Below are 72,089 nucleotides of genomic sequence, written 5' to 3'. Positions count from 1 at the left end.
AGAAAGAAGTTGCTGTGGCTGAGGTCGAAGAGGTTTCTGCCTGTGTTCTCCTCTATGATTCTGATGGGTTCCTGTCTCACGTTGAGGTCTTTTATCCATTTTGAGTTTATCTTTGTGTATGGTGTAAGAGAATGGTCAAGTTTCATTCTTCTACATACAGCTGTCCAATTTTCCCAGCACCATTTATTGAAGTGATTGTCTTTTTTCCATTGTATATTTTTTCCTGCTTTGTTGAAGATTATTTGACCATAGAGTTGAGGGTCCATATCTGGGCTCTCTACTCTGTTCCACTGGTCTATGTGTCTGATTTTATGTCAGTACCAAGCTGTCTTGGTGATCACAGCTTTGTAGTAAATCAGGCAACATGATGCCCCCTGTTTTGTTTTTCTTTTTCAACATTTCCTTAGCAATTCGGGGTCTCTTCTGATTCCATACAAATTTTAGGGTTGTTTGCTCTAGCTCTTTGAAAAATGCCAGTGGAATTTTGATCGGAATGGCATTGAAAGTATAGATTGCTCTAGGCAGTATAGACATTTTAACAACGTTTATTCTTCCGATCCATGAGCATGGAATGGTCTTCCATTTTTTTGTGTGTCTTCTTCAATTTCTTTCATGAGTGTTCTGTAGTTCCTTGAGTACAGATCCTTTACCTCTCTGGTTAGGTTTATTCCCAGGTATCTTATGGTTCTTGGTGCTATAGTAAATGGAATCAATTATCCAATTTTCCTTTCTGTTTTTTCATTGTTAGTGTATAAAAAAGCAACAGATTTCTGTACATTGACTTTGTATCCTGCCACATTACTGAATTGTTGTATGAGTTGTAGTAGTTTGGGGGTGCAGTCTTTTGGGTTTTCCATATAAAGTATTATGTCACCTGTGAAGAGAGAGAGTTGGACTTCTTCATTGCCAATTTGGAGACCTTTTATTTCTCTTTGTTGTCTGATTGCTATTGCTAGGACTTCTAATACTATATTGAACAAGAGTGGTGAGAATGGGCATCCTTGTTGTGTTCCTGATCTCAAAGGGAAGGCTGTCAGCTTTTTCCCATTGAGGATGATATTCACTATGGGTTTTTCATGGATGGATTTTATGAAGTTGAGGAATGTTCCCTCTATCCTTATACTTTGAAACATTTTAATCAGGAATGAATGCTGGATTTTGTCAAATGCTTTTTCTGCATCAATTTAGAGGACCATGTGGTTCTTCTCTCTTCTATTATTGATTTGCTCTATCACATTGATTGTTTTGTGAATGTTGAACTACACTTGCAACCTGGGGATAAGTCCCACCTGGTCATGGTGGATAATCTTTTTAATGTACTGTTGGATCCTATTTGCTAGGGTCTCGTTGAGAATCTTTGCATCCATATTCATCGGGGATATTGGTCTGAAATTCTCCTTTTTGGTGAGGTGTTTGCCTGGTTTGGGAATCAGATAATGCTGGCTTCATAAAAAGAGTCTGGAAGTTTTCCTTCTGCTTCAATTTTTTTGAAACAGCTTCAGGAAGTTAGGTATTATTTCTTCTTTGAAAGTTTGGTAGAAATCCCCAGGGAATCTGTCAGGTCCTGGGCTCTTGTTTATTGGGAGGTTTTTGATCACTGTTTCAATCTCGTTACTAGATATCAAGTCTATTCAGGTTGTCAATTTCTTCCTGATTCAGTTTTGGAAGTTTACAGTTTTCCAGGAATGCATCCATTTCATCTAGGTTGTTTAACTTATTGGCATATAACTGTTGATAATAATTTCTGATGATTATTTCTATTTCCTAAGTGTTAGTTGTGATCTTTCCCTTTTCATTGATATTTATTAATTTCGGCCTTCTCTCTCTCTCTCTCTCTCTCTCTCTCTCTCTCTTTGGATTAGTTTGGCCAAAGGTTTATCCATCTTATTGAATTCTTTCAAAAAACCAGCTTCTAGTTTCATTGATGAGTTCCACTGTATCTATAGTTTCTATCTATTGATCTCTGCTCTAATCTTGATGATTTCCCTCTTTGTGTGTGGAGTTGGCTTAATTTGTTGTTGATTCTCCAGTTATTTAAGGTGTACAGACAGCTGGTGTATTCTGGATTTTTCCATTTTTTTGAGGGAGGCTTGGATGGCTATGTATTTCCCCCTTAGGACCGCCTTTGCTGTATCCCATAGGTTTTGGACTGAAGTGTCTTCATTCTCATTGGTTTCCGTGAATTGTTTAAGTTCCTCTTTGATTTCCTGGTTGATCCAAACATTCTTAAGCAAGGTCGTCTTTAGCTTCCAGGTGTTTGAATTCCTTTCAAACTTTTCCTCGTGGTTGAGCTCCAATTTCAAGGCATTGTAATCTCAGAATATGCAGGGAATAATCTCAATCTTTTGGTATCGGTTGAACTCTGATTTGTGACCCAGTATGTGGTCTATTCTGGAGAATGTTCCATGTGCACTTGAGAAGAATGAGTATTCTGTTGTTTCAGGGTGGAATGTTCTGTATATATCTATGAGGTCCATCTGGTCCAATGTGTCATTCAATGCTCTTGTTTCTTTATTGATTTTCTGCTTGGATGATCTGTCTGTTAATGAGAGTGGAGTGTTAAGACCCCCACTATTAATGTATTCATATCAAATATGACTCTTTTTCTTGATTAATAGTTTTCTTATGTAATTGGCTGCTCCCATATTGGGGGAATAGATATTTACAATTGTTAGAACTTTTTGGTGGATAGACCCTTTAAGAATTATGTAGTGTCCTTCTGTATCTCTGCTTACAGTCTTTAGTTTAAAATCTAATTTATCTGATATGAGAATGGCTACCCCAGCCTTCTTTTGAGGCCCATTGGCATGAAAAATGCTTCTCCATTCCTTCACTTTCAGTCTGGATGTATCCTTAGGTTCAAAATTGGTCTCCTGGATGCGTCCTGTTGTTTTATCCAATCTGCATTCCCATGCCATTTCATGGGCATGTTTAGGCCATTCATATTGAGAGTGATTATTGAGAGATACGTTTTTATTGACATCGTGTTACCTGTGAAGTCTTTGTTTCTATAGATTGTGTCCATAAATTTCTGTTCAATGATATCCTTGGGATTTTTCCTCTTTTATAGAACCTTCCTTAATATTTCTTGTAGTGCCAATTTGGTGGTCACATTCTCTTTTAAAGCTTGCTGGTCTTGGAAGCTCTTTATCTCTCCATCCATTTTGAATGTCAGTCTTGCTGGATAAAGTATTCTTGGCTGCATGTTCTTCTCATTTAGTGTCCTGAACACATCTTGCCAGCCTTTTCTAGCTTGCCAGGTTTCTGTGGACAGGTCTGACGTTATTCTGATGGTGATGCCACCAACTTTGGTTTTCTTTTTCAACATCCCTCTGGGTATTTGGGATCATTTCTGGTTCCATATAAATTTTAGGATTATTTGTTCCATTTCTTTGAAAAAAATTTGATGGTTTTTGATAGGGTTTGCATTAAATGTGTAGATTGCTGTAGATAGCATAGACATTTTCACAATATTTCTTCTTCCAATCCATGAGCATGGAACATTTTTCCATTTCTTTGTGTCTTCCACAATTTCTTTCATGAGTACTTTATAGTTTTCTGAGTAGAGATTCTTTGCCTCTTTGGTTGGGTTTATTCCTAGGTATCTTATGGCTTTGGGTGCAATTGTAAATGGGATCACCTCCATAATTTCTCTTTCTTCTGTCTTGTTGTTGGTGTATAGAAATGCAACTGATTTCTGTGCATTGATTTTATATCCTGACACTTTACTGAACTCCTGTATGAGTTCTAGCAGTTTTGGAGTGGAGACTTTTGGGTTTGCCATGGAAAGTATTATATCATCTGCAAAGAGTGAGAGTTTGACTTCTTCTATATACCTTTTCTTTCTCTTTGTGGTCTGACTGCTGAGGCCAGGACTTCTAGTACTATGTTGACTAGCAGTGGTGATAGTGGACATCCCTGCCGTGTTCCTGACCTTAGGGGAAAAGCTCTCAGTTTTTTCCCCATTGAGAATGATATTTGCTGTTGGATTTCATAGATGGCTTTTATGATATTGAGGTATGTACACTCTATCCCTACACTGTGAAAGGTTTTGATTAAGAAAGGATGCTGTACTTTGTCAAATGCTTTTCAAGCATCTATTGAGAGTATCATGTGGTTCTTGTTCTTTCTTTTCTTAATGTATTGCATCACATTGATTAATTTGCAGATGTTGTACCAACCTTACAGCCCAGGAATAAATTCCCCTTGGTCATGGTGAATAATCCTTTTCATGTACTGTCGGATCCTATTGGCTAGTATTTTGGTGAGAATTTTTGCACCTGTGTTCATCAAAGATATTGGTGTGTAATTCTCCCTTTTTAAAATTTCTTTTCAGCGTAACAGTATTCATTGTTTTTGCACCACACCCAGTGCTCCATGCAATATGTGCCCTCCTTAATACCCACCACCTGGCTCCCCCAACCTCCCACCCCCTATCCCTTCAAAACCCTCAGGTTGTTTTTCAGAGTCCATAGTCTCTTATGGTTCACCTCCCCTTCCAATTTCCCTCAACTCCCTTCTCCTCTCCATCTCCCCATGTCCTCCATGTTATTTGTTATGCTCCACAAATAAGTGAAACCATATGATACTTGACTCTCTCTACTTGACTTATTTCACTCAGCATAATCTCTTCCAGTCCCATTCATGTTGCTACAAAAGTTGGGCATTCATTCTTTCTGATGGAGGCATAATACTCCATAGTGTATATGGACCACATCTTCCTTATCCATTCATCTGTTGAAGGGCATCTTGGTTTTTCCACAGTTTGGCGACTGTGGCCATTGCTGCTATAAACATTGGGGTACAGATGGCCCTTCTTTTTACTACATCTGTAACTTTGGGGTAAATACCCAGTAGTGCAATTGCAGGGTCATAAGGAAGCTCTATTTTTAATTTCTTGAGGAATCTCCACACTGTTCTCCAAAGTGGCTGCACCAACTTGCATTCCCGCCAACAGTGTAAGAGGGTTCCCCTTTCTCCACATCCTCCCCAACACATGTTGTTTCCTGTCTTGCTAATTCTCCTTTTTGAAGGAGTTTTTGCTTTTGGGATCAAGGTCATGCTGGTCTCATAAAATGAGTTTGGAAGTTCTCCTTTCATTTCTAGTGTTTGGAACAGTTTCGGGAGAATAGCTACTAATTCTTCTTTGAATGTTTGGTAGCATTCCCCTGGGAAGCTGTCTGGCCCTGGGCTCTTGTTTGTGAGGAGATTTTGATGACTTTTTCAATGTCTTTACTGGTTATGGGTCTGTTCAGGTTTTCTATTTCTTCCTGGTTCAGTTTGGGTAGTTTATACATCTCTAGGAATGCATCCATTTCTTCCAGATTGTCAGAAGGGCTGACATATACTTGCTCATAATATGTTCTTATACTTGTTTGTATTTCTTTGGTGTTGGTTGTGATCTCTCCTCTTTCACTCATGATTTTATTTATTTGTGGCCTTTCTCTTTTCTTTTTGATAAGTCTGGCCAGGGGTTCATCAATCTTATTAATTCTTTCAAAGAACCAGCTCCTAGTTTTGTGGATTTGTTCTACTGTTCTTTTGGTTTCTATTTCATTGATTTCGGCTCTGATCTTTATGATTTCTCTTCTCCTGCTGGGTTTAGGCTTTCTTTACTGTTCTTTCTCCAGCTCATTTAGGTGTAGGGTTAGGTTGTGTACTTGAGACCTTTCTTGTTTCTTGAGAAAGGTTCGTATCACTATGTATTTTCCTTTCAGGACCACATTTGCTGTGTCCCAAAGATTTTGACCAGCTGTGCTTTCATTTCATTTGTTTCCAAGAATTTTTTCAATTCTTCTTTATTTTCCTGGTTGACCCATTCATTCTTTAGTAGGATGCTCTTTAGCCTCCATGTATTTGAGTTCTTTCCAACATTCCTCTTATGATTGTGTTCTAGCTTCAGAGCATTCTGGTCTGAAAATATGCAGGGAATGATCCCAGTCTTTTGATACTGGTTGAGACCTGATTTGTGACCCAGGATGTGATCTATTCTGGAAAATGTTCCATGTGCACTGGAGAAGAGTGTGTATTCTGTTGCTTTGGGATGGAATGTTCTGAATACATCTGTGATGTCCATCTGGTCCAGTGTCACTTAAGTCCTTTTTCCTTGTTGGTCTTTTGTTCGGATGATCTGTAAATTTCTGTGAGGGGGGCATGTTAAAGTCCCCCACTATTATTGTATTATTGTCAATGTGTTTCTTTGATTTTGTTATTAATTAGTTTATATAGTTGGCTGCTCCTATGTTAGGGACATAGATATTTAAAATTGTTAGATCTTGTTGGACAGACCCTTGAGGTATGATATAGTGTCCTTCCTCATCTCTTATTAGACTCGTTGGCCTAAAATCTAATTAATCTGATATAAGGATTGCCACTCCAGCTTTTTTTGATGTCTATTAGCATTGTTTTCCACCTCCTCACTTTAAATTTAGAGGTGTCTTTGGGTCTAAAATGAGGTTCTGCAGACAGCATATTGATGAGCTTTGGTTTCTCATCCAATCTGATACCCTGTGTCTTTTGACTGGGGCATTTAGTCCATTTACATTCAGGGGAACTATTGAAAGAAAGGAATTGAGTGTCAATGTATTGCCTGTAAGGTGACTGTTACTGTACATTGTCTCTGTTCCTTTCTGATCTATGACATTTAGGCTCTCTCTTTGCATAGGGGATCCCTCTCAATATTTCTTGTAGGGCTGGTTTGGTGTTTGCAAATTCTTTTAGCTTTTGTTTGTCCTGGAGGCTTTTTATCTCTCCTTCTATTTTCAATGATAGTCTAGCTGGATATAGTATTCTTGGCTGCATATTTTTCTCCTTTAGTGCTCTAAATAATCATGCCAGTCCTTTCTGACCTGCCAGGTCTCTGTGGATAAATCCACTACCAGTCTAGTATTTCTACCATTGTATGTTAATGACTTCTTGTTCTGAGCTGCTTTCAGGATTTTCTCTTTGTCACTAAGACTTGTAAGTTTTACTATTAGATGATGGAATGCAGACCTATTTTATTGATTTTGAGAGGGGTTCTCTGTGCCTCCTGGATTTTGATGCTTGTTCCCTTTGTCATATTAGGGAAATTCTCTACTATAATTTGCTCCAATATACCTCTGCCCCGCTCTCCCTTTATTCTTCTTCTGGGATCCCAGTTATTCTAATATTGTTTCAGCTTATGGTATCACTTATCTCTTGAATTCTCCCCTCATGGTCCAGTAGTTGTTTGTCTCTCTTTTGCTCAACTTCTTAATTCTCTGTCATTTGGTCTTCTATATCATTAATTCTCTCTTCTGCCTCATTTATCCTAGCAGAAAGAGACTCATTTTTTATTGCAGCTCATTAATCACTTTTTTTATTTCAACTTTGTGAGATTTTAGTTATTTTCTTTCTCCAGAAAGGGATTCTCTAATATCTTTTATTCTAATATCTTTATTAGGTATTTACTTATATTTTATTCTATATCTTTATTTCTCTAATATCTTCCATGCCTTTTTTGAGCCCAGTTAGCACCTTGAGAATCATCGGTCTGAACTCTAGTTCTGACAATCGCCAATGTCCATATTGATTAGGTCCCCAGCCACCAGTATATAACACACAGACACAGACACACACACACACACCCATATTTTGTTAGTGACTAGAACAGAGCCACCCATTTGATTTTGGGTGTATTTTGTCTCTTAGAAGAAACTACCTCCCAATATTATAAAGAAAGAAAAACATATATATATATATATATATATATATATATATATATATATACACACACACACACACACAAATAAGGGTAAACATGATGAAGGGATAGAATATGAGTGTAACGATGAAAATTTTAAAGAAATTCTAAAAAAGGAATTGATAAGTTGGTTGGAAAAAGAAAAAAAAAAAAAGAGGAGGGAACGTGTTCTGGCTGGAGACCAGAACAAAGCCATGTGCTAGATTTGGGTATATTTTGATCTACTAGAAGAAATTGTATCACAAATTTTTTTAGAAAAAAAAACCTATACGTATACAAGAAATTAGGTTAAATACAATGAAGGGATAAAATATGACTATACCAATGAAGGTGTAAAAATATTTTTTTTAAAGAAAGCTATTGTGAAGATAAACTAGTTAAAAAACATTAAAAGAGGAAAGAAGAAAAGTTAAAAAATAGAAGAAGAAAAAAGAAAATTAAAAAATAATTAATTTAACTTTGCAAGACTAAAGGATCATGGGGGAAAAGCCATGAATTCTATGCATTCCTTTCCCCTAGCTCTGGAGTTCCACTGTTCTCCTTGATCAGTAAGCTTGGTCTTGGGTGGTGTTCTTGCTGATCTGTGGGAGGGGCCCATTGCAATGATTCTCAATTGTCTTTGTCTGAGGTAGAATTGCACCAATCTTGCCTGGAGTTGGGCTAAGTAATCTACTTGGGTTCACTCTCGGGAGTTTTGGTCCCTGAATGCTTTCCATAGAGCTTTGGAGGACGAGAGTGAAAATGGCGGCCTCCCAATCTCCGACCGGGAAGAGCCAAGAGATCGGGACCCCATCCTCAGTGCACCCTCGGAGAAAAACAGCCAATCACTTCCATCTCCCTGGTACGATAATTGACTCTCTCTGACTTATATCACTCAGCATAATCTCCTCCAGTCCTGTCCATGTCAATACAAAAGATGGGTATTCATCCTTTCTGATGGAGGCATAATATTCCATTGTATATATGGACCATATCTCCTTTATCCATTTGTCTGTTGAAGAACATCTTGGCTATTTCCACAGTTGGACAACTGTGGCCATTGCTGCTATGAACGTTGGGGTACAGATGGCCCTTCTTTTCCCTACATCTATATCTTTGGGAATAAATACCCAGTATTACTTTTGAATCCTTTCAACCTCCATAGGATCTGCAGTGACAATGACTCTTGTGTCCGATGTTAATGTATGTCTTCTCTTATTCTTTCATTTTTCTTCAGGCTAGAGCTTTATCCATTTCACTGATATTTACAACAAATGAGCTTATGTCTTGGTTTTGTGGATTTGGTCTGAGAATTTCCTATGTTCCATTTCATTGGTATCTGCAATAATATTTTTTTCTCTTGCTTGTTTTATATGACACTACTCTCTTGCCTTGTTTTCTAAGAAGGAAGCCTAGTCACTTTATGTCTCTCTGATTTTCCAACACACGACTTTCAGTACTATCAATTCTCCCAAGCCTACCTCTTCATAAATGTTTGTCAAGGTATATTTGCATCTCATTTAGCTCAAAATATTTTAACATTTCCCTTGAAACAATTTCTTTGACCATTGTGTTATTGAGAAATATATTTTTAAATCTCCAGCTCTTTGGGGATTCTCCAAGATTTCCTCCTATTATTGATCTCTAGTTTAATTTCATAGAGGTCTGAGAGCAGCTATTGTATTACTTCTACTCTTTTAAATGTGTTGGGGTGTGTTTCACAGCCCAGAATGTGGTCTCTTTTGCTGAATGTTCCATGTGAGCTTGAGAAAATGGTGTGTTCTATTAGAGTCTCTGCTCCAATGCTCCAGGAAAGCTCAATTTCCTGTGTTCCCCTTTCTGTCTCCTGAGGGCCATGGTTTGCCCTGTGTCCTCCCCTCTCCTATGGATCCCAGAGGAGTGGTTGATTTTTCAGTGTCTTTATCCTTTCTCTTGTTCTTAGGAAGAAGAGCTGATTTCCATGCTCCTTGCACGTGGAAGCCTCTCCTTTTGCCTTCATGTGCCTTCAATCTCCCTTCTCCTGGCACGTGTCTTGAGTTCAATATATGTGGGCACATGGTGCTTTCATTTATAGAACTAGTTTTCCAAAACAGCTAAGAAGAAGGTGTCTAGATGTAAGCTTCTGTACTAAAACACACATTTTCTTTTACATTACATCTTTTACATCTTTTGGCTGTTATCCCAAATTATAAGTGTACAAAAATATCAGCAACATGCTTTCACTCAACGTGTTACCCACCCCAGAGGTATAGACTGGTGAAAAGAGAAAAAAATATATAGAGATATATACCCATTGAGTATCCAGCCTTTCACACACAATGATAGACAAAGAAATCCATTGACAGAGATGGATCAAAAAGCAAGTCCATAGGGAGTTGATACCATAACAAAAAAATGAAAGGTAAATTTTTGAGATGAAAAGAGAAATTAAAAAAATTATGTATGTAGATCATTGCATACTTTTGTATATAGAGCACCAGCTTTAAAAAAGAACAAGTTTTTACTGATGTTGTTTTGATGTAATGCACGAATCTGGTCCCGTGAATCTTCACCCAGAGTTCTTTTCAAAGGTGAAGCTAAGGTCATTTGCATGACTTGGAAACAGTCATGTTTGATATGCTTACTTTAGAAGGAATAAATCACACGAGATGATTCTGTTTCACACATTTTGGAACACCCATATGTTATGTAGGCAATCCTCTCTCCCTAGCAAACTGGTGTTCATTGTGTTTGACCAGATAGGTGTTGGGTCAGGCAACTAACACATTCTGGAAGCATCATGCACATTATTTTGGGAAATACCCACTTGGTGTATACTCAGGCAGTCACCAAAAGATTTCTGAGACCTTTGTCTGACTCCTTCAACACCAGGTCTGGCTTAAGATAAAGTGGTCATTTTTAGACAGAGCAGCTGTAGGTCATGGAAAAAGCACTGCCCTGGGAGCTTGGATGCCAGGGTTTGAATGCAGCTCTGAGTTTTGTGAAGTTATAGGATCTCAGACAAGGCATCTCACCTCTAAGTAACCTTCCTGAGCATTTACACGGCATGCTTTACTTAAATGAACCATTCAACCCTCACCACCAACATAGTGGTTTGCTTGCTAATGGCACTCTTCAGATGGAGAAACTGAGGCACAGAGATGAATGTGCCCAGGCACACAAGCTCTTAAGTGGAAATGCCAAAATGTGAACCCAGATGTGGGACCCTATGCTGATCCTCTGAGATGCTGAATTGCACTTACCACACTGACAAGGGTAGCTCTGAGCCATGGGTTCAGTAGAAACCATGGAAGGTCTTTCCAAGGCCTGTACAGATTTCTGAACTGCATGAGTCTACAGAAATCCCAAACACTGTCTATTCTCATAAGGTGACCTCAGTGGTCCCATGGAGGACCAATGTCAGCATAGCCACTAGTGTGACAAGCACAGAAATGGTCTAAACTGTCTGGCCAGCTCACAGATTTTGAGATTGGGAGGCATAACATTGAGAAACCTGGTAAGTCAGTCTCAGTGTTGGGTCACCTCTCAGCACCCAGCCCCAAACAGGAATGGGGAGAAAGTTAGTACTCATTGACTGCTGAGCCCCAGAAAGCCTCAGATGCTGGAAACTCCACAGCCAAGCAACAAGGACAAACAAGAACTCAAAGTCACCTTTGGCTATAAACATAGGGTCCACTCTTTTTCTTGCAACTCTCATACAGAGCTGGGTTAGAGAACATTGGGAGGAACCCAGGCCTCCCATTGTAAAGAACCATCCCATGAGTGAATGGCTACTGCTCACTCGGAGAGCCACCCAACTCAGTGAGTACAGAGATGAGACACAGACTGGATGGAAAAATACCATGAGATTAATGATGGTTACTTGTATTGATTTCATGTTTTAAAAAATTTGGACACTCTTCTCTCTTTAGGGTGTCTTTATTTTCCTTTATTGTTTTTTAATGGAGGCCAAGTTGACATACAATGTCCCATTAGCTTCAGGTGTAACTCTGTCTTCAATGGCAAAGCCAAGACTCTGTTTCTCCCTTCTTTTCTGCTCTTCTGCCTTGCATTTCCTTCCATGAAGAAGGGTGGCTCACCAAGAGACACCTGCATGCTTGTTTTTAAAGCTTAAATTCAAATTAGGTATCAGATACAGTAGTATTGGTTTTAGAGGTAGAATTGAGTGATTCATGTGTTCCATATAACAGCCAGTGGTCATTCCATCATGTGCCCTCCTTCAGAGACAGAGACAGAGACAGAGACAGAGACAGAGACAGAGAGAAGTGATAAAGACAGAGAGAGAGATGATAGAGAGTTAAATGTGTTCCTCCAGGAGATACTGTCAGACAGAAACCACACGAGATCAACCTTCTAAAAAAATATTATCACATGGCACACTTTAAAACTTACTGCTGTGGGTGGCCCAACATTGGCATTTCAGTCCATGCTTGGTACCCAACTGGCACCATACATTCTAGGCTCGTGTCCATATCCTTTAACACGCCCCGGGTTACTCTTGAGCAATACCACCAATGTGCTGATGGGTACTCTGTGTCCTAGATCTCTCGGAGGACTTCCTAGGAGTATGACAGTGAGCTTGACATTCTTTGTCTGAGGAACAAATGTTGCTTTCTTGTTTTCTTTCCAATCAAATACAGATGACAATGGGACAATGTACATTTGAGGCGAGATATATATATATCTCCTATGATTTCCCTATTGTGGAGAGTGCTGAGTGGTGCCCTCTTGCGAACCGCTAGCTGATGAGAGAGGACATTTACTATTGGCAACACCAAACCTGGTTAGAAATGCTATAGTAGGATCCTTGCCCTCAGCAACTGTTTCTCCTGTTTGGATGAAGAATTTTGTAGTCACCATCCTGAGTGGATGGGGCAGACACATCCCCCAGGAAAAACAACTTCCTACAGGCATCCAGGTCCCACACTTGGGGCCTTGAACTCAACCACTGTGTTCCATCTGGTTTCCTAAAGTCATTCAGAGAACTAAAGATCAGTGCAGACAGACAAGTGTACAGCATTACCTGAGCCCCATGGTGTCCTCTTATCTATACCTGCAGCCTCCAGAAATGTTGGGAGCAAAGGGAAGTGGCATGTTATCTGGAATCAGTCTCTTCCTGGGAGAAACCTCTAGCTGGTAAGGCAGGTGGGGCCCCCTTGGAATCTTCAGTCTGGAGACCCTCACCAATTGGGGGCTCCTGGTAGGACTTTTGGAGGTTTGCAGGACAGGCATATTTCCCAGGTAACAAAGTATGCTCTTGTGTCTGCAGGACTAGGAAGCCAATGTATTCCGTGTATGTGGTGTGAGTTTGTGTGCATGAGGCTTGGGGTTAGGGTGTCTTTTGTGGCTCTATGTAGTGTGATTGTGAGTGGGTACTTTTGTGTGGGAGACAGGGAGAGACAGAGACAAAGACAGATACAGACAGAGAGACAGAGACAGAGAGGGAGAGGGAGAGACGGAAAGAGCAGGAGAGACAGTGTATATTTCTGCAGGAGATCAATCCCACTGCCACTGGCCAATGTCAACATTCTCAGAGAAAAGAAAAAAACCTCATCACGGCACATGTTCTAGCCCTATGACCGCGGGAGGCCCCACAGGGGCATTTCAGCCCCTGCCAGCCAACCACATGACCCCAATGATCTAACGCCATTTATATCAAGCAATCCTCTCCGAGCTATTCATTCTTTTTTTAAAGGATTGTATTCATCTGAGAGAGAGAGAGAGAGAGAGAACACAGTTGGGAGGGGCAGAGGGCGAGAGAAAAGCAGACTCTCGCTGAGCATGGAGGCCCCACGTGTGACTCGATTTCACAACCCTGAGATCATGACCTGAGCGGAAGGCCGATGCTGAAAGGACTGAGCCCTCCAGGCGCCCCTCCCTGAATTATTCTTGAGCAGCACCACCAGTGTACTGACAAGTACGTTCTTGATGTCCTTCTAGATGTCCCCAAAAAAAGCTCGGTCTGGGCAAGGTTTCGCCAGAATATCAAAGACAAAGACAACCAACGTATTGCCAAGGTGAGCTTGCCTGTCCTTGCCCAAGGAACAAGTGTTGCTTCCTTGGTTTCTTTCATCAAATTCAGTTGAAAAGCATATAACATACTATACGTTGGTGAATTGAACATAGTAAAAAAATGGCTAAATAAATAAACAAATAAATAAATGGCTTGTATATGGAAATAAAATGTTTAAACTGTAGGAGTGTGTGTGTGTATGTGTATATACACACATATATACATACACACATACACAAACATTTGAGAGGACACATATATAATTTCCCTTTTGGGGAGAGTGTTGAGTGGTTGTCTCTTGCCAACCATCATCTGATTCGAGAGGACATTTACCATTGGCAACACCAAACCTGGTTATAATCGCTGTGATAGGATCCTTTCCCTCAGCAACAGTTTCTCCTGCTTGGATGAAGAATTTTGTAGTCGCCTTCCGGGTGGACTGGGCAGACACATCCCCCAGGAAAAACAACTTCCTACAGGTGTCCTGTTTGCTTACCATGGGAGCCAAGCACTGGGTTCCCTCTGGTTTCCTATTGTCACTGAGATAACTAAAGATTATGCGGACAGACAGTGTACAACATGACCTGAGGCTCATTGTGTCCTCTTTTCTGTACCTGCAGGTGCCACCCTGATTGAGCAAAACAGGTATGTATTCTGGAATACATCTCTTGTTGTCTTTAGTCAGGGGCACCATCAGATCCTGGGCTCCCATTGGAATGGGAATCAGAGGTGTGGTGAAACAATGGGTTTTCCACATGATGAACCATGGTCATGTCTTTGTGGCTGTGTAGCATTCACGTAGTGAGTTTGTGTGTGTGGAGGTGGGGTGTGTCTCTGTGTGAACTGACGAGGTGTGATTATGAGTGGGCATGTGGTTTTGTGTGTGTCTCTGTGTGTGTGTATGTTTCCAAGAATTTATGTCTCCCTAAATAGCACAGTTGTTGGTGTGAACTTTGCCATTTAGGAAAAGAAATAGCAAATCCTGTCCCCTTGCCTCATGGGTGTGTATGTATGTCAGAACTTACAGCATTGTATGACTTAAATATGTGTTTAGTCTATCGTATGCCAAATAGACCTGGTTTCATCTGAAAAGTCCCATTACCACACAGGAAAATGTTCCCAGGTTCCTGAGAGGAAAAAGCATTTTCAGAGTCCCCATGAGTCTGTCAGGAATGACTTCAGTTAATGATGGGTCTCACCTCTGAGCAGACAGTGGGATCAATCATGACTAAAGAGAAGGACTCCTGTGGTGTTCAGTTGACCTCAGAGAAAAGGGAGGCTGCAGAGGGTGCTGAATGACAGCAGGGTCGTAGTGCCTGTGTTTGGGGAGCCCGGCACTGAGATGAGGCTCTTTAACCCCAAATCTCATGCACTGTTTCCCACCTCTCCATTTCTAGGGGAAGACCCTACATTTCTACACAGAGTTTGGTATCAGAAATACTTTTACACCTTGTTCCCGATCCTCCTCCTGTGGGGTGCTTGCCAGTCCCGAGACTACAGTGATCCCAGGGTCCTTGCTCTGTCACATACTTTAAGGTAAAGGGATTTTTCTCCCCATGGATTCTTTGCTTCTGCCCCTCCTCTGTTCCCACACCTTTTTGATGAAAGGAGCCTGAGAAAGAATCCTCTTCCTCTTAGCAGGAGAGCTGGGGCAGGTGGCCCCAAGGGCAGATGGTTGCCACACCCTGTTCTGAAGGGAATCTGAGAAGTGGGAGTCTGCAGGTTCTAGGAATCCTTTGTCTCTAGATCATGGTCACTCGGTAGTGTAAAAGGGAATGCCTGCTGGGCGCGACCCAATGGAGAAGTGAGAGCAGCAGCTAGGCTGTACAGAGTCCTGGAACCATCAGATCCTTCTGCATTGAAGGGTAAGGGCTCGACTCAGAGGCTTGGACAAGATCTTCAGACGAAGGTGTAGAGGGGATTGTGGTTAGGGGGCAGAGGGAAAGCCTGAAGGACACCCAGGCCATGTGAGAGTGGGAAGGGATGCCACGGTTGCAAGTTAGGTGAATCAGTCCAGCATCACCACCTGGGCCCAGCCTTGCCCATACTGAGGATGCCATTCAGGTGCCTTCTGAGCAGGAATGAGGCAGGTCACTCTTCATGGCTGGCAAGAGCGCTGTATGGACGTCTTCCTAAAAGCCTGGAGAGAGGGGCTTGCTTCCCATTCCATCCTCTTCTCCAGCCACCTTTGTAACAAACTAGGCATTTCCCTTCATGGAAATCAGGGAGAGGCAAAGAATGAAGTCAGGCCTCCTGTTCCCCAACTGGAGACACATCAGTGGGCCTGGAACCACGACTAGGCCAGACACATGGAGGTTCCCAGCCTGAACCACCCAGGGCCCGGAGGGATGAGTTTTTACGTTTCACCTGCTTCTGGGGGTCACCTGACAACCACTCCTTTTCTACACGCTGTTGGCCAAGGGTTATCTGGCCTGCAGACACAGTTACACTGAACAGATCTCACCCCATGTGGCCAGGGCAGCTATAGAACATTCTAGTTGCACAGGAGGTGAGAGGGGCACAGACTCTAGGCACAGTGAGCTTAGCAAAGTGATGGGAGCTAATGCTAAGGTTGGGGTGCTCCTTCTTGCTCCCTTTTATGGCCAAAAGGACATCTCTTTGAGGATTTCTCTGAAATGATCTGAGAGTTCCACACCCAACCTCAATCTGTGTCCTCCCCGTCAGGGGCCAGTCCTGGCCCCTGGTAGCTACTGCAATGGCACCAACAGCATTTCCCTCATTCCTTCTCCCCCAAATGGTTAGCTCTGAGGAGCCTCGCTTGTTACACCCTGGATTAGAGACTAGTTCAGGGGCGGAAACTCTCCTCTTCAGCTTCTCTGGGTTTATGGGGCCCCACACTAAGCTAATTGCTTGCCCAGGCTCTAGTCTGGACCAGGAAGAGAAGGGTGGGCTCCTGAGGACAGTGATGTGTCCCTGCCCCTAGCGAGACATGCCTGCTCACATGTGAGTTAACTCAAGGAAACAAAGTTAAACAGTCCCATCCCTCATCACATCAGCCAAATTTCAGGTCCCCGTAATGCATGTTTACAACACAGAACATTTTCATCCTCACAGACAGCTCCCCTGGGCACCTGTTCTGAGCCTGGCAGAGGGGCTGCTCACGGACCCCATCTAACCCAGACTGTTTCCAACACAGTTGGGGTCTCAGGTTGATCCGTGCGCAGGTGAGAGCTATCTTGATCCCGTGGAGACAGGGAAGTGCCATGTGAAGGGGCATCCTTCCTCTCGCTGAAGGGTAGCAGCTGTGCTCAAGGTCTTGTTGAAGGGCTCTGACTCCAGAGAGCCCAGGGCAGGTCTGAGGATCGGGAGGAAGAGCAGGTGATGCCGGGTGAGCCAGTCTGGCCTCCACTGGAGCCGCCGGCTCAAGGGAGCCCCTCTCTCTAACAACCCGCGGCTCCTGCTTGCGTCTCTAAAGATTGGGTGTTGGAGACCATTTTTGAGGACAGCCCAGAGGAGAAAGACTCACCAAGTAGGGAACTACACTCAGGCAGGAATCAACAGGAGAGGGTACCTGGAAACAGGCAGGTTACAGCAGCTGCTTTGTAGACCGAGAGTGGGAGGTAGGAAATCAGAAAGACGAAGTATATGTATTGAAGGATTGCTTTCTGTTTTTCAGCCGTGGAGAGATCTTATTTCTTAGGAGAGTGAAGGATTGGTGCAGAGGGACCGAGGGAGAGGGAGAAGGTGACTCCAGGCTGAGCCACAGCCTAATGCAGGCCTGGTTCCAGGGATCAGGAACCCAGCTGAAGGCAGACGTTGAAATCACAGAGCCACCCTGACTCAGTCTCTGTTCTGTTCTTTTCATGTAATGGTAGCTTCTTTTGAAATAATAGTAAGAAGTTTTCTGCCTCTGTGCTTTGAAGGTGCTCTGCTTGTAATCCTCTTTTCTTATTTGATATTTAAGATTCTTTTTTTTTTTTCTTAAAGATTTTATTTATTTATTTGACAGACAGAGATCACAAGTAGGCAGAGAGGCAGGCAGAGAGAGAGAGGAGGAAGCAGGCTCCCTGCCAAGCAGAGAGCCCGATACAGGGCTCAATCCCAGGACTCTGGGATCATGACCTGAGCCGAATGCAGAGGCTTTAACCCACTGAGCCACCCAGGTGCCCCGATATTTAAGATTCTTGATCCTAAGAGCAGTTAACGCTGCCTTCCTCAAACCAAGCCTGATAGCCCTTGGAGAACCTCCCAGGCTGGTAGGAATTCCAGAGGCCTCTGTGAAGGCTGCTGAGATGGTTGCACACCCTGGGACTCAACGGTCCCACTGAGCTGGTTTCCTGGAGGACCAGGCCCAGGACAGAGGCTCTAAAAGTGGGACCATGGTCTCTGCTCCTGTCTGATCCCACTGCTCCAGCCACACGGCAATGAACCTACTCCCGACATCATGGTCACAGACCACCCTTGGACCTTCCCTCAGCCTGCTCGGGGCCTCCCCCAGTCCTGCCAGGGCTCGGGGGCTTGGTGTGATTTGTGGCAAGTGCTGGTGTTTATATGGCCACGCTCGCTGTGGAACCCTGTCCCCACACTGACAGCCTAGGTGAATTTGGACATGTCATTTCATCTCTTCTGTCACATTCATCTCTTCTCTGGGCTAGGACACTTATGGGCTGTAGTAACACTCAAGTATGATTCCAGTGCCTATGATCATCCCAGGTATAGGGCAGTACCTTTATTGCCCAGTTGCCTGTCACACTCATGCCCAGCACAACCCAGGCCCATGGAAACCAACCACCTCCATGCTAGCTGGTTTGGCTCCCTGATCAACTGAGGTACTAGGGAGGATGGCAGTAAACCCATCATCATTGCTCCACTGTTGCCATTTCACAGAAAAATCAGGTTGTTGGAGGTGAGAGGAGAAGGGAAAGAAAAAATCCATGATTCAGGGAAGGATGAGGGAGCGTAGCAGGAGGGAGCAGAGGAAGGCAGGAAATCATGGGGACAGAAAGTCATGGGCAGCACCATGGCTGTCTCTTGAAAGAATGGGATGACAGGCATTGCTTCTAGGTCCCAGTTATGAAATCCAAGGGCTGAGAAAGACCCAGAGACCCTGGAGGACTTCATTATCAGTGGGTTAAGGGGATCATGGTTCTGGGTCTGGTGAGATGGGGGGAATGCAGAGCTGAGGACAGAAATTGAGTTTTAGGGTCAGGGACATGATCCTGGGAGAAGTGGCCTGAGTCCTCACCTCAGCCTGACTGTCCCCTTTCCCTTCCCAAGGCATGGCCATGTCTGACACCATCACTCTGCACAGAGAAGACTATTTCGTAGACTGGGAAGACTCAGAACAATAGATCCACAATCCGTATGCCATTATCTCCTCTCTCATTCCTTTATACTCTTTCTTTTCTTTCTTTTTCTTTTCTTTTGGTAATGAATTATTTTCTTTTGAGAGAGAGTGAGATCATGTGATTTGGAGGGTGGGCAGAAGAGGGAGAGAGAATCCAAAGCAGACAGCCTGCTGAGTGCAGAGCCTGAGAGGGGACTTGACACCACGACCCTGAGACCATGGCCTGAGCTAAAATCCAGATTCACACACTTAACCAACTGAAGAAACCAGGCACCCTTTCCTCTCTTATCGATAAGCTCCTTTTTGTAACTTTACTTTCCTCTTTCCTGCTTTTTATGATTCTCATCCTGCAGGACCTGGGCTCATCCAGGAACTTGATTTTCTTGGATATTCAAATCTATAGTCTCTCTCCTCAGCCCTGCTCAACAACTTCCTCAGCATTTTCCTGGTTTCTGGTTCCCAGTCTGCATGAAAAAGCGAGTGCGCAAATGGGCTGAAGGCAGACCGTACATGAAAACAGATTTCTGTCCACAACCAATCCAGGACCCAATCCTTGGTGTCAGCAGAGCAAACAGGCCTACTATGTATGTCAGACTTGGAAGGAGGTTGGCTGCTGTATGTCGCAAATGGCCAGGATTCTGCATCAGATCCCTCTTAACAGTGGGCCCCAAATGGCCATAATTCTAACTGAGAGCTTCCCTAACTCTTGTCCCCACTCCCCACCAAGGACCAATTGACCAGAAAACAACCAAGTATGCATCGCTAACAACCACAGAGGATGCCTCCCTTCCAGACACCTCACTAGACTATCTTAGTGCCAATAACCTCCCATCAGGGCATAGCTGAAGCCTTCCCTTTTCCCCACTAGCATGAGTTCTCACTCTTCTGCTTGATGTTGAGTCTCTGCCAAGTGCACATAATAGTGGCTTGACTCCCTTGCTCTAGCAAGCTCTGGGTATTCTTTGCCTGTTGTCATTTGATTGGCCTTTCTTTACTGGACAGGTCATCCCAGAGTTCCCGCCTAGACCCTGTCTGAGCTGCCTGTTGCTTCAAAACCACAGCTTTTCAGCCAGTCTGGTGCCCACAAGACCCCTTGGGCCTTGCTGCCTGTAGCTTGTCGAGTCTTTGAGGACCTGGTGTGTGAGCACTGCATCTGAAATTTGCTCTCTTGCAGTGAGTTCCTGGGCTGTTGATACTCAGGCTGGCACCTGGCCTTGTTTTGGGGTCCCATTTGTTTGGGCCTCCTTGGTGGATTCATACCATTCCTTTTTGCCCCCTTAGGCTGTCTTTTTGGTTACAAGGTTGTGTTGTGCTGGGCAAAACTGTTGTGAGTTATAAGAAGAAGAATCAGAGCATAGAACCATGCATAGGCTCTTGTTAATCTTGTCTGAGCCAACCTCACAGACCAGGGAGACTGATGATCTCAGCAGACTGTCATCCACTGAGATGAACTGAGCTGAAGGTCCTCTATCAAACCAGCTAAAGTTCTTCCACTACATCAATGTTGGGTCCTGGGAGTATCCTCTCTGGTTTTCCACTGGCTGGAGTGTCCAGATTGATGGGTCTGTGTTCAGAGGTGGCCAACTGTCATTATGGGGGCTCAAGGTATGAGATATACAAATGTTCTATTTCAACCAACCATCACCACTTCTCTTGGGAATCCTCTAAACCTAAACTCTTTCTTCTCCCTGAAAAAAAAAGGTCTGCTTCTCATGTGTACTTTCATCACAATCTCAATTATTATTCCCCACAACTTCACCAACGATGATTTGGGTCTTTAGGGCCAACTCTGGACAACCTGATTTGAGCCAAACCGTTCATTTGAGAAGCAGGCATGTAACACACAAGATATTGGGTCAAGGCACCCATTTCATTCTTTTTTAATTTTCTTTTTTTAAAGATTTTATTTATTTACTTGACACAGAGAGAGAGAGAGAGAGAGATCACAAGTAGGCAGAGAGGCAGGCAGAGAGAGAGGGGGGAAGCAGGCTCCCTGCTGAGCAGAGAGTCCAACACAGGGCTTGATCCCAGGACCCTGAGACCATGACCTGAGCTGAAGGCAGAGACTTTAACCCACTGAGTCACCCAGGTGCCCCTTCATTCTTTTTTCATTTTGTATCTGTTTGGTTAAAATAATTCTTCTTATTTTACATAAATCCCTTGCTGCCATTCACCCAGAATGACCCCTTTACTCCTTTTGTCTTATTATAATCATTATACTAATTATTATCCATTTTAAGTCAGAACATACCCTATACCACTTTTCTCTGTGTTTCTGACTGTGGGATGTGCCATCCAGCTCTGGACCCCATGGGAAATCCCTCTGGGAAATTCAGATTTCATCAAATGAAAGGAATCACCAATACTGGAATTTCCAACTCCTGGGTGAGCTCCAAAAGGAGGCCATGTTTAGTTACTCAGGCACACAATTTGGGGGAATTACTATTCATGCCCCAAACTAGAGCAATGTTCCCTTTGGTGAAAACTGCATAAATAAGAAAGCCTGTAAGAAACCCATCTCTACTTTTGGCAAAATTTACTGATAATACAATTTTTGTCCCAGATGGAATATGGATCGGTCGCAGCCTATTGGTGGCATTTGACAGTTGTCCCATTGCCATAGATTTCTTGTTGGCAGGATGTGGTGGCATCTGTGTTACTGTTTACACCTTTTGTGCTTGGCCCCATAAAGGAAGGCAGTTAGAACAGGCTCTCAAATGTCCTAAAGAAGAAGCTGTTTGGCATTAAGGTTGATCCTCATGCCTTATGGGATTTGTTCTCTTGGCCTGGGATGGGCAATAGGGCTTCCTGGTTTGGAAGCACCTTATATAGACTATCAACATGTTCTTTGTTTTATTTGTCTTCATAGTGGTCATAGTGCTGGTCTTCTGCGTTCTATCCAGAGTCTTACAAGCATCTATACAGATGCTCTCTCATCACATGCACGGTCAAGAAGATTTTCCAATACAGTTGCCCATGAAGATGACTAGACCATGTCTAGCAGTGAAGTGTGGGATCTCTGGTCTTGTCTGAATGGGCTAACCTCTCCCAAGTGAGATAAGGACCAAAATGGGGGATAGACACATGGAAGACCTAAATGGGGAGTGCACTGACCATATATAAAAATAGGACTGTGGCCTGATATGTGTAGCCCAGGAAACCAACCCATTATCTACAGTTTTCGTCTTTTAAGACATCAGACCACTATCTGGGGCATCCATCCCAGAAAGCTAGCCAATAACCTCTGTAGCAATTGGCCCCGAAGGACCAGGACATGATTTGTAACTGGGACTGTGCCTGGTTTTTCTCCCTATTTGCACCTGAGGCCCAGCAGATACAATAGCCCTGACAAAGACATGGGATGTCCTGCTGCTAGACTCCTGACTGCAGCTTCCTTATGCCAAGAGGCTCTAATCAGGCATCCCTGAAGCCTTTCCTTCTGGCTCTACAATGTTTCTGAACTCTTCTCCTGCTTTTGAATCTCTGCCCAAATGCATTGATAGTGGCTGACTCCCTTGCTCCAGCAAGTTCTGAATAAATCCCCTTTACTTGTTATCATGGGGTTGGTCTTCATTTATATGCACAGCGCCACTGAATAGTGTCAAGAAACCCTGAATGGTCCAGGCAGGGAGCTGGGCTAAGTCAGCTATACTAGGCCCACCCTGCTAGAAGGAAATCCTGAAAGTCAGGTTCTGGCCCAGGTACTCCCCACACTGGTATTTTCCTGTTTTGGGTGGCTCTGGACATGCACAATTTGCCCATCCATTTCCACTCTCGAGATTGCTCCTGCAGGGGTCTGGTTCTAGAGGTTCTCTTGTCTTTGTCTTCATCTTTGAAAATATGAAGACTGAGGCATGAGACAACTGTGTGGAATTGCTGAGTAATATTCTGGACATCTGGGGCATGGTGTGGGCAAAATTTTAGATTTGAAGTGGGGCCATGCTAGGTCAGAAAGTTTGAAATTGTTGAGCATAGAGTTTTCCTGAGTGAACGAGAAAATAGGAAAATATGTCTGGTGACCCTTGGTGAGTGTCCTGGGGAGGGGGTCTACAGGTTCTGGGTATAAAGGGGGCCCTCTAAGAGGAGACAGGACATTGTCCCCGCCCCTATAGGAACTAGTAAAGAAGAAAAGTCTGTAGAGCCTGGATCTGGGGAGACTCTTTGGAAGGAAGGAGCAGGGAAGTTGCCCTCTCAAGCCAGTGTTCAGACCCCCTATTCACTCTCAGGCCATAGTCCAGGTTATTTGAACACTTTCTCAGATCAACAACCTATGAGACACTGAAGGTCACAGGTTTAATTTATTAAGCCACCAAAGCACCAATACAGATGGTCACTTTCACAGTTCATTCACAGTAACTGCTCTTGGCAGAGGCATCCTGTGACACTTGGTTTGGAATGTCCCATGTTTTGAGTCAGTTAGCAGTTGAGCAGACCACTCACTGGTCACTAAGCATGGCCAACTGGTCCCTGGGAAGGCTCCACGTGACACAGCTGGTAATGTGGATGCTGGGGGAGGATGGCCACAGTGGGTTTTCCACCAGCACTCCAGAGGGGCTTCCCTTGGGGGTAACTGCCTTGTGTTTTGGGTTATGGATTAAAACCTAGAGGTGGGAGGCTGAGTTAACATTTGGTCTTTTCTGTTGGCTCAGGCACCTCCTCCAGCAGGAGCGTCCAAGAAAGAGACTTGGTTCTGGGCGACAGGGCATGATCTCTGGTGCCCCGGGCAGGTCTCGGGTGTTCAGGGATCTCTCTCCCCAGGGAATCAACTCTATTCCTGTCCTGGACCCCATCCTCATCTGTATGGTAACTCCTGGCATGTCAGTTCATCTCTGTACATTTCAGGGCCTCCCACTGTAGAATATGGCTTACAGCCCTTGCTCTGCCCTCACCCACCTCACTAGGGCCGACCTGGAAATTACAGGACATGGTCACATGTATTGTCCACGAGCTGTGAAACGTCATTCCCATGTAAAAGCTAAGAGGGAGCTTCCTTTCTCCCTGCTGTGGAGCCGTCCAAATCCCCTCTCTGGATTCAACTACTACCAAGTGTCTACCTTCTTCTTGCAGTCCCTCAGGGATTGAACACTTAGGGCAATTAGGAAACACCAGTCATCTATTTTTTTTTTGTAATAAGGCTTTCCTTGTATTTAATTATGTTTAGGCTCTTAACATAATAGTAAAAAAGTAGGCCATATTCACATTTGAACATCTCAGAACAGGGAATTACACAGAGCGTCTTTGTCACTTTCTCAGGTACTTGTGGCTTCTAAATGGAGTTTGAACCCAGGCCATCAGTCATGGTACTGCCCTTTGCTGCATTTCTCTAATGCCTTAGCAAAATAAAAGTATTTGATCACAGGATCTGTCGGGTGTTCTAAATATATAGCCAACCACAAGAACTCCAGACATCCTATTTGGATTCAGGAGGCTCTACTGAGCAGGCAGCAGGTGGATAATGGGATGAAAGGATTGAATTATGAATAGATGATCACCCATTTCCCTGTGTTCTTCTACCAGCAAGATGTCCACAGTTCTCTCTATTGTGATGCATTTCCTGGGATCTTGCTTCAAGGATTAAGAAGAAATGTTCACCTAAGGTGAAGAGTATCAACTGGTCCTAAGCAGTGATTCAGGAAACTCCACCTCTGGCCACACAACAGGGGGCACCCTATAGATGATCCACTTGAAGGTACTGTGGAAATGGACTCATTAGGTTCATTCAAGAATAATTATTCTATTTTATTCTCTGGCCTATATTTAAGAGAACACCGTAAAAATGTTAAGCCACATTCTTCTCTTGTGTATGCAAAGATAAATGAGCAAGTCAGTCGGTATTGCTGTAACTCTAGAATACAGGTACTTTTCAAACTCAAGAATGGGTTTCCTTTTAACAGTAAACAACATCATATAGAGTTTTAGCTGATTTTTGAACATTGGCTGAAACAGATCTTTGACTGAAAAAGTGTTTTCAGATTTTAAAAAATTAATAGGTATTATTTACAACAGGAGGTTTAGACGAATGTAAGAGTTGAACAGATAATATAGGAAGCTCCCATAACCCATGCCCCCTGATTCGTCCATTAAGAACATCTTACATGAATGTGGCCCATTTGTTATAATTTGCAAAACAATATCAATACACTTCTATTAACTAGAAGTCCACGGTTTACATTAAAATTCACTCTTTGTGCTTTGACATTCTGGGAGTTGTGACGAATGTATAATGTCACGTATCACCATGTCAGGATTCTACAGAAAGCCATACATCAGTGCTCCCAGCAGCACTATTCACATTAGTCAAAAAGTGGAAACAACCCCCAAGTCCCTCCAATGATGAATGGATCAATCACAATGTGTTATATACACACAATAAAGTACTATTCACCTATGAAAAAGAATTTGAAATATGCCTAACATGGATGGACCTTGAAGAAATATTATCCTCTCTGAGATCAAGCTAGCACAGAAAGACCAATATTGTATGATTCCACTAATATAAGATCCTTAGAATAGGCAAACTCATAGAGAGGTTATCAAGAGCCAGAAGCAGTGGGGAAGATGGAGTTATTTCTTCCTGGGTTTGGAGGTTATGTTGCATAGGATGAGAGAGTTTTGGGTGTAGTTAGTAGTGATGAATATACGTGTGTGAAGATAATTAATACCACTGAATTATATACAGACAAATGATTAAAAGGATGAATGTTATATATTCTTTATCACAGTAAAAAAGTCAAAAATCCAATAGACTAGTGATGAATACAGTAGCTGTGTATAAGAAGCAGGGAAGCTGAAAAGGTCTTGTAACATTCGAATAAGTGTAATTTTGCTGTGCTTTAAAATGGGCAGGAATCATGGGCCTCCATCATTGAAACAACATACATTTTAATGTTTGCATTTTTTAGATAGACCATTTCACATGGATTAAGTTCCCCTTAGCTAGAAAGACAAAGCCTCTGTTTCTCATTTCCTTCCTGCTCCTTCTCTTGGCCTGCCTTCAACCACTGAGGAAGATGCTCCAGCAGCTGCTCAGACCTTGCTGGTTAACCAATGACATGCATATGTTCCTGCCCCATGTCCACACCAAGCAAATCTCCCCGAGTTATAAGTGAGCAGCACTTCCAATGTCCTGACAGCTTCTCTGTGTCCTAGCTCCATCCAAAGGCCTTTTGGAGAAACTTCTTGGAGACACAATGGAGAAAGTGGTCCCAGCTACCACCAAGGTAAGCAAGTCTGTCTTTGAGATAGAAACCTTGCTTCATTTCTTTCTTCAAAAGAAAATGGGACAATGTGCGTTATAGATGACATCCACAATTTCCTTGTTGGGCGTGGGGAGAATGTTGAGTCTATTATCAACTTATACCTGATTTCAAAGGACATGTGTTGTTTTAATGTTACAGTTAACTCTTGCAAGGTGTCCCAATTAATAGGGGACATTTGTGATCAATTAAAAAGATCAAGATATCCACCGATCTATTTCACAAAATTGGTAATTGTGATCATAAAGGGATGTGATCATAACTTGACAACAAATATTTTACGTTCATCCTTTTTCATGTGCTGATGCATGTACCATTTGCTGCCCATCATGACCCTCGGAGCCATACTACAAGCCCCTGGATGGAAATCTGGATAGATTTTTTAAAAAGATTTTATTTATTTATTTGACAGAGAGAGAGAGAGAGAGAGAGAGCTCACAAGTAGGGAGAGAGGCAGGCAGAGAGAGAGAGGAAGGGAAGCAGGTTCCCCACCAAGCAGAGAGCCCAACGTGGGCTTGATCCCAGGACCCTGAGATCACAATCCGGGCCAAAGGCAGAGGCTTAACCCACTGAACCACCCAGGCACCCCAGATTGTTTTTTATTATTTTTTTTATTATATCCATTTAGCACTGTATAGTAGTACATCATTAGTTTTTGATGTAGTGCTCAATGATCTATTTTTACATATAACACCCAATCACAGCATATGCCCTCCTCAATACCCATCACCCTGTTACCCATTCCCCCTACACTTGTCCCCTCTGAAACCCTCAGGTTGGTTCTTGGGGTCCATAGTCTCTCATGGTTCATCTCCCTCTCTGATTTCTCCCCTTTCAGATTTCCCTCCCTTCCCCTATGGCACTCCATGCTATGGCTTATGTTCCACAGATGAATATAACCATACGATAATTGTCTTTCTCTGCTTGACTCTTCTTTCCTTAATATATTCCCCTCCAGCTCCATCCATGTCAGTGCAAATGGTAGGTATTCATTGTTTCTGATGGCTGAATAATATTCCATTGTATATATGGACCACATCTTCTTTGTTTTTTTTTAAATTTTTAAATTTATTTTCAGCATAACAGTATTCATTGTTTTTGCACCGCACCCAGTGCCCCATGCAATACATGCCCTCTCCAATACCCACCACCTGGTGACCCAACCTCCCATCTCCCGCCCCTTCAGACTCCTCAGATTGTTTTTCAGAGTCCATAGTCTCTCATGGTTCACCTCCCCTTCCAATTTCCCTCAACTCCCTTCTCCTCACTAACTCCTCTGTCCTCCATGCTATTTGTTATGCTCCACAAATAAGTGAAACCAAATGATAATTGACTCTCTCTGCTTGACTTATTTCACTCAGCATAATCTCTTCCAGTCCCGTCCATGTTGCTACAAAAGTTGGGTATTCATCCTTTCTGATGGAGGCATAATACTCCATAGTGTATATGGACCACATCTTCCTTATCCATTCGTCTGTTGAAGGGCATCTTGGTTCTTTCCACAGTTTGGGGTTTTTTAAAAAGATTTTATTTATTTGACAGACAGAGATCACAAGTAGGCAGAAAGAGAGAGAGAGGAGGAAGCAGGCTCCCTGACGAGCAGAGAGCCCAATGCGGGACTCTATCCCAGGACCCTGAGATCATGACCTGAGCCTAATGCAGAGGCCCCAACCCACTGAGACACCCAGGTGCCCTGGACCACATCTTCTTTATCCATTCATCTGTTGAAGGGCATCTTGGATCCTTCTACAGTTTGGCTATTGTGGACACTGCCGCTATGAACATTGGGGTACATGTGTCCCTTCTTTTCACTACATCTGTATCTTTGAGGTAAATACCTAGTAGCACAATTGCTGGGTGGAAGAGTAGCTCTATTCTTAACATCTTGAGGAAACTCCATACTGTTTTCCAGAGTGGCTGTACCAGCTGGCGTTCCGAACCACCCAACAGTGTAAGAGGTTTACGCTTCCTCCACATCCTCGCCAACATTTCTTGTTTCTTGACTTGTTAACTGTTGCCATTCTAACTGGTATAAGGTGGTATCTCAGTGTGGTTTCGATTTGTATTTCCCTGATGGCTAGTGATGGTGAGCATTTTATCGTGTGTCTGTTAGCCATTTGCATGTCTTTTTTGGAGAAGTGTCTGTTCAAGTCTTTTTCCCATTTTGTGACTGGGCTATTTGTTTTTTGAGTGTTGAGTTTGAGAAGTTCTTTATAGATCTTGGATATCAGCCCCTTATCTGTAATGTCATTTGCAAATATCTTCTCCTATTGTGTGGGCTGCCTCTTAGTTTTGTTGCCTGTTTCCTTTGCTGTGCAGAAGCTTTTTATCTTGGTGAAGCCCAGAAAGTTCATTTTTGGCTTTGTTTCACTTGCCTTTGGAGGCATGTCTTGAGAGAGGTTGCTGTGGCTGTTGTCGAAGAGGTTACTGCCTATGTCCTCCTCTAGGATTTTGATGGATTCCTGTCTCACATTGAGGTCTTCCATCCATTTTGAGTTTAGTTTTGTTTATGGTATAAGGGAATGGTCCGATTTCATTCTTGTACATAGAGCCGTCCAATTTTCCCAGCACCACTTATTCAAGAGACTCTCTTTTTCACATTGGATATTTTTTCCTGATTTGTCAAAGATCAGTTGACCATCAAGTTGAGGGTCCATTTCTGGAGTCTCTATTCTGTCTTTGTGATCACAGCTTTGTAATACAGCTTGAAGTCAGGAAACGTGATGCCCCAGCTTTTTTTTCTTTTTCATCATTCCCTTTGGTGATTCAGGGTCTTTTCTGCTACCATACAAATTTTAGCATGGTTGGTTTGAACGCCTTGAAAAATGCCAGTCGTATTTTAATAAGGATGGCACTGAAAGTGTAAATTGCTCTGGGCAGGACATTTTTCTTAAGAGTTTTTATTTATTTATTTGACAGACAGAGATCACAAGTAGACAGAGAGGCAGGCGGGGGAGCTGGGGGAGCAGGCTCCCTGCTGAGCAGAGAGCCCGATTTGGGACTCAATCCCAGGACCCTGAGATCATGACCGGAGCCAAAGGCAGAGGCTTTATTTAACCCACTGAGCCACCCAGGCGCCCCCAGGACAAACATTTTAACAATGGATAGATTCTGTCACACAGCCTGCCTTCCCATTTCATCAGGAAACAGAGCAGTCATCACCCCATTCCCTAACAGCAGTTAGAGTTACTATTCCACGGGGAGGAATGGGTAAGGTACAGGTGGGGCTAGGTAGGGAGAGATAGATAGAGGACTATGGGATCAGGCTCACAGAAATCCCCAAAATGTGAAGGTGTGGGGAAACCAGAGGCATTTGGGATGGAGGACCACCCTGCCATAGGCATGTGGTGTGGGTCATGTGGGGTACATATCGTTATGATAATCACCTATGATCAACAAAGAATAACCAGCCCCTAAAAAAGAATTAAGCCATTGAATGTGTTATCAATAGAGATCTTAAAAGGATTTAAGTTCCCTGCTTAGCTGTCTGTAAAAGACCAACCTTAAAGGCCCTCGTTGGCGACCCTGTCGAGACCCCTCTCACTCGTGGGAGCTTTTTCTGTATCCTTACTTAATAAACTTCTATCACTTTACTCACTGGGGGAAAAAAAAAACAAGCAAAAAACGAAAGCATCAGTTACAAAGTGTATGGCCCTGAGCAATTTCCTCAGTAAGAAATCCTCCTCCTTAGCATAACAAATGACATGGAGGACATGGGAAGATGGAGAGGAGAAGGGAGTTGAGGGAAATTGGAAGGGGAGGTGAACCATGACAGACTATGGACTGAAAAACAACCTGAGGGTTTTGAAGGGGTGTGGGGTGGGAGGTTGGGGGAGCCAGGTGGTGGGTATTTAGGAGGGGACGTATTGCATGGAGCACTGGGTGTGGTGCAAAAACAATGAATACTGTTACACTGAAAAGAAATTAAAAAAAAAGAAAAGAAAAGAAATCCTCCTCCTTGACAAAGAAGTTTGTATTTGCTGATCAAAACAGACTTGAGAGGTCTGCCATGAAAAGCCCAAACTTTTTCTTTTGGGGGCTGTGTATCCCATCTGGTTCCATAAAATCAAGAGAACAAAGCCATATGTAAACAGTGTGCAAGATGACATGATCTTCATACCGTTTAATCACAGGTGGATGCAAAAAGAAACTAAAATAGTACATATTCTGGAATCACTTGCTGAAGAAGGATCTCAGTGCTGATGAAGGTGGGGCTTTCCTGTCTGCTTTGGCCTGCGTGGCTACCCTGATTCTGGGTCCTGCTGGAACGGAGGGATGGGGTGCCATGAATGCTCAGCAGAGAGCTTTGGCCACAATCTATGGGCTCTGCAAGCAACTTAGTCACTTAGGTGGTGTGGGTTCATGTGCATGTGACAGTTGTGTGTGTGTGTAAGTCTACATGGTATGACTGTGAAGGTGAGTGTAGGTGTGTTCCCTCGGGAGGTATTTCCCATGCACCCAGCCCAAAGCAAGTGTCAAATCTCCCTTCAGAAATCTCATCACCCCTGCACACTTTACATACAACAGCACATTTCTCTCTCACCACCTCCAGACCTGGGGGTTTGTTGGCCATTCCCTCTGTTTGTGGAGAAGGTGCAGAGAGGGATGGCCCATGCTCTTGACTGCCTAGGTTGGAAAAGCCAAACTGTGAACCCAAGCATGGGTCCCGATGTTGTTGCTCTGGCCACTGACCGGCACTTACCACTCAGCCATGAGATCATTAGTCACAGAGCAAGGGAGTTCTGGCATTCATGTACCTGCCTGCAAATACTAGAGTGTACAGCCGTCCCACATACTGCCATCTAGCTAGGGTGGCCTCAGTGGTCCCATAGCCCAGGGAAGCTGCCTTTATTAGTCAACTGCAAAGCTGAGGACAGAATCTGTCCTCATATCCTGAGGACAGCAGATCCCGAGATCAGCAGACATAATCCTGGGAGCAGCAGGGCCCGCCCTGAGTCCTTAGCTTCCCTTCTTCTCCACTTTCCTTTCCCATGGCCATCCCAATGTCATTGCTGCCCTGTCCCCTCAAAGACTACTTTGAAGATGTTGAAGACTCGCACAGAGTGGGCAAAACTGTGCATGCAATTTATCACCATAGTCCTCTCTTTTCACTTTCTTGCATCCTTACCTGTGATGATCTCTTTGTGTTTCTTCCCCCTTCCCTCTTTGGATGGTTCTTCCAAAGAACCCGGCCTCATGCAGGTACTGGAGGTCCTTACACCTTCAATGTCTTTCAAGTCTCTCTGCTGGCCCCCTCCCCAGCTTTACTGGCGTCACCCTGGCTCCTGACCCAGGTCTGCACTGCTGAACCATGCTGAGCAGCCTGAGTGGTGGGCAGGGAGCAGGGTGGGGAATCAGAATGGCTGGGCCCCCTGCTGCAGGGGCTCCGGGAAGTCAGGCTCTGCCCTGGCACCACCACCCCCCACCCCACCCTGTGAGCATTTTCCTGCCCTGGTGTGTGTATGTGGGGGGCTCTGATATTTCCAATTCTTTTCTTCTTTTTAGTTGTCAAGAAATCCTCTAGTGCACGATTCGAGAAAAGGAGAAGAGGAAGCAGTTTGGGGCAAAGAAGACCTGGAGGAGGACATGTGAACGTGGCCTGTTTGGGAGGAAAAGGGTGAAGCAACCACGGGCACATGAGGATGCATTTACTCAGCCGACATTACCTGAGACCCCACCATGTGCCATGCTCTGTAGGAGACGCTGGCAACACGTTCGCTCTCCCCTCAAGGTTCCCAGTGCAGAGGACACATGACAAACTGGCCACAGAATGGGTCTCTCTTATTCATCTCTGTATCCCTCATGCCTCACACGGTGCCCAGCACATAGTAGGAGCTCAATAAATAGAAATTTCCTTGGACAGTGGGACACTGTGGTGGTCAAGTCTCTGGCACTTGGAATCTGGGACCTTGGGTTTCATTTATAGCCTGTCCAGTGCTGTGCAGCTCTGGGCAGGTCACTTCATCTCTCTGAGACTCCGTTTCCTTGTGGGTAGAATGGGAACTTAGAACACAAGACCTGTCCGGGGGGGTTAAGGAGCTAATCTGTGAAAAGAGCCTGGCCCATGCTAAGTGCTCAGATTATAGCTATTGGGGTTAATGTTGTCACCATAATGTCAACAAGCTGGTCTCCATTTGCTTTCTGGAAAATGAGAAGGACTGACCAGATCGCCTCTGTGTCATCAACACTAGGAATCTTAAAATTAAAAATGGTGGTTGACCTTCTTTCCCTTTATCTCTCCCTCCTCCCTCCCTCTCCCCTGCTGTGCTCTCCCATTTCAACTCCTCTCTCCTTGGCTTGCTGCCCCATCTTTCCGAACCACCCTCCCCTGGGAACAGGGCAAAAGGTGTCACCTCTCAGCTCCTGAGGGTACAGGCCCTTGGCTACCCTTCCTGCATAGTTGGGCTGCTATCCATAAATCCCTACTCCCTGGAGAGGGGCAACACTGGGCTCAAGGACAGGCAGGCTCCTGCTCTCAGGCCTGATGTACGGGCTGCATAGCACCTTCTCTCCTTCCCCACCACACTCCAGCATGCTCTAAGACCTGCACAGATGAAGGTAGTTCAGGCACCAAGGTCTGCTCAGGCCCAGAAGACTGGTTAGGACGCAGCTCAGAGAATGTGGACTCAAGTCAGCACAACCTTCCCATCTGGGTGACTTGGGACAGGTGGTTAACCCTCTGCTTGCCTTGGCTCTCCTATCTGCAAGACAGAGTGGACCACAGTATCTACTTCCCAAAGATGATGTGACGAAACACATTAATGTAAGTGAAGAACATAGTTCAGGTGCGGCACAATTAAGCCATGCGTATGTGTTTGTGATCCTCATCGTTTCATGGTTAAAGGCCAGTCAATTCCCCTTAACCAATGACCACTAGGCCTGCACCTGCAGCTATCCAAGCTGGGCTTCCTTCGCCTCTCCGTGTAGGAGAACACAAACCGTGGGGAACTGTGGGGTGTTTCTGTAAGAAAACCATGAGAGACTATGGACTCTGAAAAACAATCTGAGGGTTTTGAAGGGGCGAGGGGTGGGAGGATGGGGGAACCAGGTGGTGGGTATTAGAGAGGGCACAGGTTGCATGGAGCACTGGGTGTGGTGCAAAAACAATGAATACTGTTACGCTGGAAAGAAATTTTAAAAAAAGGTGTCAGGAGGGACGCCTGGGTGGCTCAGTTGGTTAAGCGGCTGCCTTCGGCTCAGGTCATGATCCCAGAGTCCTGGGATCGAGTCCCACATTGGGCTCCTTGCTCAGCAGGGAGCCTGCTTCTCCCTCTGCCTCTGCCTGCCACTCTATCTGCCTATGCTCACTCTCTCTCTCTCTCTCTCTCTCTCTCTGACAAATAAATAATAAAAAAATTTAAAAAAAAGTGTCAGGAAAAAAAATTGTTGGTGGGCATATAAAAAGTTATAAGTAATCTCTACACTACTCATGGCAGAGTAAAAGAAACCCAGGGCCAGAGAGGACAGGAGTTCACTGGAAGTCAGAGGACAAGTGGGCAGCAGGACTCAGAATGTAATTGTCCACAGACATCCCCAGAAATCACTGTCCCTGGAATTCGTGTTTCCAAACAAGAGGTGGTCCTTCCTGTTGGACCTTGTGATTAGGAGTCCCTCCCTGGGGGAATGGAAGCTGAGAAGCCTTCCTATGTCTCCTGGGGGTGGGGGGGCACAATGGAGACAGTGCCTTCAGAGGCTGGAAGGTAGGCAGGACCCAAAACCTGGACCTTCACACTGGAGGCCAGAGGGCTCAGGAAGCACAGGGAGGGGAGAGAGACACACTCTTCCAAGCGGGGAGGAGAGGACCTTCTAAGACCCAGTGGGCTGCTAAGGCCCTAGGTTACTGGCTAGAGGCTCGAGCAGTCCTGGGTAACCCCAGGGAGAGAGACTGGTGAGCCTCTGTGTGCTGCCTGGTGGAGAGGGTGGAAGGGAGGCAGTGCTGGTCCCACCTGTCCCCGGAATTCTGAATGCCACCCTGACGCCCATCTTCGGCTCCTGAAGGTATGCAGGGAAGGCTTTTGCCAACCAGAGGTAGAGCAGGTGTGTAGGGTGGGATTAGGGCATCCTCTCTGGAGCTTTGACAATTTACAAAGACCCCCAGACCAGAGATGCTGTTATGGTCCTCTCACCATCTCCAGGTTGGGGAAGGCAGATTGAACTCCTAAAACTACAGAACTCACACTGTGTGTCCCTGGATGTCCACTGTTGCTTCCTTTGTTCAACAAATCTGGTGTTGGGGTGCTGGGGTCGAGAGAATCCTTTTTGCCACTGGATTGCTGGGCAAGCTACAGTCACCTCTCTGAGCCTCCGTTCCCTCATCTGTAAAATGGGGATGACAATAGCGCTTTCCTAGAGTTTTTAGGATTTAATGAGAGAACAAGGCCCTGGGTAAAGGGGGCTGTTCCCATTGCTCTCCACCACCCCCTCCCACCCAACCCCTCTGCTCTAGGGAGACCCCTGCCTGGTCGACCCAGAAGCCCAACCCTGCTGGTTGTTTTGGGACTGAGCAGGGAGAATGGTTAAAGCCACAGCTGGAACCAGCAATATACAGACTCAGTGACCTTGGACAAGTCCCTGGCCCTCTCTGGGCCTCAGTTTCCTTATCTGTGGAAGTCAGGAGTTCTACAGGAAAAGCTGAGACAGCAGTGCCTGTACATTTAGGAAGTGCTTACTGTATGCTCCACTCTTCACCTGCTTCTCAATAATTCTAGGGGCCACCCATGTCATCGACAGCCCATTGTCCAGGAAGCAAGGCTCAGGAGAGGTGGAGGGACATGTCCACAGGCACACAGCAAGGAGCAGTGGTGCTAGCTTGAGGCCTGCTCTCCTGTACAAGTCACTTCCTCCCCTTGGGGTGTGAGGCCGACTCTGGAGGGGCTTCTATTCCCACTCCAGCCTTCCCCACCTCGTTTCCAGCATCTGTGGGGAGGAGCTCTCCCGGAGGAGCCGCTGCCATCCCAGATCCACTGAACTCAGCACAAAGGTAGTGACAAGGCCAAGGTTCCCTCTCCACCGAGTCAGGAGGTCTGATGGAAAAACACCCCAGAGCTGGCCCAGGTGGGGAGGGTGTTCTGGGAGCTGCTTTGGTTCTCTGGGCCCACAGCCAAAGGGCCACAGAAATGAGATTTGATTCCTTCAGCAATCTGAGCCCCTATCATGTGCCTGGCATGGAGCAAGGCCCCGGAGTCGGGTAGAAGAATGGGAGAACTCACCCCAAATCACAGAAGTGTTTATGCAGGACTTACCAAGTGGATTCTCCTTTAATCCTCACCACCTCGTGTGATCCATGCGGTCATGATCCCCAAGTGACAGATCTGGAAACTTAGGTCCAGAGAAGGTAAGGGATTTGTCTAGGCCACACAGCTAGTTCATGTTGGAGCTGAGAATCAGAATTCTTTTCTTTGAATCAGACAATTTATTCTTAGGTATTGACCTTCTAAAGACAAAATAATGCTTTTGATCTCCAAGCATATCTGTCTTACTATTCATGAACATGCCTCAGTTTTCTGTCTTGTTCATCAGTGTTTGCCTAATATCTTCCCCAACATCTTCATCAAAAACATTTGTGGGTACTTATATGTACCTATGTATTTAAATAAGTTATCCAAAGTCGATATAGCCTTTGAGTTGTCATATTAAGTCCGTTTACATTTAGTGAGTACTGATCCATTTATATGTATTTTTACTCAATTTGTTTTTGCTATTTATCCTGATGGATTTATGCTTCTATCTTCCTTTCTTCTTTTGGATCGACTCAGTGTAAGTATTATTTTTGTAACTACGATCATTGCACTATTATGGACGTACACAGTCACTTTTAAATTATTCTTCAAAGTTTAACATGCCAAAGTAACTTAAAATGCAAAGTAATGAATACACTTACCTTACTCCAAACAGAATGAGAACCCTTCAAATCTGATCACCATACATGTTACTTCTCAACCTACATGTTACTTCTGCTTATGGGTTTGCTTCCAACTTGCAGTTTTCATCCTGGCTTGGGAAACATTATTTACTTGGTGGAGATATCATTTTTGCCTACTTGTAGATTTACTGAGCATCCGGACATCTCAAACTTCCATTCTGAGATCGTTCATCTTCATTAATGACCTCTCAGTGAATCATCTGTTTTTCACTGTTATTTGAATAAGTGTTTGACCAAGTATATACCTCTGTCTTGATCTTTGGGCTCAGTTCACTAAAGGCATTATTTCACTTTCTTTGGTTCTACTTTTGCTGATTGTTCTTCTGGGGTAAATAACAGAGGTCTTATCTTTCCCTTTTTTGCTTGACTTGCGCCAACATATATCTATACGTAGGATGTCTCTTTTCTTTTCTTTGTTCGTTCCTTTTCTTTCCTCTTCTCTTCTCTTCTCTTTTCTTCTCTTCACTTCCCTTCCCTTCCCTTCCCTTCCCTTCCCTTCCCTTCCCTTCCCTTCCCTTCCCTTCTCTTCTCTTCTTCTTTCCTCTCTTCTCTTTTCTTCTCTTCTCTCCTCCTTCTTTTCTTTCATTAGTGTTGACCTTCTAAAGACAAAATGATGCCTTTGGTCTCCAAGGCTATCTGGCTTGCTATTTATTAACAACATGGAACTTGAACTCATGACTCTGAGATCAAGACCAGAGCTGAGACCAAGAACTGCTGCTTAATTGACTGAGCCACCCAGATGTCCCCACCCATCACTTTTATTTTGGTGTTTCTTTGTTTTGCTTTGTTTGTTTTCAATCTATTTATACTCTGTGGCTTTCACCCTGTTTCCCAAATCTGAGAAATCATATATTTTTTATCAGATTAAAGAAATGCTCAACTGTTGTGACCTCAAATTCATTGTCTCCTCCAGTCTCCCTGTTTTCTCCTTGGAGCCAAATTAGATCATTAGACCTTCTAATTCAGGCTTTCATATTATTTAAATGCTTTCTTTGAATATTCAATTTCTTTGTCTGCCTGAGCTGGGTAAATATGTCAGAACTACCTTCCATCTCTGTATTTCTTTTTTCCTCCTATCTCAAACCTGGTATAATGAATTGAGTTTTTAATTTTAATTTCTGGAATGTTCATTTCCTGTAGTTCTACAAGAGTCCTTTTATAAATGTGTGGTTTTAAAAATCTGGGCATTTTTCATACCATATGATTCTTTGACCATGTTTTTAATTCTCTGTTTGGTTTTGAAAACATTTAAAAGCTATTTCTGATTTGGGCAATTCTTCACTCTCAAAAACCCTTGGCTAAATAACTTGACAGAAGAATACAGGTGAATTTGTCCTTATCTGGAGATCCATAGGCTCTATCCTCATCACCTACCTGGATCTTTTTTAAAATTAATATATAATGCATTACTTGCCCTAGGGCTACAGATCTATGAATCATCAGGCTTACCTATTTCACAGCACTCATCATAGAACATGCCCCAGTGTCCATATCCCAGCCACCCTCTCCCTACCCCTCTGCCCCCCAGCAACCCTGTTTGTTTCCTGAGATTAAGAGTCTCTTATGGTTTGTCTCCCTCCTGATTCCATCTTGTTTCATTTTTTCCCTCCCTACACCCCATGACCCCCCGCCTTGCCTCTCAAATTCCTCATATCAGAGAGATCATATGATAATTGCCTTTCTCTGATTGACTTATTTTGCTTAGCATAATACCATCTAGCTCCATGTCATTGCAAACGGCAAGATGTTGTTTCTTTTGATGGCTGCATAGTATTCCATTCTATATATATATACCACATCTTCTTTATCCATTCATCTGTTGAGGGACATCTAGGTTCTTTATATAGTTTGGCTATTGTGGACATTGGTGCTATAAACATTTGGGTGCACGTGCCCCTTTGGATCACTACATTTGTATCTTTAGGGTAAATACCTAGTAGTGCAATTGCTGGGTCGTAGTGTAGCTCTATTTTCAATGTTTTGAGGAACGGCCACACTGTTTTCCAGACTGGCTGCATCAGCTTGTATTCTCACCAACAGTAGGTGAGATCCTCTTTCTCCACATTGTCACCAACATCTATCATTTCCTGACTTACTAATTTTAGCCATTATGACTGGTGTGAGGTGGTACCTCACTGTGGTTTGGATTTGTATCTCCCTGATGCCGAGTGATGTTGAGCACTTTTTCATGTGTCTGTTGGCCTTTTGGATGTCTTCTTTGCAGAAATGTCTGTTCATGTCTTCTGCCCATTTCTTGGTTAGATTCTTTGTTCTTTGGGAGATGAGTTTGATAAGTTCTTTATAGATTTGGGATACTAGTCCTTTACCTGATATGTCATTTACAGTATCTTTTCCATTCTGCCGGTTGTCTTTTGGTTTTGTTGACTGTTTCTTTGCTGTGCGAAAGCTTTTGATCTTGATGAAGTCCAAATAGTTCATTTTTGCCCTTGCTTCCCTTGCCTTTCGTGATGTTTCTAGGAAGAAGTTGCTGCAGCTGAGGTCCAAGAGGTAGCTGCCTATGTTCTTCCCAAGGATTTTGATGGATTCCTATCTCACATCAAGGTCTTTCATCCATTTTGGGTCCATTTTTGGGTGTGGTATAAGGAAAAGGACTAGTTTCATTTTTCTGCATGTGACTGTCCAATTTTCCCAACACCATTTGTTGAAGAGACTGTCTTTTTTCAATTGAACATTCTTTCCTGCTTTGTCAAAGATTAGTTGACCATAGAGTTGAGGGTCCATTTCGGGGCTCTCTATTCTGTTCCATTGATCTCTGTGTCTGTTTTTGTGCCAGTACCATACTGTCTTGATGATGACAGCTTTGTCATAGAGCTTGAATTCTGGAATTGTCATGACACCAACTTTGGTTTTCTTTTTCCAACATTCTGCTGGCTATTTGGGGTCTTTTCTGGCTCCATATAAATTTTAGGATTATTTGTTCCATTTTTGGGGGAAAAATTGATGGTATTTTGATAAGGATTGCATTAAATGTGTAGATTTCTTTAGGTAGCATAGACAATTTCACAATCTTTGTTCTTCCAATCCATGAGCAGGGAACATTTTTCCATTTCTTTGTGTCTTCCTCTATTTCTTTCATGAGTACTTCATAGCTTTGTGGGTATAGATTCTTTTCCTCTTTGGTTAGGTTTATTCCTAGGTATCTTATGGCTTTCAATGCAATTGTAAGTGGGATCAACTCCTTAATTTCTCTTTCTTCTGTCTTGCTGTTGGGGTATACAAATGCAACTGATTTCTGTGCATTGATTTTATATCCTGACACTTTACTGAATTCCTGTATGAATTCTCGCAATTTTGGAGTGGAGTCCTTTGGATTTGCCACAGAAAGTATCATATCATCTGCAAGGAGTGAGAGTTTAACTTCTCTGCCAATTCAGATGCCTTTTGTTTCTTCTTGTTATCCGATTGCTGAGGCCAGGACTTCTAGTACTATGTTGAATAGCAGCGGTGATAGTGGACATTACTGCCATGTTCCTGACATTAGGGGAAAAGCTCTCAGTTTTTCCCCATTGAGAATGATATTCACTGTGCGATTTCATAGATGGCTTTGATAAGATGGAGGTGTGTACCCTCTATCCCTCCACTGTAAAAGTTTTGATCAAGAAAGGATGCTGTACTTTGTTAAATGCTTTTCCAGCATTGGTAGAGAGTATCACATGGTTCTTGCTATTTTTTATTAATGTATTGTACCACATTGATTGATTTGTGGATATTGAACCAACCTTGCAGCCCAGGAATAAATCAACTTGGTTAGATTTTAGTTCTTTTATTTCTCCAGAAAGGGATTCTCTAACATCTTCCATGCTTTTTTCGATTTGATAATCATCATTCTGAACTCTAGTTCTAACATCGTACTAATGTCCACATTCATTAGGTCCCTAGCTGTCAGTACTGCCTCTTGTTCGTTTTTTGTGGTGAGTTTTCTCGCCTTGTCATTTAATACGGATAAGAATAGATGAATGAGAGAACAAAATACTAAAAGGGTAGCAGTGACCCCAGAAATATATACACTAACCAAATCAGAAGAGACCTGCAACCAGGGGAGAAGAAAGGGGGAAAAAAAGAAAAGATATATCTATATCTATATCTATATCATCTATATCTATCTATATCATCTATATATTAGATTGGTGAATAGAACAGAGACACACACTTGATTTTGGGTGTATTTTGGTCTGTAAGGAGAAACTACCTTCCAAAATTTTAAAGAAAGATAAACTTATATGTATATACAAAAATAAGGGTAAACACAAGGAAGGGATGGAATATGACTGTAAAGATGAAAATATAAAAGGATTCTTTTTTTTGTCATTTTTTAAAATTTATTTTCAGCATAACAGTATTCATTGTTTTTGTACCACACCCAGTGCTCCATGCAGTCCATGCCCTCTCTAATACCCACCACCTGGTTCCCCCAACCTCCCCCCCCCCACCTCTTCAAACCCTTCAGATTGTTTTTCAGAGTCCATAGTCTCTCATTGTTCACCTCCCCTTCCAATTTCCTCCAACTGCCTTCTCCTAACTCCCCATGTCCTCCATGCTACTAGTTATGCTCCACAAATAAGTGAAACCATATGATAATTGACTCTCTCTGCTTGACTTATTTCACTCAGCATAATCTCTTCCAGTCCCGTCCATGTTGCTACAAAAGTTGGGTATTCATCCTTTCTGATGGAGGCATAATACTCCATAGTGATTCTTAAAAAGGAATCGGCAAGATAAGAAATTGGTTGAAAAAAGAAAGAAAAAGAGGAAAGAATGTGATCAGGCTGAAGAATAGAACAAAGCCATGCACTAGATTTAGGGTATATTTTGATCTATTAGAAGAAATTGTCTCCCAAAATTTTAAAGAAAAAAAAACCTATGTGTATTCAAAGAATAAGATTAAACACAATGAAGGGATAAAATATGACAATAGCAATGAATATGTAAAAGATTTTTTAAAAAAAGTATTGGTAAGATAAAATAGTTAAAACGTTAAAATAGGAAAGGTGAAAAATTTAAAAAACAAAAAAAGAAAAGAGTAAAATAAAAAAAAATAACTTTGAAAGACTAAATAATCATGGGAAAAACACCATGAATTTTATGTGTTGCTTTCCCCTAGCTCTGGAGTTCCACAGTTCTCACTGATTGGTGAACTTGGTCTTGGCTCAATGTTCTTGCTGATCTTCTGAGGGACAGGCCTGTTGCAGTGATTCTCAAAAGTCTTTGCCCGAGGTGGAATTGCACTGTCCTTGCCAGGGTCCCAGCTAAGTTATCTGCTCGGGTTCGGTCTCGGGAGTTTTTGTTCCCTGAACACATTCTCTAGAGCTTAGGAGGATGGGAATGAAAATGGCAGCCTTGCAATTTCCAGCCCCATAGGAGCTGAGAGCTTGGGTCGCACTCCTCAGTGCACCCTCAGAGAAAAGCAGCCAATCCCTCCCGTGTCCCTGGTCTCTGGCCACACTCTGTGCTCACCCAGCATGTGACTGAGCATTTCTATGTCTGGCGCATGGCCCCATTTGGAGTCTCCAAACCCAGACATCGCTGTCCTGAGACAAAATCGGGATGCCTTATAAAGGAAGAAGAAGGCATGGAGGAAAGGGTAAGCAATGGCTATGATCTCCACCAACGTAATGTTGAGTCCTTATTTTTTGTATGTGTGGGGATTCCTCAGAGGTGCACTACACGTGCATGCAATATGTTCAGTAAATGTGGGTAAAATCATAGAAAATCAAAGTGCAACAGGTAGGTAAGAAAAGATCCCAATTCAATGTGGATTTTTCTTTAAATACTCCAAGATGTATGTTTTTTGTGTGCTTAGGAGATTCTCCTGTCTGTATCAAGGATCACTCAGAGGTGAGTGCTTAATGATACAGCTTTGGGATCATTCTGGTCACGAGGGGTGAATGGCTGTGAATGTTATCAGGTTCTTGTAGCAATCTGGGGATTTTTGATGCTATGAAACAGTTACTCTAAGAGTCCCCACGTGATTGCTGTATTTGGATACAGGGCTATGATTCAGGGTTTGTGATAAAAGACCCTCTTACCCTGTCTGCAACAGCATGGACCTGCTTGGATTTTGATAACATGTTTGAAATATCCTCTTTCTTTTCCTACACTTCAGAGAATTATATGCCTGCCCCCCAAAATCTTTCACGACGTGATGGTACAGCTCAATGAATTTTCACAAATTGTGTCATCATCCTGCAAATTAAAAAACAAAGACAACCCCCCCCCAAAATTCGTGACTGGAACCCAGCACCCCCAAAAGTCCCATTGGACCTCCTTCCCGTCATGAACCTCACCCCAAAAGGAACCGTGGTCAACCACTTGCCATTAAAGGAAATCTTGATTCCTTTTGTGCCTGACTTCCTTTGCTCTATGCTTTGGGAGATTCACCCAAGCTGTAGTATGTTCTTAAGGATCATTCTTCCCTAGGACGGAATAGTGCGTGGTTGTTGAAATGTGCTAGAATCTGCTAACGTGTTCCCTTATTATGAGTGTTTAGGAAATTAAGAGGAATGCTTCTGTGTACATTCCTGATGGAACTGTCTTCTGGGAAACACATGTTTGCATTTCTGTTGGGTGTTTCTCCACCCAAAGAAGCACTGGGGCATGGGAGATGCTTATATACACCACCATGCATCCTGACTAAGGGTTTTCCAGATCTGCACATCTGATGCTCATGGCTACCATAGAAGAGAGTTTGGTTGCTCCCCAGCCTCAGCCACATTTGGTATTTTCTGATGTATTTAATTTTAGTTATTCAGGGGAATATGTAAAAAGCACATCAAGAGTTCAGATACTTCCAGTCAGCTCGCACATTCTAAAGATTTGGCGACAAAAAGAAAGGCAATGTGGCCAACCTCTGTCCTTGCTGGGGTTATGCCTTAGTGTCTGACCCCAAACAAATAGGAATGAGCAGGATTTTACTGGAATGTAAGAGTATTCTCTGCAGAAGCACTGGAAATGCCCAAATTCAGGGTGTGACACAACTTGGGTACAGGGACAAATAAGAGTTCATAGCGCCAGCCTGGTGTCCAGGACCTTTTCTTTTTTTCCAATTCTTCTTTAAGCTGGGCTCCAGTCCTGCATGAGCAGTCCCACCCATGTACTCACAGGTCATCTATGCCCTTGTAGTTCCCCCAGAGGACCAGGAGGCAGGGCAGATGAAGGGATCCCACCAAATGCCAACTCAAGATTGTCTTTGCCTGGGATAGAAATGTTGCTTTCTTGATTTTTTTTTCCTTAGCCAGTCTAGCTCCAAATGAAAACCCAGTCATCTCTATTATACAGGTTAGTTACACTTTCCTTGGAGGACTGGAAGGATAGTCTCTTGACAACTGATGCCTGTGTCAAGAGGTGCTCAAATATGGGAGTATTGATTATAAACTGTGAGTAGGGGGCCTTTTCCTCAGCAGTGATTTTTTCCTCATTAAGATTTTTGTCATTGACAACCAAGATGCACTTGACAGATACCTCCTCCAAGAACAATTCATTCATTTTGGTGTGTATAAGTGTCCTCTACTCTTTCTGATGAATTACCTTCCCTTGAGCACTGTTTCCCATATGATTTTCTTTTTTTTAAATTAATTTATTTTAAGTAGGCTCCATACCCAATGTGGGGCTTGAGCTCATGGGCTCAAGATCAAGAGTTGCGTATTCCACCACCTGAGCCTGGCAGGTGCCCTTCCCATCTGATTTCCTATAGTCAACAGGAGAACAAAAGGACAGACAGGGCATAGCATGACCTGCCCCTCATGGTAGTTGCATTTCTGTGACTACAGGTGGCCTCAAGAGAAAGAAAGAAAAGATATTCATGGTCTGGCCCAGTCACTTGCTGAGGGAAAAGATCCAGATGACAAAAATGGTGGGTCTTCCTTGTAGGTTTTCATCTGAGGTACCACCCCAATTTGAGCTCCAGCTCAGTGGAGGGAGTGAGGATTGAGAGTGAGGATTGAAAGTGTGGTGAAGGAAAATAATTTTCTAGGTAATGAACTATGCCCTTGTTTCTACAAGCAACTGTACTCCCTTTAGCTGGTACAGGTTTGGGTCATGGGGCCGGGGAGTTGGGCCTATATGTGAGTCTGTATAGTGTGATTGTGTGTGCATGTGTGTCTTTCCCATACAACTGTATCCCCCTTATGCAGCAAAATCGCAAGTTCCACTGTTTCAGATAAAAACACTCATTACCATTGCTTCATGGACCTTTATGTGTGTTCTCTCTCTATCCTAATTGACTGCACGGTGATGCCATTCTGACACCATCCACCCAGAGTTACAGTGAGAGCCCGCAAGTTGAGGGCAAAGTGCTACACTTGACTGCCCTTTCTTCAGACCCCAGCCACATGTTGGAGGTCCCGAGGCTACCTGCACTTCCAGAAGACCAGCTACAAATGCAGGGGTTCCCATGACCCACTCAGATTTGGTAATTTGCTATAAATGATTCATAGGACTTAGGAAAGTGCTATACTGAAGTTTACAACTTAATAAAGGATACACACGGTGCCAGGTCTGGGAGGGTACTGGAAGCAGAGTTTCCACACCCTTTCTGGGTGCAGTCAGGTCATGTTACCCTCCCAGAACAACAGTGTGTTTGCCAATAAAAAAACGTCACTGAGCTTTCCTGTTCAAAATTTTTATTGAGGTGTCATTTGGTAGGCATGGTTGATAAAAGCTTGGCTATATGATTGTAGTCAATCTCAGCCTGCTCTCCCCTCTCCCAGCCTTTGACCACATTTGCCTTATAGAAAAATGAGCACACCTGTCTGAGAATCCTCATTTGAGATAGCATTTATATAACAGATTCAGAAAACTTATCAACATGAATATACCCAATATTTGGAGGAGCACGTGTAGGGTGCAGAAGCTAGGTGTTTAGCTCACCTGTACTCCGCAATGTGGTTGACTCTCCATATCAGTGTTGTACTCACAATGCCAGAGTGAGGGCCTATTGCAATGTGGTAGACATGACCTGAAATTTAAAAGTCAAAAGGTAGTGTCATATTCTGAGAGTGAATTGCCGACATTAATAATTAGTTCAGTGCATCATCTTATTACATGAGCAGAATGTCTCCTGAGGTCACACAGGTTTGCAGGCTTCCATTTGTGATTAGCAGGTTCCAAAAGATGGAGTGGTCTCAGCAACCTATGGCTAAGCCCCATCAGGCATCCAACATCTTGAGCTAAGGATCTTTTCTGAAGAATATGGGGTCTCACATATTGCACAATGCAGGTGTTCATTCCTTATCCTCAGTTGTTAATGCCCCTTCTCTGCATTTGTGCAGAAGTAGTGGGCTATTTTTACCTCTTGGTGATATAGGTGCATTCACAGTTAACCCCATTTTTGCCAGAGGAAGTGACAGCCCAATCCACTGAGTCAGGCACTTCTCTCGTCGTCTTCCCCTATTGAGAATAATTTCATAGTCCCACCAGCATCCTCTGCTCCCCCTTTCCCCTAGGTCCACCAGAAAAGCAGAGGGGTCTCTCTAGTGGGGACACACTCTCGGTGCCCCTCATGGTGACTGTGAGCAAACACTCATGAAGCTGTGTAACCCAGCCCACCATGCTTGCCTCTCCCTCTGTTGCAGAAAACCGATGCTTTCATTGCCCATTCTGACTTCCTGTCAAACCATTACTCCTTCTAAGAAAATGTAACTTGGCAGTCTAAATTAGTGCAGGAGCTTCATGCTGGTTCTCTTGTCATCCTATGAGCCCCTCTCAGTGGGAACTGCTGGAAACATGAACTAGAGAATTTCCATTTGAGGAATAATAACTAGCTAGCTACAGGACATTGATTCTGCCCTTGCAACTGAAGGGCATAAAAGAATCTTGAAACCTAAAATGCCCACAATACCTTCGGTGCTGTTAGAGAAACACTCTAATATGGAGGGCAATGGCCGGAAGAGTTCCATCATAAAATAGAAATGGTTTGTGCATGGGGCATGTGACAAGAGGAAAAGAAATGGTTATTCAGTGTGTCTGTGAGTAGGTACACCCTATTTCCTTAGAACTGACTTTGGCATCACATCTCAGGAGCTGCGTGATTCTGTTGCCCCTTCCCCCCAGATAGTGCCCTATAACAGCTCCTGATTGACCAACAGAGTTGCTTGGCTTTTGGGTGGCAGTTTGGGGGTGAAGTGAGAGTTTCCTGTTTAGAATACCACCACTCCGATCAAGAAGGTAAAAATAAATCAACTCCCTGGGCTAGATTGCATGCTCTTTGCTCCTGTGTTTGGGTTTTTAGAGTTTCTCTGGTTCTGACCAATAGCCTATGCCTATGGTCAGGCAGAAGGACAAAGGCCTATCAGAAGGAATCCCAAATGGGGGCATGGACCAATGGCATTCACCATAGAAACTTGAAGAAAGCATTAAAGTAAGACCTGTCAATGTTTATCAGAACTGCCAACCAGATTGGTATGGTTGGAATTGATGAGTGTATGTACCAGTATGCTTGCTGGAGGTGGCCACCTTGGTCCACGGACTGTAGTAAAGTGGAGATGGGCTAACTCTAGACATATTCCTCTTGCAATTTCTGAGACACAAGATGCCCACAAGAACTGTTCTGTCTTCCAACCAGAGAGACAGAGACTGCAGATGGGTAGGACATCGTCTCCAGGAGGCAAGAGAGGCAAGTGGATTGCACTGGACCAATATCCATGCATCCTAACGGGAACAGGCCCTGACTCCAGATCAGCTGTCTGTACCAGGTGATAGAACTAAAGGCTCAGAGGATGACAACCCCCAGTCCACGTTCCACACAGGGTTCTTGGACAGAGACTTTGTACCAACTCTCCACCCCCTTTTCTTCCCACTGTATGGGCTCTGGCATTCTTGCTGATACCCATTTAGCATGTCCAATTATAAGGCTTGAACGGCGGATTTATATGCCTTCTGTTTTACACTGCCAGGTGGGGGAAACATTCACCAGTCAGACAAATTATCCATCCCCTTAATACTTCCAGGTAAAACAGGCACCGCCTGCATGAACATTCCTATTGTCAACCAAACTTTTCACCTTAATCTTATCAATATTTGCATTTCAGGATTCCCTCCATTTAACTGTAGGCTTCCTGTGTATGGTCTTACCAACAGATTTTGGTATGACAACGTTCCTGGGGTTCCCCTTGTCAAAGAGTTCAAGAAACTTCTTCACCCCTCAACTATTCCACCTGCTCATGGGCACAAGGTTTTGGGTCCCCAGCACAGGGTTGAGCACTGGCCCTTTTGTCAATACTCATCTGGATAAATCTGCTTGACCATCACCCCATGCAACTCCATGTTTGGCCTATCCTTGTAATCTTTGCCTTCTGGCTTTTAAATTTTACCCATACTGGATTAGATAGAGGGGACAGACTTGGTTGGGGGCCTTAGATGTTGGAGGACACCAAAGAGCTTCCTTAAGTGTTCCGTTCAGAAGTCTTCAAAAATATACCTTTGATTCAACCCCACTAACATCTGCTTTATTGATCCTATTCCTTAAAAGCCATGTAAAGATTTCCATTCTGCTGAGATGAATCCCTTGACTCTCTGCTTCTCCCCATTTGGGGGGCAGGGTAACATCTGAAAGACCTGTAAGGGGAAACTGAGATAGATTAATCCAATAAGTCATTTTGGCCCCTTGCTCAATTTTGCACCAATAAAAACTCATGGTGTGCCCATACAAAAGGGGCATTTTAATCATAGCACCTAGCATGTCCTGGACAAGGGGCTTATTCCAGGGTTACACTTCCTGGTCATCATAAAGCCAGGGCAGCTTCCCTTACATCCAAAGTCTATCGGTTGCTTCATCCAAGATGTACCCCTTGGCATTTATAGGGGCAATCAGACAGTCCCCTCCTTCTCAATATACACAAACCATACAAGGCCTTTTGTCCAGTCCCTGGGCTTGCTGGTTGCCTCAGGAATAACCTGCAGTGTGTCTGACCATGCGCAGCATCTGCAATTGTTCCATAGTGAGACCTTCGTCCTCTCTGGACCCAAACATGCCCTCCCACACTGTAGCCCTCAAAACCAAAGACACAGCCCCCAAATGAGTCAGTCTCACATCCCATTTCAGTAAAGGTTTGTTGGGGAGCTGGTGATGCCCATCCATAAATGAGACAACTTCTTCACACTCTACCTCCTGGCTTTGGTAATTTCTTGGTTTTGTCATTCCCCCCAAGGTGGATTCACTTTACTGTAACCAGAGGTGTTAGTAGCAGTAGCCTGTGTTGTCCAAGCCTAATACTTCGTTTGGGGGAAGATTTGAGACTGCCCGAAATCTGACCTTGGTCTGGCCTTGAGATCTGACTCAGCACTCTATTTCTAGCACCACTTGGCTATCAGTGATAACCATGACCATGGGATTGCATCCTTAACTTTGTTCTTATTATTTTACATTTCCTTGACATTTCTAGTGGGCCAGCTCCCTAGGAGTTGGGTCCATTATTTCCAAATTCTGTTACTCTACTTTCCTTTATAACTTCTTTATTTAAAAGATTTTGTTTATTTATTTGACAGACAGAGATCACAAGTAGGCAGAGAGCCAGGCAGAGAGAAAGCAGAAGGGAAGCAGGCTCCTTGCTGAGCAGACAGCCCAATGTGGGGCTCTATCCCAGGACCCTGGGATCATGACCTGAGATGAAGGCAGAGGTTTAACCCACTGAGCCATGCAGATGCCCCTCCTTTATAACTTTTAATGTACGGAAATGACTGATGCACAGCTGCTGGTCAGTATCATGGCTGACCTTCTGAGTACATAGGAATCAAAGGAGGCTCATACCCACACTGTCATCCCTTCTCTTTCTAAACCACATGTGTCGGTGAGTCAGTTCTTCTCAGGAATCTTGCATTTCTGATGCCATATATTCCATTACCCCCCAACTTGGCATACTCCTTTATGATTCTGATGCTGACCACTGAGTTAGCACGAGATCCCACGAGAGAGGGGCAGGGTGCCCTACATGACTGTCCTCATATCAGGCACTGGATGCAATTTGGGGATTCCTTAGGCCACCCACATATTTTCTGACAGACTGGCTATATATGCAGGGGTTCCCACAGCCCTTCAGTCTCACTAATTCCCTGGAACTCATTCCTAGAACTAAGGAAAGTAGTATATTTCCAATTTCAGTTGATTATAAAGTACACACTTAGATTAAGACCAGAGAGGGTCTCTAGCCCTCTCCTCCCCATGAAGGTCAGTTTGGTTCAAAGTTACAACCACCTGATCTATACACGTGGTCTTTTGCTGCCTTGGGGCCCACGATGAGCCACCTCACTGGTATAATAAAGGCAACCTTATCACTTAGGGAATGCCACAGAATTTTGAGGCTCTGTGCCAGGAACCAGAGATGGAGACCGGCGAGAATACCCATCACACTGAGGTCATGTACATCAAATTTTATTGAGTTGTAAACCTTCATTATGTACAGCATTCTGTAGGCCAGTATCCCTCAATAAGCCAGGGGAGAAAATACCATCACCACCCAGGAAAATGTTCAAAGTGTTCTAAAAGGACAAAATGGGGTCTCACAATCCCCTATCAGCCTCGAAATAGAATGGCTGGTTACTTTACAAGCACAATGGGTTTATTCAGGAATAGCAGAGGAATTGCTACTAGGGACAAGCAAGCAATATGATCCCTGGGAAAGTGCAGAGAGAAAAGAAGAGGATTGCTCCCCTATACAGGAAGGAATGGGTCAGGTAAGCAGGCTGTTGTAGAAAAAAGCCCATTGGGGTGACCTGGGATTTCCAGTGTAGTGGCTTTTCCTTGGCACAGTTGTGGCAGTCTCATCGGCTGGGCTGTTGCCAGGGGAGGAGAAAATCTTCCTTCATCACGCTGCTGGGCTTCTTTCTCTTCCTGCCGGGTCTGCAAAGGGCTGCAAGGAGACCTCCCTCCTCTGGGCCACCAATTCCATCTCAAGTGTGGTTTCATTTATTCAGATGCCGGCTCTATTCCTGAGTCAATAACCACTTCATTTCATAATAAAGCTCAACCCTGAGGAGGCCTTTATGTTCCCCTTGTGGCATTTTGGTTGATCCTATAGCAAGTAAAGTCTCTCAGGCTGTAATTATTTGATTTATGAGAAAAGACAGGCTTGAGAATGTGGGCAAATTGTGCAGAGCTGCATGACCAGCAAATGGGGAGTTAGGCACTGAGACAAGGTCCTTTAAACCCAACTCCCATGCATCTTCTCCCATGTTTCTACCACCTGGGAGGTCGGGGAGAGTCTCAATTTCTACCTTGGATTTGGCATCAGTAATATTTTTACGCCTTGTTCCCGATCCTCCTTCTGTGGGACGCTCGCCAGCCCCGAGACTACAGTGATCCCAGAGTCCTTGTTCTGTCAGATACCTCAGCATTAAAAGGATATTTCCCCCACTGATACTTCCCTTCTGCCCCTCCTCTGTTCCCACACCCTTTTGATGAAAGGAGCCTCAGAAAGAATCCTCCCCTTCTCAGCTGAAGACCTGGGGTTAGCTGGCCCTAGGGGCAGCCCGAACCAGGCCCGGTTCTGGAGGGAATCTGAGGAAAAGGAACCTCCAGGCTGAGCTGGCCCCATTTCCATTCACCTTTCGACCACCAAGTTCTAATATTTTGCCCTAGAAACTGCTGCCTAAAGCAGGAAATGGCCTTCCCATGTGGAAAGTCGGTCTCCCATCCCTTGTGCCAGCCATGGTTTCTGGGTGGTGGGACAAGAAACACTCTGTCAGATGAAGAGAGAGCCACAAGGTCTTCTTAAGGAACTGAGTGAGCCTCAGGGTGGGCACTTGGCTTCCCACCTAGGAGGATGAAGGCGAGGTCGCGTGTTGCAAGGCCCAGGGAAATGAGTATGTGACGGGAGGATGGCCACTCATGTCCTTGGAGGACTTACCAGATGAAACAGGTTCTTGCCTTATTCTGTACACCTTTGCAAGGGAATGAGTCAAGGTAGTTGTTTTACTAATCACAAATATAAAGTGAGGCAAATTATGCCTTGGGCCCTTGGGATCAACTCATATGTGAAACACGTGCTCTTTAAATTGAACTCGATTGTCCCACAGGTGTCAGTATTTCCTGCAAGTAACAAAAAGTTCAGACGACTTTGTTGAAAACAACATTTTATTTCCCCCAGAATCAAGCTGCTTGTCGCAAGGAATCCTTCATCTCTGTATCAGTTTCCCTGGGTGCTTGAGGGGACCCAGGCTGCGAGTGATTGTTAAAAAATGAGTGATACCAAGAGCGAGGGATCTAGGAATCCAGGAGAGCTGTCCAGTGAATTCCATGGGCGAATGGGGGGGGGGGTGTTCAGAGCTGTGGACTAGACCTTAAGAGGGAAAAGACACAGAGGGGCAGAAGGAAGACAGAAAGAGCACACAGGCCATATGAGGGTAGAGAGAGGGGACGAATTCCATGGTGTGAAGGTCAGGAGAACCAATACAGCATCATCGCTGGAGCCCAGCCATGGCCATCGGCATGAGGATATAGACACCGCTCTGAGAGAGTGCACCTTCTGCTCCAGACCCAGGGCATGAAGCAAAAATCCCAGTAAAGTGGGTCCAGTGAATTTCATAGTTTCCCGTGCATACGAGAGTGACATTTACACTATCCTGTGGTCTGTTAAGTATGCAATAGCCTTCTGTCTTAGAAGATAGAAGTATGCTAGAGCCTTCTATCTTTAAAAAACAAAAAACAAGGCCCGTACTTTACATAAGGAACACTCTGTTGCTATAAAATGCTCATCATCATCTGAGCTCCCAGTAAGCTGCAATTCCTAATCACAGATCAGTGTAATAAATACAACTAGAGTGAAAACGTTTGAAATATTGTGACAATTACCAAAATATGACACAGACACACAGCAGCAAATGCTGTCAGAAAAATGGTGCCAGTACATTTGCTCCACACAGGGTTTCCAAAACCTCCGTCTTTTAAATAAATGCCGTATCTGGGAAGCACAGCGAAGCCGAGGCTCAGTAAACCAGGGCAGAACTGCGTTTATGCTCCTCCTAAGTGGGAAGGAGGCACGATGCAGGTGTGATTGCTAGACTGAGAATGGCAAAGACATCTTCCCAAACGTCTACAGGGAGAAGCATCCTTCCTGTTCCGTTGTCATTCCATCTACCATGACATCCCAGGCCCTTCCCTTCCTGGAAATTGGCGAGAGGCAGTGCACAGGAGTCAGGCCTGACACGGGCTAGCAGGAACAGACCACAGGGTCTGGCTGGAGACAGAAGACCCTGAGTCCCGTTCTCGCTTAAGCCAGGAGAGGGATGAGTTCAGATCAGGCTCTTGCCTGGACCGGGGAATGGAAAGACATGCTCCTTCGGACAGTTAGGAGGCCCCCGTCTGCTCTGCTGCTCTCATTACAACCAGCACAAAGGTATGGGGTCCTGCTCGTCAGCTCTGCTTACAAGCGGGCCCCTGCTGGGATTCCTTTAGGACCTGGGTATTGACCTTCCTGTGTGAGGGTCCCCAGGGCCTGCCATGCCTGGCATGGGAGCAGAAGCCCAGGAAGAATCTGCACATGAACGATCATATCAGGCCAGAAAACTCCTCTGCAGGAACCCCCAGACCATGGAGGTCACATCTTCTTTGTGTTTGGATCCTAGAACAGTGCTATCCAGGAGCAGCTGCTAGCCAGACGTGCCTGCTCATGTCTAAATTAATTAAATGAAGTTGAATATTCCCATTCCTCATCACACCAGTCACATTTCAGGTGTCCCGTAGTGCATGCTTGTGACACAGAACATTTCCATCCTCACAGACAGCTCCCCTGGGCACCTGTTCTGAGCCTGGCAGAGGGGCTGCTCACGGACCCCATCTAACCCAGACTGTTTCCACCACAGTTGGGATCTCAGGTTGATCCGTGTGCAGGTGAGAGCTATCGTGATCCCGTGGAGACAGGGAAGTGCCATGTGAAGGGGCATCCTTCCTCTCGCTGAAGGTTTGCAGCTGTGCTCAAGGTCTCGTTGAAGGGCTCTGACTCCAGGGAGCCCAGGGCAGGTCTGAGGATCTGGACACAGAGCAGGTGATGCCGGGTCAGCCAGCCAGGCCTTAGCTGGAGCCGCAGGAACGAGGGAGCCCCTCTCTCTAACAACCCGCTGCTCATGCTTAGTTCTCTAATGACTGGAGTGTGGACAGAAGGTACGATTCGAGCAGCAAAGACTAAGACACCCCAGGTTGGAGCACTCTCAGCCGCATCCCATGGGAGAAGGTTCAGGAGGCAGTCAGGTTACACCTGTGGCATGGAGACTGAGAAGGAGCTATGAAATCAGAAGAAGGAAATGGCCCAGGGAACCTGGGTGGATCAGATGGTTAAGCCTCTGCTTTCAGCTCAGGTCATGATCCCAGTGTCCTGGGATCGAGTCTTGCATCGGGCTCCCTGCTCAGCGGGGAGCTTGCTTCTCCCTCCCCTCTGCTGCTCACCCTGCTTGTGCTCTCTGTCAAATAAGTAAATAAAATCTTTAAAAGGAAATGGCCCTACGTTTCCTATTTTAATGACATAAGAGTAAGATCTGTCACCTCTATTGGCTGCAGGTTTATAATCACCTTTCTTGCTTTGTTATTTAAGATTATCTTTCCCCAGGGATGCCTGGGTGGCTCAGTCTGTTAAGCGTCTGCTTTCAGCTCAGGCCATGATCCCAGGGTCCTGGGATGGAGCCACACATCTGGCTCCGTGCCCTGTGGTGAGCATGCTTCTCCCTCTGCCTCTGCCCCTCCCACTGCCTGTGATCTCTCTCTCTCTCATATGAACAAATAAAAACTTTTTAAAAATTATCTTACCCCCAGACCTGTTCTTTTCTGCTCTGCCTATGCCAAGCAGCAAGGCCTTGCTTATATTTGGTTGACGTGTGTTGAGAACCGAGCAGGGGAGTTACTGGGTCGGGTTTAGCGTGACCCCTCACAGAGGCTGTCTGGTGGGACACACTGTAAACCATAGGTAGGGTTTGATGGCGTGTTAGGAAGAAGAAGGATTATGACCAAGGGAAAGGGGGCAGTTTCAAGTCTTTGTCCATCGTGCTGGGGCAAGTGTCATGATGGGTTGTATTGCATGAGGGGTCGGGGGCAGAGTCACCTCTCTTGGTCTCTGTCTTCAGACCTCCGGCTCCTCACAGGGCCCAGAGGGTGGGACTTGGCCTTTTTCTCCTGCAGTTACTTACATGAATTTCCCCAGTGGCAGCTTTACATAGAGAGGAGCTTGCCTGCCTTCCCCTGGGGCAGTGGTAAAGCTTTCCTCGCGCGCAGGAAGGTTTCTGCACGGTAAGGTTTGACTGGATGCTGTCTTTCAGCCTCACTTTGCAGGGGCCAATTCCTTCCTCTTGTCCCTGGATGTGTGTCACAGAACCCAGGACAGGACAGTGGCCTCACCCTGCAACTTCACATCCTGAGTTAAAGCGAAGAATAGTTCCCGTCAGGGCTCCAGGTCCCTGATCATGGACACCAGCTCCCCCAGCTGACCATTTGTCTTGATCCCACTCTTCTGAGAGACCACGGAGCAGAACATACACAACAAACTTTCCCCACCGGGCTCCTTCTGCCCTGAATTGGTGCACTTATGGCCGCAGACAGAAGCCCGTTTTCGGTACATGGGCTTCTCAAGGTAACCCAGGCAGATGAGACATCGACTTCCTTCTTTAAAATGTTCGGCCAGACCCACTCTCTGTGGAAAATTGTGTAGACTGCAGTTTCCTAATGATAAATGATCTTGAGTGCTTCGGTTCTTAATCTTCTTTGCTTGCATAGACATGTTATGTAGCTATTACTCGTCATCCCTCTACTAGGAAATGACACACAATATACCAATAAGTGACTCTTGGCCCCGAACTTCTGATATTTGAGATGCTAATGAAAATACAAAGCTCAGTTGGTCATTCAGCCTTGATCTGAGCTGGTGAATTGAACCAGATCGTGGGTGTCCAATACTGTAGCCACCGACCACCCGTGGCCACCGAGCACCTGGAGTTCAGCTCCTCTGAGTTGAAATGTGCTCTGAGGGTAAAATGCACACTGGATTCTGAAACTAGAAGAAGGAAGAAGAAGTGAAATAATCTTATTGAGATCTTTAAAACAATTCTCATTAAAGTAAATACATGAGGAAGGGATACATCATTTTATCTTTCCTATCACATTCATCTTATCTCTGGGCTAGGACACTTATGGGCTGTAATAACTCTCAAGTGTGACTCAAGTGCGTATGATCAGCCCAGGCACAGGACCGTGCCTGGATTGCCCTGTTGCTTGTCACACTCATGCCCAGCACAGCCCAGGCCCATGGAAACCACCTCCATGCTAGCTGGTTTGGCTCACTGGTCAACCAAGGGACTAGGGAGGATGGCAGTAAACCCATGATCATTGCTCCACTGTTCCCATTTCAGAGAACAATCTGCTTGTTGGAGGTGAGAGGAGAAAGGAAATAAGAAATTAATGATTCAGGGAGGGATAAGGGAACATAGCAGGATGGAACAGAGGAGGGGAGGAAATCATGGGGACAGAAAGTCATGGGCAGCCCCGTGGCTGTCTCTTGAAAGACTGGGATGACAGGCATTGCTTCTAGGTCCTGGTTATGATATCTGAGGGCTGGGAAGGGCCAGAGACCCCGGATGCCTTCCTTGTCAGTGGGGTAAAGGGATCACCGTTCCGGGGCTGGTGAGGTGGGGGGACTGCAGAGCTGAGGACAGAAATTGAGTTGGGGGGTCAGGGACATGATCCCAGAAATAGTGACCTGAGTCCTCACCTCACCCTGAGTGTCCCCTTTCCCTTCCCAAGGCAAGGCTGTGTCTGTTACCATAGCTCTGCACAGAGAAGACTGTTTCGCAGAGTGCACAGACTCAGAACCATATATCCACAGTCTGTATGCCATTATTTTCTCTTTCATTCCTTTATACGATTTCTTTTCTTTCTTTTTCTTTTCTTTTGGGAATGATTTATTTTCTATTGGGAGATCATTTGACAGGGCGGGGGCAGAAGAAGAGGGAGAGAGAATCCCAAGCAGATCGCCCGCTCAGTGCAGAGCCTGACAGGGGACTCAACTCCAGGACCCTGCGACATAGGCCTGAGCTAAAATCAGGACTCACACACTTCACCAGCTGAAGACACCAAGCACCCTCTGCTCTCTCTTATCGATAAGCTCCTTTTTGTAACTTTGCTTACTTTCCTCTTTCCCGCATTTTATGATTCTCATCCTGTAGGACCTGGGCTTATGCCGGCACTCGATGTTCTTGGATCTTCAAATCTATAGTCTCTGTCCTCAGCCCTGCTCAACAACTTCCTCAGCATTTTCCTGGTTTCTGGTCCCCAGTCTGCATGAAAAAGTGAGTGCACAAATCAGCCATAGGCAGACGGTACATGAAGATGGGTTTCTGACCACAACCAATCCAGGACCCAATCCTTGGTGTCAGCAGAGCAAGCAGGCCTACTATGTATGTCAGACTTGGAAGGAAGTTGGCTGCTGTGTCTAGCAAATGGCCAGGAATCTGCACCAGATCCCACAGAACAATTGGCCCCCAAATGGCAATAATTTTATCCAAGAGCTTCCCTAACTCTTGTCCCACTCTCCACCTAAGACCGTCGGACCAGAAAACAACCAAGTAGGGACCCCTAACAACCACAAAGAATACCTCACTTCTAGACAGCTCACTGAGACTCTCTGTGCCAATAGGCTCCCATCAGGCATAGCTGAGGCCTTCCCTTTTCCCCACTAGCACAACTTCTCACTCTTCTGCTTGGTGTTGAATCTCTGCCAAATGCACGCAATGGTGGCTTGACTCCCCTGCTCTAGCAAGCTCTAGATGTTCTTTGCCTGTTGTCATTTGGTTGGCCTTTCTTTACAGGACAGGTCATCCCAGAGTTCCCGCCGAGACCCCATCTGAGCTGCTGTTGCTTAAAAACCACAGCTTTGCAGCCAGTGTAGTGCCCACAAGACCCCTTGGGCCTTGCTGCCTGCAGCTTGTCGAGTCGTGAGGACCTGGTAAGTGAGCACTGGATCTGAAATTAGCTCTCTTGCAGTGAGTTCCTAGGCTGTTAATACTCAGGCTGGCACCTGGGTCTTGTTTTGGGGTCCCCTTCTTTTTGGCCTCCTTGGTGGAATCAGACCATTCCTTCTTGTCCCCTTATACTGTCCTTTTGGTTACAATGTTGTGTTGTGCTGTGTACAAGTGTTGTGAGTCATAAGAAGAAGAATCAGAGCATGGAACCATGTATTGGCTCTTATGAATCTTATCTGAGGCAGCCTCAGAGACCAGGGAGATTGATGATCTCCACAGATTGTCATCCACCTGGATGAACTGAGCTGAAGGTCCCCAATCAAACCAGCTGAAGTTCTCCCACTACGTCAATGTTGGGTCCTGCAAGTATCCTCTCTGGTTTTCCACTGGCTGGAGAGTCCATATTGATGGACCTGTGTTCAGAGGTGGCCACCTGCCATTTTGGGGGCTCAAGGAATGATGATATACAAATGTTCTATTTTGACCAACCATCACCACTTCTCTTTGGAATTCTCTAAACTTAAACTCTCTCTTCTCCCTGAAAAAAAAAAAAAGAAGAAGAAGAAGAAGTCTGCTTCTCCTTTGTACTTTCATCACAATCTCAATTCTTATTCCCCACGACTTCACCAACAATGATTTGGGTCTTCAGGGCCAATTCAGGCCAATCTGATTTGAGCAAAATCATTCATTTGAGAAGCAATTATGTAACACATAAGATATTGCGTCAAGGCTCCCATCTAGATCTTTTTTCATTTTTTATCGGCTTAGGTAAAAAAAAATTCTTCTCATTTTCCATAAACCCCTTGCTGCCATTCACCCAGAATGACCCCTTTACTCCTTTTTTTTCTTACTATGATCGTTATACTATTTATTATCCTTCTTAAGTCAGAATGTACCCTATGCTACTCCTCTCTGAGTTTCTGACTGTGGGATGTGCCATCCATCCCTGTGCCCCATGGGAAATCCCTCTGGGAAATTCAGATTTCATCAAATGAAATGAATCACCAATACCGTAATTTCCAACTGCTGGGTGAACTCCAAAAGGAGGCCACTTTCGGTTACTCAGGCACATGATTTGGAGGAATTACTATTCATGTCCCCAATTAAAACAATGTTCCCATTGGTGGAAGAAAGCCTGTAAGAAACCTATCTCTAATTTGGGGAAAATTTACTGGTAATACAAATTATGTCCCAGATGGAATATGGATCTGTCTCACCTTTTGGGGGCATAGTGATTTGATAGTCTGCCATTGCCATAGATTTCTTCTTGGCAGGATGTGGTGGCATCTGTGTTACTGTTTACACCTTTTGTGCTTGGCCCCATAAAGTAGGGCAGGTAGAACAGGCTCTGAAAGGCCTTAAGGAAGAAGCTGTTTGGCATTAAGGTTGATCCTCATGGCTTAGGGGATTTGTTTTCTTGGCCTGGGTTGGGCAATTGGGCTTCCTGGTTTTGAAGCACCTTATATAGACTATCAACATGCTTTGTTTTATTTGTCTTCATAGTGGTCATAGTGCTGGTCCATTGTGTTCTAGCCAGTGCTAGTCTTACAAGCATCTATACAGATGTTCTGTCATCACGAGCATGGTCAAGAAGATCTTGCAATACAGTTGCCTATAAGGATGAGTAGACCATGTCCAGCAGTGAAGTGTGGGATCTCTGGTCTTCTCTGACTGGGCCAACCTCTCCCAAGTGAGATAAGGACCAAAATGGGAACAGACACATGGAAGACACGAATGGGCAGTGCCATGGCCATACATAAAAATAGGTCTCTGGGGTGCCTGGGTGGCTCAGTGTGTTAAGCCTCTGCCTTCGGCTCAGGTGATGATCTCAGGGTCCTGAGATCGAGCCCTGCATCAGGCTCTCTGCTCAGTGGGGAGCCTGCTTCCTTCTCTCTGTGCCTGCCTCTCTGCCTACTTGTGATCTCTCGGTCAGATAAATTAATAAAATCTTTAAAAAACAAAAGGTCTCTGGCCGGAAGTGTGTAGCCCAGGAAATCAACCCATTATCTACAGTTTTCTCCTTGGAAGGCATCAGACCACTATCTGGGGCATCCGGCCTAGAAAGCTAACCAATAACCTCTGTAGCAATTGGCCCCAAATGACCAGTACAGTAACTGAGTCTGTGCCTGATTTTTTCCCCTATATGCACCTGAGGCCCAGCAGATACAATAGCCCTGACAAAGACATGGGATGCCATGCTTCTAGAACACCGGCTACAGCTTCCTTATGCCAAGAGTCTCTAATTGGGCCATCCCTGAAGCCTTCCTTCTGGCTGTACAATGTTTCCCTACTCCTATGCTGCCTTTGAATCTCTGCCCAAATGCCAGTGATAGTGGCTGACTCCCCAGGCATGGAGCTGGGCTAAGTCAGGTGTACTAGGCCCACCCTGCTCTAAGGGAACCCTGCGAAGACTGGTTCTGGCCCAGGTACTACCCACACTGGTGTTTTCCTGACTTGGGTGGCTCTGGACATGCACAATTACCCCTCCCTGTCAACTTTCAAGATTGCTCCAGCAAGGGTCTGTTTCCAGAAGTTCCCTTGCCTTTTTCTTTAGTTTTAACAATATGAAGACTAAGGCATGACACAACCATGTGGAGTTGCTGAATAAGATTCTGGACATCTGGGGCAGTGTGGGCAAAAGTTTAGATTTGAAGTGGGGCCATGGTAATTCAGAAAGTTTGGAACTGATGAGCATAGAGTTTTCCTGAATGCAAGAGAAAACAGGAAAATAGGTCTGGTGACCCTTGGTGAGTATCCTAGGGAGGGAGTCTGCAAGTTGTGGGTATGGAAGGGCCCCTCTAAGAGGAGATGGAACAAGTCCCCTGCCCTGTAAGGAAATGATGAAAGAGAAAGTCTGTAGAGACATGATCTGGAGAGATGCTTTGCAATGAAGGAGTGGGAAATATGCCCACTCAGAGCCAGTGCAGCCCCTGTTCACTCTCAGCCAGGCCTTAGTCCAGGCTATTTGTACACTTGCTCAGACCAACAAGCGGTAAGACATTGAAGGTCACAGGTTTAATTTATTAAGCCACCAAAGCACCAATGCAGGTGGCCGTTTTCCCAGTGTGTTCACAGTAACTGGTCAGCCAGGGTTGGTCAGTAAAAGGAATCTAATTCTTGACGGAGCCATCCTGTAACAGTTGGTTTGGAATGTCCCATGTTCTCAGTAGTTGAGCAGGTGAGCAGACCACTCACTGGCCACTAAGTGTGGTCAGCTGGTCCCTAGGAAGGCTCCATGTGAGACAGCTGGTCATGTGAACCCTGAGGGAGGATGGCCACAGTGGGTTTTCCACTCCTTCCCTTGGAGGTAATGGTCTTTGTTTTGGGTCTTGGATGGAAACCTAGAGGTGGGAGGCTGAGTGAGCATTTGGACTTTTCTGTTGGCTCAGGCACCTCCTCCAGCAGGAGTGTCCAAGAAAGAGACTTGGTTGTGGGCAACAGGGCATGATCTCAGGTGCCCCGGGAAGGTCTCTCATGTTCAGGGATCTCTCTCCCGAGGGAACCAACTCTACTCCTGTCCTGGACCCATCCTCATCTGTGTGGCAACTCCTGGCATGTCAGTTCATCTCTGTACATTTCAGGGCCTCCCACTGTAGAATATGGCTTACAGCCCCTGTTCTGCCCCCCGACACCTCAAGAGGGATGACCTGGGGGTCACAGGAGATGGTAACAGGTATCATCCATGAGATGTGAAACATCATTCCCATGTGAAAGCTAAGAGGGAGCTTCCTTCCTCACTGCTGTGGAGCCATCCAAATCCCCTGTCTGGATTCAACCACTACCAAGTGTCTACTTCTTGCAGTCCCTCAGGGATTGAACACTAGGGCAATTAGGAAACACCAGTCATCTATTTTTTCTTAAGACTTTCCTTGTGTTTAATTGTGTTGGGCCTCATACTATCATACTGATAAGTAGGCCATATTCACATTTCAACATCTCAGGGAAATGAGACACAGAGGGGTCTATGTAACATTCTGCATACTCCTGGCTTCTAAATGGAGTCGGACCCCAGGCCATCAGTCATGCATACTGCCCGTTGCTGCATTTCTACAATGCCTCCATCAACTGAAGGTATGCGCCCACAGGACCTATCTGTCAGGTGTTCTTAGTGCACCCCCAACTGCAAAAGCTCCACAAGTCCAACTTGGATTCAGGAGGCTCTACTGAGCAGGCAGCAGGTGAATAATGGGATGAAAGGATTGAACTAGGAATAGGTTCTCCCCCATTTCCCTGGGTTCTTCTGCCAGCAAGATGTCCACAGTTCTCTCTATTATGATGCATTTCCCAGGATCTTGCCTCAAGGATTAAGAAGAAATAAATGTTCACGCGAGGTGAAGAATATCAACTGGCCTGAAGCAGTGATTCAGGAAACATCACATCTGGCCAAACAACAGGAGGCCCCCTATGGATGACCCACTTGAAGTGGGTGGAGTGAGTGGAAACACACTCTTTAGGTTCATTTAAGAATAGTGAGTCTATTTTAATCAGTGACCCATATTTAAGACAAAACTATGAGATGTTCAGCCACATTCCTCTTTCCTGTATGCAAGGGTAGATGATCCAGTCAATCAGTAGTGCCTCTCACTTTAGACATCAAGATACACTCTGACTCCAGAATGGGCTCCTGTTGAACAGTAAACAACATCTCTAGCCAACGTGCGGACCTTTAGTTGTTTTTTTCCTCTTTTGTCTACATTTTTTGTTTTTCTTATATTCAATTAGCCACCATAGAGTACATCTTTAGTTTTTGATGCAGTGTTCAATGACTCATTGTTTGCATATAACACCCAGTGCTCATCACCACATGTGTCCCCCTTAATACCCATCACCCTGATACCCACTCTGTTCCCCTCCCCTCACCCTTCTGTAACCCTCAGTTTTTTGCAGGAATCCAGAGTCTCTCATGGCTTGTCTTCCTCTCTGATTTTTTCCGATTCAGTTTTCCCTCCCTCCCCCTATGGTCCTCTGCACTATTCCTTATTATTCCACAAGTCAGTGAAACCATATGATAACTGTCTTTCTCTGCTTGACTGATTTTTGAACTTTGGCTGAAACAGTTCTCTACCCAATAGAGTGTTTCCAGATTTTAAAAAATGAATGGACATTATCTTAGAACAGGAGGTTTAGATGAATCTAAGAGTTTACATATAATACCGAAAGTTCCCAGGTCCCACCCCCACCCCCAGATTCCTCCATTAATAACATCTTACTTGCTTGTGGTACATTTGTTACAATTAGCAAAACGGAATACTTCCCTCCTGCCCTGCTTCTCATTCCAAACCCTTTTGATTACAGGAGCCTGAGGTAGAATCTTCCCCCTCATAGCTGGAGAGCTGGGGCTGGTGGCCGCTGGTGCAACCTCATGTCAAACCCAGCTGCAGAACGACCAAGGGGGAGGGACCTCCAGTGGATTCCATGGGATTTCCATCCAACTTTGACGCACTAGGGTCTCATATTTTGCTTCAGAAAATGCGGCCAAAATTAGGAAATGGCCTGCTCGTGTGGAAAGCTGCTTTCCCGTCACTAGTGTTAGCTGCGGTTTCTGTGTCTTAGGAAAAGAAACACCCTGTCGGATAGACAGTGAGCCCCAAGGTTTTCAGGGGCTGAGCCTCACGGTGGGCACTTGGCTTCCCACCTACGTGGATGAAGGGAAGGGGAGGTGCTGTATTGTCAGGCCCAGAGAAACTCAGTATGTGACAGAGGGATCGCCATACATGTCACTGGAGGACCTACCAGATGAAAAAGGCTCTTGGCTATTCTGTAGCCTTTGAAAGCAAACAAGTCAAGGTAATATTTTAGTAATTACAATGTAACAAGTGAGGCAAAGAATGATCTGAGGAGTCGTTTGCATCATGACTCCTCCATGAAGCACAGGCTTTTTTGTGTGTGAGAGAGATAATGTTTCATTGTATTTTTTCTTTATCTTCCCAATGATGAGTGATGTTGAGCATCTTTTCATGTATCTGTTGTCCACCTGAAAGTCTTCTTTGAAAAAATATTTGTTTAGGTCTTTTGCTCATTTTGAAATTGGTTATTTATAGTGCAGTATTGAATTTTTTTAAATTTCTTTTCAGCATAACAGTATTCATTATTTTTGCACCACACCCAGTGCTCCATGCAATCCGTGCCCTCTCTAATACCCACCACCTGGCTCCCCCAACCTCCCACCTCCTGCCGCTTCAAACCCCTCAGATTGTTTTTCAGAGTCCATAGTCTCTCATGGTTGTATTGAATTTGATAAGTTCTTTATAGATTTTGGATACTAACCCTTTATCAGGTACATCATTGCAAGTATCTTCTCCCATTCCATAGTTTGCCTCTTAGTTTTAGTGATTGTTTACCATGCAAAAGCTTTTTATCTTGGTGGTGTCCTAATAGTTTATTTTTGCCTTTGTTTCCTTTGACATATCTTATAAGAAGTTGCCATGGTCAATGTCAAAGAGGTTATTGCTGTGTTCCCCTCTAGGATTTTGATGGTTTCCTGTCTCACACCTAGGTCTTTCATCCATTTAAAATGTACTTTTATGTATGGTGTAAGACAGTGGTCCACTTTCATTCTTTTGCATGTTGCAGTCTAGATTACCTAACACCATTTATTGAAGAGACTATTTTTTTCCTTTGGATATTCTTTCCAGCTTTGTCAAAGACTAGTTTACCATATTGTTGTGGGGTCATTTCTGAGTTTTTTTCTGTTCCATTGATCTAGGTGTCTATTTTTGTGCCAGTGCCATACTGTCTTGATGACTATAGCTTAGCAATAAACTTGAAGTCCAGAATTGTGAAGTCTCCAGCTTTGCTTTTGCTTTTTCAAGATTGCTTTGCTTATTTGGGGTCTCCTGTAGTTCTCTGAAAAATTTAGGGTTGTTTGTTCTAGCTCTGTAAAAATTCTGTTGGTACTTTGATAGGGATTTCATTTAATGTGTAGATTGCTTTGGGGATACAGACATTTTTATAATATGTGTTCTTCCAATCCGTGAGCATGGAATATTTTTCCATTTCTTTGTGTTATCATCAATCTCTTTCATCAGTGTTTTATAGTTTTCAGAGTACAGATCTTTTCACCTCTTTGGTTAGGTTTATTCATAGGAATCTTATGGGTTTGGGTGCAATTGTAAATGGGACTGATTCCCTGATATCTTTTCTGCTGCTTCATTATTAGCAAATAGAAATGCAACAGATTTTTGTATGTTGATTTTGTATCCTGTGCCTTTACTGAATTCATATATCAGTTCTGGCAATTTTTTGGTGGGTTTTGGGCTTTTAATATAGAGTATCATGTCATCTGCAAATAGTGAAAGTTTGACTTCCTCCTTACCAATTTGGATGCCTTTTCTTTTTATTGTCTGATTTATGAGGCTAGGGCTTCCAGTACTATGTTAAAAAACAGTGGTAAGAGTGGACATTCCTGTCTTGTTCTTGGCCATAGAGGGAACAAGTTTCTCCTCATTGGGGATGATACTAGCTGTGGCTCCTTCATATATGGCCTTTTTTATGTTGAGGTGTGTTCCCTCTAATCCTACTTTGTTGAGGGTTTCTATCATGAGTGGATGTTGTACTTTGTCAAATGCTTTTTCTTCATCTATTGAAAGGATCATATGGTTCTTATCCTTTCTTTAATTAATGTGGTGTATCATGTGGATTGACTTGTGACTATTGAACCAAGCCTGCAGCCTAGGAATAAGTCTCACATGATTCTGGTGTATGATTCTTTTAATGTACTATTGGATTCAGTTACTAGTATTTTACTGAGAAATCCTAATTTCTTTTTTTTATTTTTTATTTTTTAACTTCTTTTCAGTGTACCAGAATTCATTGATTATGCACCACACCCAGTGCTGCTTGCAATACATGGCCTCCATAATACCGACCACCAGGCTCACCCAACCTCCCACCCCCTGACCCTTCAAAACCCTCAGATAGTTTTTCAGAGTCCATAGTCTCTCATGGTTCCTCTCCCCCTCCAATTTCCACCAACTCATTTCTCCTCTCCATCTCCCCTTGTCCTCCATGTTATTTCTTATGCTCCACAAATAAGTGAAACCATATGATAATTGACTCTCTCTGCATGACTTGTTTCTCTCAGCATAATCTCTTCCAGTCCCATCCATGTTGATACAAAAGTTGGGCATTCATCCTTTCTGATGGAGGCATAATACTCCATAGTGTATGTGGACCACATCTTCTCTATCTATTCATCCGTTGAAGGGCATCTTGGTTCTTTCCACAGTTTGGTGACCATGGCCATTGCTGCTCTGAATATTTGGGGTACAGATAACCCTTCTTTTCACTACATCTGTATCTTTGGGGTAAATACCCAGTAGTGCAATTGCAGGGTCATAGGGAAGCTCTATTTTTAATTTCTTAAGGAATCTCCACACTGTTCTCCAAAGTGGCTGCACCAACATGCACTCCCACCAACAGTCTAAGAGGGTTCCCCTTTCTCCACATCCTCTCCAACACACGTTGTTTACTGTCTTGTTAATTTTGGCCATACTAACTGGTGTAAGGTGGTATCTCAATGTGGTTTTAATTTGAATCTCCCTGATGACTAGTGATGATGAACATTTTTTCATGTGTCTGATAGCCATTTGTATGTCTTCATTGGAGAAGTGTCTGTTCATATCTTCTGCCCATTTTTTAATATGATTGTCTGTTTTGTGTGTGTTGAGTTTGAGGGGTTCTTTATGGATCCTGGATATCAACCTTTTGTCTGTACTGTCATTTGCAAATACCTTCTCCCATTCCGTGGGTTGCCTCTTTGTTTTGTTGACTGTTTCCTTTGCTGTGCAGAAGCTTTTGATTTTGATGAAGTCCCAAAAGTTCATTTTCGCTTTTGTTTCCTTTGCCTTTGGAGACATATCTTGAAAGAAGTTGCTGTGGCTGATATCGAAGAGGTTACTGCCTATGTTCTCCTCTAGGATTCTGATGGATTCCTGTCTCACGTTGAGGTCTTTTATCAATTTCGAGTTTATCTTTGTGTACGGTGTAAGAGAATGGTCGAGTTTCATTCTTCTACATATAGCTGTCCAGTTTTCCCAGCACCATTGATTGAAGAGACTGTCTTTTTTCCACTGTTTATTTTTTCCTGTTTTGTCGAAGATTATTTGCCCATAGAGTTGAGCGTCCATATCTGGGCTCTCTACTCTGTTCCACTGGTCTATGTATCTGTTTTTATTTCAGTACCCTGCTGTCTTGGTGATCACAGCTTTGTAGGAAAGCTTGAAATCAGGTAACGTGATGCCCCCAGTTTTATTTTTGTTTTTCAATATTTCCTTAGCGATCCGGGGTCTCTTCTGATTCGTACAAATTTTAGGATTATTTGCTCCAGCTCTTTGAAAAGTACCGGTGGAATGTTGATCAGAATATTATTCAAAGTATAGATTGCTCTAGGCAGTATAGACATTTTAACAATGTTTATTCTTCCAATCTAAGAGCATGGAATGGTCTTCCATCTTTTTGTCTGTCTTCTTTGATTTCTTTCATGAGTGTTCTGTAGTTCCTCGAGTACAGTTCCTTTACCTCTTTGGTTAAGTTTATTCCCAGGTATCTTATGGTTCTAGTGCTATAGTAAATGGAATCGATTCTCTAATTTCCCTTTCTGTATTTTCATCATTAGTGTATAAGAAAGCCACTGATTTCTGTACATTGACTTTGTATCCTGCCACGTTGCTGAATTGCTGTATGAGTCCTAGTAGTTTGGGAGTGGAGTCTTTGGGTTTTTCTTAAAAAGTGTTATGTCACCTGTAAAGAGAGAGAGTTTGACTTCTTCACTGCCAATTTGAATACCTTTTATTTCTCTCTGTTGTCTGATTGCTGTTGCTAGGACTTCTAATACTATGTTGAACAAGAGTGGTGAGAGTGGGCATCCTTGTTGTGTTCCTGATCTCAAAGGGAAGGCTGTCAGCTTTTTCCCAAGGGATAATATTCACTATGGGTTTTTCATAGATGGATTTTATGAAGTTGAAGAATGTTCCCTCTATCCCCATACTTTGAAGCATTTTTAATCAGGAACGAATGCTAGATTTTTTTAAAAGATTTTATTTATTTATTTGACAGAGAGAGATCACAAGTAGACAGAGAGGCAGGCAGAGAGAGGGAGGGAAGCAGGCTCCCTGCCAAGCAGAGAGCCCAATGCGGGACTCGATCCCAGGACCCTGAGATCACGACCTGAGCCGAAGGCAGTGGCTTAACCCACTGAGCCACCCAGGCGCCCCACGAATGCTAGATTTTGTTAAATGCTTTTTCTGCATCAGTTGAGAGGACTTTGTGGTTGTTCTCTCTTCTCTCATTGATTTGTTCTATCACATTGATTTGGGAATGTTGAACCATCCTTGCAACCCAGGGACGAATCCCACCTGGTCATGGTGGATAATCTTTGTAATGTGCTATTAGATCCTATTAGCAAGGATCTTGTTGAGAATCATAGCATCCATATTCATCAGGGATATTGGTCTGAAATTCTCCTTTTTGGTGGGGGCTTTGCCTCGTTTGGGGATCAGGGTAATGCTGGCTTCATAAAAAGAGTCTGGAAATTTTCCTTCTGCTTCAATGTTTTGAAACAGCTTCAGGAGAATAGGTGTTATTTTTTTCTTTGTATGTTTGGTAGAATTCCCCAGGGAATCTGTCAGGTCCTGGGCTCTTGTTTTGGGGGAGGTTTTTGATCACTGCTTCAATCTCATTACTAGGTATTGGTGTATTCAGGTTGTCAGTTTCTTCCTGGTTCAATTTTGGAAGTTTATAGTTTTCCAGGAATGCATCCATTTCATCTAGGTTGCTTAACTTATTGGCATATAACTGTTGATAATAATTTCTGATGATTGTTTCTATTTCCTTGAGGTTATTTGTGATCTCTCCCTTTTCATTCATAATTTTATTAATTTGGGCCTTCTCTCTTTTCTTTTGGAATAGTTTGGCCAATGGTTTCTCAATCTTATTCTTTCAAAAAACCAGCATCTAGGTTCATTGATGTGTTCTACTGTATCTCTAGTTTCTATCTCATTGATCTCTGCTCTAATCTTGATGATTTCCCTTCTTGAGTGTGGAGTTGGCTTAATTTGTTGTTGATTCTCCAGTTTTTTAAGGTGTAGAGACAGCTGGTGTATTCTGGATACAGTGGCCTCCACTGCCCATGGCCTTGGAGGAGGGGATGACGGTCAAGGCCAGTGCCACAAAGGAAGGATGTAATACAAACATTTCCTGGGAAAGTAAACCACCGCCTTCTCCAACCCTGAGTTTTCTAGGCTGAGTCCCCCAATGACTCCCAAGCTGGGCAGAGGGGGCTCTAGACACCCAGGGGTCACCTTGTGCCTGACTCCAGGAGGAGTAAGTCACATAGTGGAAAGTGTCACTTCCAGGAAAGTGTAACTGGAGGGTTCACCATTCAGGTGTGGTCCTCTCAAGGTGAACATGGAGCAGCTCAGCCAATCCATGTGGGGAGATAACACGGGGTGGGTTTGATGTTGCCCAGCTCAGGCTCCCGAAGAAAGTGAGGAGGACAGAGGCCCTGGGGGTCCCTCCCATGCCAACAGAGTGCCTCAACTGGCCCACCGTGTGTCCCTGATGGCATATGGCATCCCGGGCTCAAGTCAACAACAAGGTAGCATCCAACCCCAGCTGGGAGAGGCCCGAGTCCCCGGGGGGCCCCTCAGCCTCTGTGGAGACCCATGGATGGCCAGGCTCACCTCATGTCACCATTTCTCAGGTTCTATAGATTTTTCATACATACAGGATAACCAAACAAAACACAAGAATGTGAAGGAAATTGAGTGTAGTGCTAATTTGGAATATCTTAAGGAGTTAGGATTAGAAATTGCGCACAATTCAGGGACACCTGGCTGGCTCAGTTAGTCATGCATCTGTCTTCAGCTCCGGTCATGATCCCAGGGTCCTGGGATTGAGCCCCATGCCGAGCCCGGAGTCGGGCTCCTGGCTCTGCAGGGATCCTGCTCTCCCTCTCCCTCTGCCTGCTGTTCCCCCTGCTTGGGCTCTCTCTCTCTCTCTCTCTGTCACATCAATACAATCTTTAAAAAAAGAAATTGTGTACATTTCACTTTCCACTTTTGTAAATAAAACAAATATAACTTGTATGTTCAGAAGCAATGTCTTCTGTCCTATTACATTGCTGGAATATACTAAAGCCATAAAATTAATTATTTTATTAGTTGTTTCAAGATTTTCTTTTGACTTATTCATTTGAGAAAGATACAGAGACAGGGACAGAGAGAGCACAAGCAGGGGGAGAGGTTGAGGGAAACTGAGAAGCAGACTCCCTGCTGAGCTGGGAGTCCAACAGGGGGCTCGATCCCAAGACCTGGAGATCACCACCTGAGCCAAAGGCAGACACTTAACCATCTGAACCACCCAGGTACTCCTGCCATTTTTTTTTTTAATTTTTAAATTTTTTAATTAATATATAATGTATTATTTGCCCCAGGGGTACAGTTTTGAGAATCATCAGGCTTACACACTTCACAGACTCACCATAGCACATACACTCCTCAATGTCCATAATCCAACCACCCTCTCCATTACCCCACCCCCCGCCACGACCCTCAGTTTGTTTTGTGAGATTAGGAGTCTCTTAAACTTTGTTTCCCTCCTGATCCCATCTTGTTTCATTTTTTCCTTCCCTACTCCCTAAACCCCCACTTTGCCTCTCACATTCCTCATATCAGGGAGATCATATGATCATTGTCTTTCTCTGATTGACTTACTTCGTTCCACATAATACCCTCTAGTTCCATCCACATCACTGCAAATTGCAAGATTTCATTTCTTTTGAGGGCTGCATATTATTTCATTGTATATATATGTATACCACATCTTCTTTAACCTTTCATCTGTTGATGGACATCTAGGTTCTTCCCATGGTTAGGCTGTTATGCACATTGCTGCTATAAACATTCGGGTGCACGTGCCCCTTAGGATCACTACATTTGTATCTTTGGGGTCAACACCCAGTAGTGCAATTGCTGGGTCATAGGGTAGCTCTATTTTCAACTTTTTGAGGAACCTCCATACTATTTTCCAGAGTGGCTGCACCATCTTGCATTCCCACCAACAGTGTAGGAGGGTTCCCCTTTCTCCGCATCCTCGCCAGCATCTGTTGTTTCCTGACTTGTTAATTCTAGCCATTCTGACTGATATGAGGTGGTATCTCACTGTGCTTTTGATTTGTATTTCCCTGATGCCGAGTGAGGTGGAGCACTTTTTCATGGGTCTATTGGCCATCTGGATGTCTTCCTTGCAGAGACGCCTGTTCGTGTCCTCTGCCCATTTCTAGATTGGATCAGTTGTTCTTTGGGTGTTGAGTTTGCTAAGCTCTTTATAGATTTTGGATACTAGCCCTTTATCTGACATGTCGTTTCCAAATATCTTCTCCCATCCTGTCAGTTGTCTTTATACCGATTGTCTTTTAACTGAAAGCCATAGGCAGGGTTTGATGGTGTGTTAGGGAGAAGAAGGAATATGACCAAGGGAAGAGGGCAGTTTCAGGTCTCTGTCCACTGTGCCGAGGCAGGGATCATGATGGGTTGTATTGCATGAGGGGTGGGGGGCAGGGTCACCTCTCTTGGCCTCTGTCTTCAGACCTCCCAATCCTCACAGGGCCCAGAGGGTGGGACTTGGCCTTTTCTTCCTGCAGTTACTTACATGAATTTCCCCAGTGGCAGCTTTGCATTGAGAGGAGCTTGCCTGCCTTCCCCTGGGGCAGTGCTAAAGCTTTCCTTGCCCACAGGAAAGTTTCTGCATGGTAAGGTTTGACTGGACGCTGTGTTTCAGCATCTCACTTTGCAGGGGCCAATTCCTTCCTCTTGTCCCTGAGCATGTGTCACAGAACCCAGGACAGGACAGTGGCCTCACCCTGGAACTTCGCATCCTGAGTTAAAGTGGAGGATAGTTCCCTTCAGGGCTCCAGGTCCCTGAGCATGGACACCAGCTCCCCCAGCTGAACACTTGTCTTGATCTCACTCTTCTGAGGGACCACAGAGCAGAACAGACACAACAAACCTTCCCCACGGGGCTCCTTCTGCCACGAATTGGTGCACTTATGGCCGCAGACAGAAGCACATTTTCGGTACATGGGTTTCTCAAGATAACCCAGGCAGATGAGACATCTACTTCCTTCCTTAAAATGTTCAGCCAGACCCACTCTCTGCGGAAAAACATGTAGACTGGAGTTTCCTAATGATAAATGACCTTGAGTGCTTGGGTTTGTTTTTTTTTTTTTACATTTTTTTTTTATTTTCAGCATAACAGTATTCCTTGTTTTTGCACCACACCCAGTGCTCCATGCAATCCGTGCCCTCTCTAATACCCATCACCTGGCTTGGGTTCTTAATCTTCTTTGCTTGCATAGACATGTTATGTAGCTACTACATGTCATCCCTCTACTAGGAAATGACACGCAATATAACAATAAGTGACTCTTGGCCCCGAACTTCTGATATTTGAGATGCTAATGAGAATAAAATGCTCGATTGGTCATTCAGCCTTGATCTGAGCTGGTGAAGTGAACCAGATCGTAGGTGTCCAATACTGTAGCCACCGACCACCCATGGCCATCGAGCACCTGGAGTTCAGCTCCTCTGAGTTGAGATGAGCTCTGAGGGTAAAATGCACACTGGATTCTGAAACTAGAAGAAGGAAGGAGGAGTTAAATTATCTTCTTGAGATCTTTAAAACAATTCTCATTAACATAAATATGTGTGGAAGGGATACCATTTTTTCCAATTATGATTATTTTGACTTATTTCCTTTTACTGTGTGAAATGTGCCTGCTAGAAAATTTGTAACTGATGTGGGCGGGACACATTAGAATTCTTCCAGGCATTGCCAGACTCAACTCCCGAGAGTCTCCAACTTGGGTAACTGGTCCCACCTGGCCACAACTCAGAACCATAGCAGCCACTGAGGGGTGGAATCAGTCAGTGGGGAAACTC

This window comes from Enhydra lutris, unplaced genomic scaffold, assembly GCF_002288905.1.
Source record: "Enhydra lutris kenyoni isolate GAN:26980312 unplaced genomic scaffold, ASM228890v2 scaffoldscaffold46, whole genome shotgun sequence".
NCBI classification, from domain to species: Eukaryota; Metazoa; Chordata; class Mammalia; order Carnivora; family Mustelidae; genus Enhydra; species Enhydra lutris.
Note: the sequence above shows the minus strand (reverse complement) of the source record.